This window comes from Furipterus horrens, unplaced genomic scaffold (assembly GCF_987537825.1).
Source record: "Furipterus horrens unplaced genomic scaffold, mFurHor1.1.pri manual_scaffold_13, whole genome shotgun sequence".
NCBI lineage: Eukaryota > Metazoa > Chordata > Mammalia > Chiroptera > Furipteridae > Furipterus > Furipterus horrens.
The window spans coordinates 42,519,022-42,589,656 of NW_028327183.1; the positions used below are offsets into that span (position 1 = coordinate 42,519,022).

The 70,635-nt window shown below is 48.5% G+C and overlaps 2 protein-coding genes across 2 annotated transcripts; one reads left to right on the forward strand and one right to left on the reverse strand.

Moving 5' to 3' along the window:
* Positions 1-3,054: 3,054 nt before the first annotated feature.
* On the reverse strand, positions 3,055-4,184 carry LOC149994777 (insulin growth factor-like family member 4). Its single transcript, XM_090260363.1, has 4 exons — positions 4,149-4,184; positions 3,754-3,804; positions 3,410-3,669; positions 3,055-3,236 (listed from the first exon to the last, which is right to left on the reverse strand). The coding sequence occupies exons 1-4, from the start codon at positions 4,165-4,167 to the stop codon at positions 3,150-3,152; spliced, it is 417 nt and encodes a 138-aa protein (XP_090116489.1). The 5' UTR covers positions 4,168-4,184; the 3' UTR covers positions 3,055-3,149.
* A 14,045-nt stretch (positions 4,185-18,229) lies between these two features.
* Positions 18,230-54,030, forward strand: LOC149994778 (myosin-14-like). The gene is made up of 19 exons (XM_090259085.1): positions 18,230-18,325; positions 19,137-19,255; positions 20,467-20,619; positions 20,906-21,079; positions 21,407-21,580; positions 23,168-23,282; positions 27,102-27,289; positions 30,158-30,279; positions 32,655-32,724; positions 32,860-33,020; positions 33,987-34,095; positions 34,969-35,100; positions 35,914-36,120; positions 37,537-37,674; positions 39,597-39,720; positions 40,289-40,460; positions 42,049-42,261; positions 42,790-42,934; positions 53,914-54,030. The coding sequence occupies exons 1-19, from the start codon at positions 18,232-18,234 to the stop codon at positions 54,028-54,030; spliced, it is 2,727 nt and encodes a 908-aa protein (XP_090115211.1). The 5' UTR covers positions 18,230-18,231.
* Positions 54,031-70,635: the final 16,605 nt, after the last annotated feature.

Genomic DNA, 70,635 nt, shown 5'->3' on the forward strand with positions numbered 1-70,635 from the left:
CTCTCTCTAAAAGCAGTGAAAAAAAAAAAAAAAAAAAAAGTCCTTTGGTGAGGATAAAAAAAAATAAGTAAAGATGAAGAAGAGGCTATCATATTTCCCTTTATTCATCATTACACCCCCAGTCCCTAGCACATAGTTGGTGATAAATACACGTGAATATCACATATTAAACTACCCTTAGCTTCTCCCTCTGCAAAGTGAGCTTAGCAACAGCCAACTGTTGCTAAAGGCTGATGTAAGCTTCAGGTTGCCCCTCATATGTGTGTTCCTCTTGCTAAACAGTTAAAAGTTATAATCAAGCCAACAGCTGCTAAACAAAATACGATTTACCCTCCTCACAAAAAACATCTGCAAAAAGGCAAACTAGAAAGATGTGTGCAAAGCAACAGTCCACATCAATGACTGTGAAAAGGGCTATTTCAAAAAATGGATTTCCTTCTCCACCAGACACCCTGGTTCACTCTGGGGAACTGGGTGGGAGGAGGGGAGTGGGCAGCTTTCTCTTACATTTATTGACTCAGCCCCTCTTTTGGTAACTTGGGGAAATCATGCATAAGTGTTAGGGCCAGAGACCCCACGTGACCTGCCCTGTAACCTGCCACCAGAGTCAGGCTTTGCAAAACAGACTGTGGCCAGTGGTCACTGTGTCTCAGGAACTGTGGCCTGCAGTCACGCAGGCCCTGAGCCACCACCTGCAGTGAAACAGAGAGGGTCTGCGTCACCAGCCACGCACCTGATTACAAGGTTTCCTATTAACAGAAACGACTAGGCCAAGACGGAGGCATAGATAGACTCGCTGGGTCTTTCTCCACAACTGAGAAGAAATAAAACTACATCAAAACTGGAGATGACCATAAGTTCCAGAAAACTGAGTTGCATGGAAGTCCAACAAAGATATAAAGAAGAAATACTCATCCAGACAGGTAAGAGGGGCAGAGCCGGGGTGGAGAGGATGCAGTGCGGGGGCAGCAGCGGCAGCAGCTGCAGTCAGCCTGCAGAAAGCACAGTCACACATTTAAAAAAGAAGAGAGGGGCACCTGGGGAGTCCTCCCAGCACCAAACCAGACTGCGCAGCTCATGGTTCCAGCCCTGGGCAAAATAAAGCCTCATTGCTTCTGACTGAAAAAAAAAATAGTAGGTTTTGGGGTGGAAGAAGTAACTGCTGGTCTCAGAGCAGAGACTGCTTGTTTAGAGGGCCCCCACAGTTCTACAACATCTTCAGACAAACCCACTCTGGGAACCACAGCCAGGGCAACAGCTATAGGGGTGCCAGTCCCATACGGGAAGCAGAAGCAAGAGAAGTGCCTGGAAAAGGGGCCAGTGCTGAGGAAGTGGCATTGTTCCCTCTCAGACCTCTCCCCCACACACAACGCCACACATGGTGAAACAGGCCACCCCATACTGATGAATACCTAAGACTCCACACCTTACAGTGTAACAGCTCAATGAGAGCTCTACCTAAGACACAAAGGCAAACACAGGAGCCTGTCAAGTTGAGGAGACAGAGAAGTATGGCCCAAAAGAGGGAACAAATCAAGGTTCCAGTGGGAAAACTAAGCAACAAGGAGATATTCAATCTGACAGGTACAGAGGCCAAAACGCTGGTGATAAAGATGCTCACAGGCTTGACAGCTATGCTTCAGTAGGGCAAATGTATAAGGGAAGAACTGAAAGTTAAGCTAAGTGAGATGAAGGACACTCCACAAAAACCAATGATGAGGAGAAGGAAACAGGTTTTAGATCAACAATTTGGAACATAAGGAAGAAATAAACAGTCGACCAGCACAGAATGAGGAAACAAGAATTGAAAAAAAATGAGGAGAGGCTTAGGAACCTCTGGGATAACTTTAAACGTGCCAACACCCAAATCATAGGGGTGCCAGAAGGAGAAGAGGAAGAGCAAGAAATTGAAAACTTAAGTGAAAAAATAATGAAGGAAAACTTCCCAAATTTGGCAAAGGAAATAGACATACAAGTCCAGGAAGCACAGAGAGTCTAAACAAGCTAGACCCAAAGAGGACCACACCAAGACACATCATAATCAAAATGCAAAAGGTTAAAGATAAAGAGAGAATTTTAAAGACAACAAGAGAAAAGAAGAGAGATACCTTCAAAGGGATACCGAGAAGACTATCAGCTGATTTCTCAAATTAACCTTTGCAGGCAAGAAGGGACTGGCAAGAAGTATTCAAAGTGATGAAAAGCAAGGACCTTCAACCAAGATTACTCTATCCAGCAAAGCTATCATATAGACGGAAGGGCAGATGAAGTGCTTCCCAGACAAGGTAAAGCTAAAGGAGTTCATTATCGCCACGCCCTTCTTATATGAAATGTTAAAGGGACTTATTTCAGAAAGAGAGGATCAAAACTATGAACATTAAAATGACAACAAACTCACAACTATCAACAACAGAATCTAAAAAATAAAAACAAAACCAACTTAAGCAAACAACTAATTATAGAATAGCAACAATCATAGGTATGGGGATAATTTGGAGGGTTATCAGCTGGGAGGGAGAAGGGGGAGAAATGGTGGAGGAATTAAGAGACATAATTGGTAGGTATAAAATGGACAGGAAAATGTTAATAGTAATATGGGAAAGAGTGAAGCCAAAGAATTTATATGCATGATCCATGGACATGAATTAAGGGGGGTGGGATTGCTAAAGGGAAGTAGGGTAATAGGTAGAGGGGAGCAAAGGGAAAAGAAATTGGGACAACTATAACAGGATAATCAATAAGATATAGCTTAAAATAAAAAATAACAGTATATTTTCTTTATTTAAATAGTTTCTCTTTTTTTTCCTTCTTAATTTTTATTCTCACCTGAGGACATTTCTTCATTGCTTTTAGAGAGGGAGGAAGAGAGAGAAAAATATTGATGGGAGAGAGAATCATCGATGGTTGCCTCCCATATGCGCCTAAACCAAGACCAAACCCACAGCCTAGGCATGTGCCCTGACCAAGAATCGAATCTGCAATTTTTCAGTTGTGGAGTGACCTTCCAACCAACTGAGCCATACTGGTCAGGACTCAATTTCTATTTTTCACATACAGTCAGAGTACATCACATAAGTTTCTGGTGTACACTCCAGAGATGAGACTTCACATAACTTACCAAGTGGTCATCCCCATAAATCTCATAAATATCACAGTCTTGAGTGTTCTGTGTCTGTGCTTCTCAGGATGGTCCAGACAAATTCAGTTCTGGCAGAGGACTTGCTGGGCAGGTATTTCTTTAGAGAAATAGGCGTAGAGAGAGAGAGGGAAACAGATCACATGTTGACACAGAAATGGGGTGACAATAGCTTAGCAGAGACTGCATATCTGGGTGCAACAAACACAGACAACAAAACTACATCCCCTGTCCCCGTCCCCCCTAGCCCCCCAGCCAGAACTTGACCCTTACCTGGGCACAGATCCTGGTGAGGGGGGCAGACATGCAGCTGGACTTCATGCCCGGGACCTTAAACCTCACAACAGCCCGATTCTGAGAGCCCAAGGACTCAAGGCAGCAGTGCTGGAAGCAGGGCCAGAAAGTACAGTTGGGGGTGCAGAGGCGGGTCTGGTTCAAGGGCAGGATGGTCTTGTCATCACAGAACTCCTCCAAGGGGTTGTAGATCTGGTCCCCACACTTGGTTGCTGGCAGGCACATCCACTGTCCAGGGTCTAGAGGAGCCAGAGGAGAACAGGCTCCAAGGACCCATCTAAGACCCTAGGGAGCCCCTCCCTTCCGCAGTGCCCTGTTCTCACCTGGGTCTCCTGCTGAGCATGAGCACAGGAGTTGAACAATGAAGGCAGCAACTGAGAAACAGAAGGGGAATGAGAATAATGCTGGAGAGTAGCCTTCTGGTCACTACCAGGGGCCCTAAGATGATGTCAGTGAGCTTCTGCTGCTGTAGCTAACAGCTCAGAGTAGATTCTGAGACTGACTCTGGCTGGCAGGGGTCGGGGGTGTTCTGGGAGGAGCTAAGATTCTGAAACTTGCAGGTTGGGGGAGAGTTTGCAGCGTAGTCAGAGAGGGCACAGGGGTGGTTACAGAGTGAGAAGTCAAGAACTGAACAGGAAAGAGAATTCAGTTTGAGGTTCAGAGGTACATTAGGGATGTGATAACACATCAGCTACACTTGAAGCTGGGGGCCCCTTACCAAAGGTCCTGGGCCCCATGATTACCCTCCAGAATAGTTGATAGCAGAGCAGCAGCAGCACCTGATCTGGGACAGAGTCCTGTAACATACATACCTCACACACTCATGCACCTCACATTACAACAGAAGGGCAGGGCTGCCAGGAAGGGAGCAGCTTGAAGAGTCACAGTTACATGGAAGAAAAAACACATCAAAAGTTTTACAAATTGTTCCTGAACCAGTTCTAGCAGGCTACTTACTGCCTTCCCAGTAATCACGAAGTCTCAGGGTAAATACCACCTTGAAACCTTTCCAAGTTACGACATGTCTTTCCCTGAACTCTGCCGAGGGGAACCCAGTTGATAAAGACTCCCTGGCACATCACCCAGCAAATGCCAGCTCATTCTCGACTTCCCACACTTCTGCACCTGGGACGTTTCAAAGGTCCCTCTACTCCCACACAAAATCCACCTTCATACCTGCACTGTCTGCAATTCTTTAGAGTTATTTGGGGGAAACCATGAAGTTGCAGCATGATCTAGAAGAGCAGGGGCCACAGCGATCCTGCTGGAGAGAATGAAAAAGGAACAAATAGATGTAGGATAGACCTCCAGGATTCATAAAACGGACCAAAAGTGCATTGTAGAGAGCCTCGTCCAAAGGCAGCCTCCACCCATTTCTCACTCTTATTTTATCGTAAGTTCAATTTATCAATTGATAATTAGTTTGAAATTTTTATTTGCATTTTCCCATGACCACTTAGTCCCCTTATACCCCCTCCCCGCCACAGTCACCGCACTGCTGTCCTTGTCCGTGAGTGCTTTTCCCTTTCGCTCAGTCCCTCCACCCACCAACCCCGAGCCCCGGCTGTCCTCCTGCTCTCTATCTGCGAGTCTCTATTTCCATGTTAGTTCAGTTTGTTCATTGGATTCCACGTATGAGTGAGATCATATGGTACTTGTCTTTCTCTGGCTGGCTAATTTCACTTAGCATAATGTTCTCCAGGTCCATCCATACTGTTGCAAAGAATAAAATTTTCTTCTCTTTTATGGCCGAGTAGTGCTCCATTGTGTAAATGTCCCATAGATGTTTTATCCACTCATCTACTGATGGACACGTGCGCTGCTTCCATATCCTGGTGATTGTAAATAACGCTGCAGTGAACATAGGGGGGCTTCTGGTTTTTCAGGTTAGTGTTTTGGGTTCCTTTGGATATAGTCTCAGAAGTGGGATAGCTGGGTCACAAGGCAGATTCATTTTTAATGTTTTCATGTATCCCCATACTGCTTTCCACAGTGGCTGCACCAGTCTGCAATCCCACCAACAGTGCACTAGGGTTCCCGTTTCTCTGCATCCTCACCAGCACTTGTTTGTTGATTTATTGATGATGGCCATTCTGACAGGCGTGAGGTGATATCTCATTGTGGTTTTACTTGGTATTTCTCTGATGATGAGTGATGTTGGGCATCTTTTCATATGTCTGTTGACCGTCTGTGTGTCCTCTTTGGAGAAATGTCTATTCAGGTCCTTGGCCCATTTTTCAATTGGGTTGTCTGGGTTTTTTTGGTGTTGAGTTTTGTATATTATTTATAAATTTTGGGTATTAACCCCCGATCAGATGTATTGGTGAATATGTTCTCCCATTTTGTGGGCTGTCTTTATATTTTTGAATTTTTTAAAGAAATATTTACTTACTTATTTATTTCATTTTATCTTTAGAGAGATGGGAAGGGAGGGAGGGAGAGAGGCTTAGGGAAAATTTGCACCTTCAGAATACTGAGGCATCCAATCCGGGAGCGTGGAAGAGGTCTGAATTCAGTCCGATATCTTTTAACTTATTTCAGCCGTGTTTGGAAGTTGTCGGCGTGAAGACCTTGCACACCTGTATCAGATTTACTCCTGTGTATTTGCTCTTTGCTGACCCTTTCCTATGAAATTGCATCAGGTTCACCCCCACGTCATTCCTCCATGTGGCTGCTGACGCTGGCGTGGGTGAGCAGAGAGCGTCTGCTCCGTGCGGGGCCCTGTGCTGGGTGCGGAGGGCGGAGCTGCAAGCGAGACAACGTGGCTTAGTCTGGTCCAGGAGACAGACGGGAGAGGAATAAGTATTGCACTACTTTTAACGTGCATGTAGGGAAAGTAAAGGGACCCAAACAAGGAGACCAGACATAATGTGGGGAGACAGGGAGTGAGGACCCCGAGGAAGTGCTTTCTGAACTGACAGCGGGAGGATGAGGCAGCGATCAACAGTGCATGGCACAGGTGTGTGTGTGTGTGTGTGTGTGTGTGTGTGTGTGTGTGTGTGTCTGTTCTAAATGTCCTTTGAGAAGGGAAAAGGGAGGCTTTACTGGTAGTTGTGGGGCATCTGTGAAGACACCAATAAATTTAAATAACTTAGCAAGTGCCCAGTCACCCCATACAATTCAGAACCCGCACTTGGTTCTGAAGTTCCGGCTCCAGGCCCTTTGGAGCCCACTGAGAACAAGCATGCCCGAGCCTCTGTGCGTGACTGATTTATGGGACACTGGAGGTGTGTCAGTTGGCAATTCCTGATACAAAGGGTTTTAAATTTTTCTTCACAACCAATGCAATCCAGTTACAATCCACAGCTACACTTTGACGTGTTCTTCCCTCAGTCCTAGGGGATGAGGTTAATTGTTTTCCTCCAAAATCGTGCCTCTCTTGCTCCCTCTAGATTCTGAAGCCTGACCCACACCCTCACCCCCCGGGGTGGGGGAAACACGGACAAGTAATGAAAGGAGGTTTCAACTCCTTATTTCCAGATTTAAGTCTCAAGGTGTTTAGTACTTTGAGACTCATGTTCCAACATTTTTAATGAATTCTTACTACATAAATTGAAATAAAAGTCTAAAGTTCTCACATTCAGGTGTACTTTTGGTCATTTGGATCAAATCCTATTAAAACCTCCACATGTTCCTGAATTCCTGTACCTGTACTTCATTTCCCAGTGAAGAAAATCCTAACAGCCTTTCAAGATTCTGAAGCCTAAGAGGAAGAGCCTATGAGACCAAATGTGGGTGACCGCAGGTGTGGACAGATGGCAGGGCTCTGAAACTTGGCTGCTGCCACATCACGGCCAAACAGGGAGTCAAATCAAAGGAACTTGCTGGAGGAATAGCGAGCTGGAAATTGCTTTCAGCCAGTTTCTGTGGCTGTGCTGGATCTACAAACAATCCAGCCTCTAGGGAGAAAAGAACTTGCTTTCCAGTTCTGTGTGGACACCTTTGTCACCAGAAAGGGACCAGGCTGGCTGGGGTGGGTTCTTGACCCTGTGCAGGGAAGATTTCACAACACGAATCCCGGTGATTTTGAGAGTATGCTTATTAAAGCTGGGGACAGTGAAACATAAAGGAGTTAGGGTAGAAGAAGCAACAGGAGAGCCTAGGCTCCCTAGAGACGTTATAGGAAAGAGGTGAGCTAAGGCGGGGCAGCTGTCAGCTCGCTGAAGAATTAGAGACCAGGGGGCCTTGGAGGCAGGTTCAGGGGGTTACCTGGGACAGGCGCCCACTGCCCATTTTGTTCCCCTGGTTGCAAGTCTCATGGGGACCCTTAGAGATCAGGAGAAAGTTCATACCTGAGAAAGAAAAGGGTGATCATGCTCCTGAGAGAGCCCAGTTGGGTCTTTTGTCCTGAGGGTTTTATCTCTTCTTTTGCAGGTGAGATCATTAGGGGAGGCATCAGGGGAAGGTTCCAGCAGAATATTCATCAGCTTTCCAGATAGGTGTGTTCTTTTTAAAAAAGTATATTTATTGATTTTGCTATTACAATAGTCCCTATTTTTCCCCTTTGCCCCACTCTGCCCAGTACCTCTCTTCCCTCCAGCAATCCCACCCCCTTTAGTTCATGTCCATGGGCCATGCATGTAAGTTTTTTGCCTTCTTCCTTTCCGATATTATTATTAATTTCCTCCTGCCTATTTTGTACCTACCAGTTACGGTTCTTAATCCCTATACCTCTCCCCCCACTCTCCTTTTTTCACCTCTCCGCTGACAGCCCTCCATATCTATGGCTCTGTTCCTTTTCTAGTTGTTTACTTAGTTTGGTTTTTTTGTTTTTTTGTTTTGTTTTCTGTTTTTTGTTTTTAGATTCATTTGTTGTCATTCTACTGTTCATAGTTTTGATCTTCTTTTTCTTAAATAAGTCCCTTTAACATTTCATATAATAAGGGCTTGGTGATGATGAACTTCTTTAGCTTTACCTTGTCTGGGAAGCACTTTAATTGCCCTTTCATTCTAAATGATAGCTTTGCTGGATAGACTAATTGTGACTGTAGGCTATTCATTACATTAAATACTTCTTGCCAGTCCCTTCTTGCCTGCAAAGTTTCTTTTGAGAAATCAGCTGATAGCCTTATGGGAACTCCTTTGTAGGTAACTCTCTTCTTTTCTCTTGCTGCTTTTAAAATTCTCTATTATTAACCTTTCACCTTTTAATTATGATGTGTCTTGGTGTAGTCCTCTTTGGGTCTAGCTTGTTTGGGGCTCTTTGTGCTTTCTGGACTTGTGTGTCTATTTTGTTCGCCAAATTTGGAAAGTCTTCCCTCATTATTTTTTCACAGAAGCTTTCAATTTCTTGCTCTTTCTCTTCTCCTTCTGGCACCGCTATGATTCAGATGTTGCTATGTTTAAAGTTGTTCCAGAGGTTCCTAAGCCTCTCCTCATTTTTTTCAATTCTTGTTTCTTCATTCTGTACTGGTTAACTGTTTATTTCTTCCTTGTGTTCCAAATCATTGATGTGAACCCCGGTTTCCTTCCCTTCACCATTGGTTTCATGTGAATTTTTCTTCATTTCACTTAGCATACTCTGTGCCTGTCTGTTAGGTCTGTTTGGTTTATAATGTTTTTCAGGTCTTCTATATCCTTGCGCATCTTCTCATTTTTCCTCTTTATTGAAAGAGGAATATTGAAGTCTCCGATAATTATTGTTGAATTGTGTATTTTTTTTTTTAGTGTTGTCAATTTTTGCTTCATGTGTTATGATCCTCTGTTAGGTTCATTATATATTTATAATGGTTATATCTTCTTGTTGGATTGACCTTTTCATTATAATAAGTTCCATTATAATGTGTAGCACTTTGCTTTAAAGTATGTTTGTTATTAGTACAGCCGTTGCCGTGCTCTTGTGGTTGCTCTTTGCGCGGTATATCTTTTTCCTCTTTTTACTTTAAACCTGTTTGTACCTTTGGGTCTAAAATGTAGCTCCTTTAGTCAGCATACAGTTAGGTCTTGTTTTTTATCCAGTCTTTCTCTCCTTTAATTGGACTGTTTAATCCTTTCACACATGGTACGCTTATTGATAGAGTTTAGGTCTGATATTTTGGTTTCCATGTCTCATATCATTTTTCTTCCTTTCTTCTTTACTGCTTTCTTTTTCATTAAGCAGATATTTTTATTGTGCTATGTTAATTCTTTTACTGGTTTTTTTAATCTATATTTTTTGAGACAGCTTCTTAGTAGCTTCTCTAGGTCTCCATTATAGATTTTACCAGACTCTACTTCAGATTTATAGTATCTCAGTTCCAGCAAAATGTAGAAATGTTGCACCTGTACAATTCTAGTCCCTACTCACTGTGTTTTGTGCTGTTGTTACATGTATATGTAGATGTATAATGTTTATGCTGCATGCCCATGCCCATCAGTACATTGTTATAATTATGACTTTTTATAGTTCTGTGTATTTTAGTGAAGCTGAGAGAATAGAGAAGAGCAAGTACTTTTATGGAGTTTGTTGTATTAATCCCTTTATTTAAGAATTTTGTTTTCTTTCTTTCTGTGAATTCAAATTGCCACCTGGTGTCCTCTCCGTGCTCCCTTGTCCCGCCCACTGTTACTGGGAAGTGTGCAGCTTTGTCCCCGCCTCCTGCTGTACACGGCTCTTTCTGTAGATTAGAGGTCCAAGAACACAAACACGCACGTATGATATATGTGTTATGTATGTTTAGATATACAACATGTAATAGATACATGGCCCTGGCTGGTTTAGCTCAGTGGATTGAGCGTCGGCCTGCGAGCTAAGTGTCGCTGGTTCGATCTTCCAGTCAGGGCACATCAGAGAAGGAAAACTCTGACTCCAAAAAACCTCCGCTGCCTTGCGGCATACCTCTTCAGGGGAAAGGCTAAGGGAGTAAACCCCGACAGAAAATCCGGAGCCGGAGTCCCTAAGGCGGTTTGACGTTGTAGTCAACACCGGCAACTCCTGCGGCGCACCTGAAGCCAAGCTGTATTGACTCCGTCTTTCCCTTGGATCCTTCAGCTGCGAAGAGAGGGGGGGTCTGCTGCATGGGCAACAGCAGACCCTCCATATCACCCTGCCCAGGCTCTGTAGCTTCAACACGGGAGGAGACAGATACCGTGTCACTCCCGAGTCGGACTGCACAGCCATTCTCGGCGGTGCAGATAGACTCTTAGGAAGCTACACCATCGTCTCTCGAGACGGACGGCTGCCGACGACGAATAGATACATGTTTAGATATATATATATAATTTATATCTTCACATGTGTTTAGATATCTACAGGATGGGGTAAAAGTAGGTTTACAGTTGTTTGTGTGGAAAATAATAGAATAATTAGTAAGTGATAATATGAGAATAAACTCTGTTTCATGTACTCAGAACTGTAAGTGTACTTTTGCCCTATCCTGTATATCAGTAATTGTTTTTAAGTCAGTTAAGAGAAGAAAGGACAAATGTGCATTAATATGGTATTTTGTAATTACATATGAAATTATTTTCATCAGAGCTCTTTGTTTTCTCTTGTGAATTGAACTACTGTATGGTGCCATTTGCTGATAGTTCGAAGAACTTCCTTCACAATTTCTTGTTCACTGGGTCTGCTAGAAGTTTCTGTTTGCCTTGTAATGTCCTAGTTTCTCCATTGATTTTGAAACATAGTTTTGCCGGATGTAATATTTTTAGCTGACAGCTTCTTTATTCAGCACTTTGAATATGGCCATCCCACTCCTTTGTGGTCACCATTGTTTCTGACTGGAAGTCAGTTTTTAAACTTATTGGGGTTCCCTTGTGTGCAAGGAATTATTTCTCTTTTGCTGCTTTCAAAATTTTCTCTTTCAACATTTTGACTATGATACATCTGAAGGTGAATTTCTTTGTGTTTTATCTTCTCTGGACTGACCTTGGTGAGCTTCTTGAATGTATAGACTAATGTTATAAAAAACATTTTGGGGAATGTATTCCGAGGCTCTGCCCAACTCATTATATGTTTATAATGGTTATATCTTCTGATCGGATTGACCTTTCTATTATAATATGTTTTATTTGATCTCTAGTAACATTTTTAAAAGTTCATTTTGTTTATTATTAGCATAGCCCCTGCAGCTCTCTTGTGTTTGTTATTTGCATAGTATATCTTTGTATTTGTATAGCATATAGATTGATGGGTGGTCGCATTTCTTCAGATACTTTTTCTTGTCCCTTCTCTCTCCTTCATCTGATGTTACCATTAAGCATAATGGTGGCTCATATTTCTCAGAGGCTCCGTTTATATTTTTCTCTTCCTCTTTTTCTCTCTGTTGGCTGATTCTGTCTTCTGCCAGCTGAAATCTGCTTTTGCGCCCCTCTAGTAAATTTTTCGTTTTGTTTATTTTGCTTTTCAACTCCAAACTTTTCATTTGGTCCTTTTAAATAATTTCTACCTCTATTGATATTTTCTATTTAATGTGACACTGCCATCATACCTTCCTTTGATTCTTTAAATGTTATATCCTTTTGTTAGTTTAACACATTTGTAATAATTATTTTTAAGTTTCTGTCCAGTCAACATCTGGCTGTCCTCAAAGGCAGTTTCTTTTGTCTGCTTTTATTCCTGTGTATAAATTACACTTTCACATTTCTGTGCATATCTTGCAAATTTTTTGCCGAAACTGGGCATTTATGACAACATAGAATTTTCTGCATTGCTTTTGAGTGTATATTGCTCCACAATTTGATCAGATTAAAGTCAGGCCTTTTGCAGAGGCAAGTTGCTGAAGCCAGTCTTTGAAGCTTGTTTCAAGCCCACGACAGTTCTGACCTGTCTCCCTGTCTTCCTTGAGTCTCTTTACTGAACTTCTAACTGATCCACCATTTTGCTCACTGCTATTCCAACGCTACACATCTTCTCTAACTGCCTCACAACAAAATCTTTACTGTCTATCAAAATGCTTTTTAGCTTGAACTTTTCCACTCTCTGTTGCAAGTAAAGTCAGACTTTTTAGGGAGATAAATGGAGCTCAGCTCTCCGTTCCTACAGCCTGCCTCCCCACTGAGCAGAACTTCTGCACTGCTGCTCTGGAGCTGGGGCCGGGGACAGGGCGGCAGGGCAGAGAGCGTTGGGGGCCAGCCCAGGCAGGACCTCCATTGTCCATCTGCCTGCATGGCGCCATAAATGCTACGTCAGAGGCTGAGCCGGAGCCTGACCTCCAGGGAAGCAGGTTTCCCCTCACCTGAGGCAGGAGCAGCTTTGCCAGCCCCAGGCCTCCACAGGCCGGGGCTTGCTTACCATCGGCTGGTCTGAAGTCAGCAGCGAGAGCCAACTGCCAACTCCTCAGGCATCAGGTTCATCTTAGTGCTTGGCACCAGCGCAGGCTCCTAAGCCAACTGTAAAAAGCTATTTTAAAGGCCACGGAGGAGGGGTGGTGAAGGCAGGAGCTATGATGTCAGTGGAGATGGAGAGGAAAAATTAATATTTGTTTGCACACCCAGCTTGCCCTGCAAACTATACCAACTTTTTTTTTAGATAGAATTTACATACCATAGAATTTGCTGTTTGTAAAGTGTACAGTTTAGTTTGTAGTATAGTTATAAGGTTGTGCACTACAATCTCTCTTAATTCCAGGAACTGTGTCCTGTTTTAACAGTGATTTTTTTTTTCTGTACTAGGCCTTACATTTCAAAAGGTATGAAACTGAAAAAGACAAAAAGGTGTATAATCATTCAAGTGTCCCCAGCTCCCAGGAGGCCACATCTGTTATCGGTTTCTTGTGTGTCCTTCAGAGCAAGGCCTGTCCAAGCCCTCAGGCCAGTGACATCCCCTTTTGTTTTCAGGGTATTTTTTAAAAAACTTTTTTATTTTGAATAATTTCAGGTTTACAGAAAAGAATGCAGGAACACACACTCTTCTCCCAGATTCCCCAGTTGCCACATGTGCTTTATCCTCTTTTCTTTCTAATTACTGAGCCGTGTGAAAATAGGGGCGTAGATGAGGTGCCCTTTTGCCTTTTGTATTAGCTTCCTAAAGCGGCTGCCACAAAGGACCATAAACTCAGTGGCTTGAAACAACACACGTTTATTCTCTTAGAGTTCTGAAGTTGAAATTCCAAAATCAGTCTTAGTAGACAAAAATCAGGGTTTTTTCTGGAGGGTCAGGTGAGAGTCCATTTTCTTGCCTTTTCCAGCTTCCAGAGGCTGCGCGAATTCCTTGGCATGTGGCGCCTTCCTCTGTCTTCAGAGAGAATCGCTAACCTCTGCTCACATGGCTTCTCCCTTTAAAAAAAAAAAGGTTTTATTTATTTTTAGAGGGGAAGGGAAGGAGAAAGAGAGGGGGAGAAACATCAATGTATGGTTGCCTCTCGCACGCCCCCAGCTGGGGACCCGGCCTGCAACCCGGGCATGTGCCCTGACCCAGAATCAAACTGGCACGACCTTTTGCTCTGCCAGACAACACCTAACCCAATGAGCTACACCGGTCAGGGCGGCTCCTCGCTTTTGTAATGACCTTTATGATTACATTCAGCGCCCACCTCGATAATCTAGGCTAGTCTCCCACCTCACAATCCTTAATTTGGTTATGCCAGACAGTCCATTTTGCTCTGCAAGGTGACCCTCACAGGTTCCAGGAATTCAGATGTGGGCATCTTAGCATTATTCAGCTACCACCCCCCGAATCTGTCCGTGTGTATTTCCTAAGAACATTGGTACAGTCACAGCACAGTATTCTCATCAGGAAGTTAACATTGCCACGATTAGTACTATTTTCTAATCCCAAAACCACATTATCCCAATAATGTCTTTTATACAAAAAAAAAGTTTTTCACAGACCATATGCCAATATGGCATATGTGCTTTCTAGCAAAGAAAAAACGTTTTTTTAAGTTATGTGTGTGCTCGCGCGTGCACACACACGCACGCACACACACATACACTTCCCCAGTCCGGGATCACAGGTTGAGTTTAGTCATCACATTTCCGTCTCTATCCGTCTGGCCCCGTTCCTGAGTCTGCCTTTATCGTTCATGACCTTGACACTTTTGAAGATTACAGACCAGTTGTTTTGTCTCAAACTTGGGTGTGTTTCCTCACGATTAGATTCGGTTACACATTTTTGGCAGGAGTATCCCGGGAGGGTACACCCCCCTCACCTCTGCGCCACCCTCTTTCTCTAAGTAAACTGCGTAGCAGGGTAGCGCAGGCACCAAAAATTGCACCATAGACTGTAAGCGTCTAGCTCAGGACCTCGGCCAGGGAACGCCGGGTATAACCGGCCCCTTCCCATCACCGGCACCCCCTGAATGTAACCATTATTCTGGGGTCTGACAACATGGAGTTGTGTCGCCCGTTCTTGAATTTGGTACAGACAGACCCATACCGTATGCATACTGGTGTCTGGCTTTTTCCACGCAACCCTGTGATTGTGAAATTCATCCGAGTTCAGTGAGTGGCCAGCAGGGGGCGGCGAGGCGCTGGCTCCGAGCTGCCCTCGCTTTGTCAAGACTCCCTGAGCAGGAAGTGTTGGTTTGTGCGCTTCTGTGTGTGTGTGCTCTGTGTACGTGTTTACATTAGAATTCTACGTTAAAGGGACGAGGCAAAGGGAACCACAGTCGTTAAGAATATAGACCCCAGAGTCAGGCTGCCCGGGTTCGAATCTCAGGCCTGCCGCTTATGAGCTCGAAGATCCTAGGCAAGTTCATGACCCCGTGTGCCTTGGTTTCCCCATCTGTCAAGTGGGGGTTTTACTCAGTTTTCCATCTGTAAAATGCTATTGTAGGACTTGCCTCATTGAGTTCTTATGAAGCTTAAATCAGTTCTTTTGTGTTTGGAACAAGACCTGGCATGGAGAACGTAAAAAAGAAAAAAAAAGAAAAAAATCAGTGTCCGTTTCAATCCGTAAATCGTGAAGACTGCCCTAGAACTGGCGGCTGATGAGGCGCCTGGGTGCTTGCCCCATCTGTAGCACCCCCGTGAAAGCAGCGGACGCAAGCCCAGCCTGGTGTAGGCGTGTTACGCGGTCGACTCACGTGCCACGCGCGGCTTGGCGGTGGGAAGCGAGAGGGTTCTGAAATGCTGACCGCATCTGAAGAAAATTCTGAACAAAACCAACACCAGTTTTTCCTCGGATTGCACAGTGGCTCCCGTCCTGGAAAATTCACTGTGTGTAAAAACCAAATCCTTTTGTGTTTACACGTAAAACAGTTGGGATTCGTGTCTGAGCATTAGAGACCATTATTTCACGATGTGACTGTGCAATGGGACGTTTAGGAGTCACACGGGATGTGGACAGTTCTTTGCGGTCCCGAGGAACGTCTGCTTCCTGTCCTCACTCCCGATGACATCCAGGAACACCCCACACGTTGCCTCAGTGACCCCCATCTTTATGTCAACCAAACGCTACACGTTTCTGAGACGTACACTAGGGGGCAGCATTGCCCCCTTCTGACACGCTTTCTAGAAGCTCTGCACAGACAAGGAAATACAGACAGATACTCTTAGACGCATGGATGTGCTGCTCACCTCCTGATGAGCCCACAGTAAGGTGAGAATGTCCTAAGTCGAAAATGCACTTAACACAGTGTGAACGTCATAGCGTAGCCTAGCCAACCTGAAAGGTGCTCAGGGCACCTGCATTAGCCTACAGTTGGGCCCAACCATCTAACACAAAGGCTATTTTGTAATCAAGTCTCGAACACTTCGTGTGATTTATGTAATTGTGGCTTGTTGCCTTCCTGCTGGACAGTGATCTTGAGTTTCATCTCAAGGGTAATTGCTTTCTCACCAGAAGCAGGAGACACAGGCAGGTGTTTGTAGACATGATGGGACAGGAAACCACAAAACACAGTACCCCCAAAATGCAGGCAACACAGCACCCTTAGACTATGGGCTGTTTACCCTTGTGATCAGGTGGCTCACTGGGAGCTGGTTCTTAGGGGAAAAAAAATCAAAATTCAAAATTCGGAGTATGGTCTCTGCTGGAGGTGTATCTCTTTGGCACCATTGTAATTTTTTGTTTTTTAGATTTTATTTATTTATTTTTAGAGAGAGGGGAAGGGAAGGAGAAAGAGGGGGAGAGAAACAACAATGTGTGGTTGCCTCGCGCATGCCCCCAACTGGGGACCCGGCTCGCAACCCAGGCATGTGCCCTGACTGGGAATCGAACTGATGACCCTTTGGTTCACAGGTTGGCGCTCAATCCACTGAGCCACACCAGCTGGGGCACCATGATTGTAAATTTGAAAGATTTTAATTTGAACCATCATACGTTGGGGGACATCTGTACATCCTCATTCATGGTTTCTGTTCTTGGGAATTACCCCCCCACCCACATTTATTTGTAACCCCAATACTCCTGCATTTGTGGTCATTGAGGTCATTCACAGAGCGGGGGGTGGGGGGTGGGGGGGGAGCTTGAGTTGCCCAGTGCACACTCACAGGGGTTGCCCAGCCGTCTTGTTTCAGCTCTCGTATTGTACACCAGTGTCCTTTGTGTGGTCGGTGGAGTTTTTCACGTTTTTGTGCTTTTTTTCATTGTGATGGTGAATTCTCTGTCTATAATGCCTTCCAAGCATAGCGCCGAAGTGCAGGGTAGCACTCCTAAGCACAGGGCGGCTGGACTGTGCCTTACGGAGAAAATACGCATGTTAGATGAGCTTCCTTCAGGCGGGCGTTACAGTGCTGCTGGCTATGAGTTCAATGTGAATGAAGCAACAGTGTACCCCCGGGGAGGGGCAGAAGCAGGTGTACAGCTGTGAGTACGCGCAACACGGACTTTATTCTTGTATTGTTTATTAATTATATTATTTTCCATATAAATAACTGTAAACATAATTTTGTCCCGCTCTGTCTATCAATGAGGTGTCTTTAAATGGAAACACACATTGCTCTGGCTGGTGTGGCTCAGTGAATTGAGCCCCGGCCTGCTAACTGAAAGGTTGCCGGTTCAATTCCTGGTCAGGGCACCTGCCTGGGTTGCCGGTCAGGTCCTCAGCTGGGGTCGTGGGAGAGACAGCCAGCTGATGTTTCTCTCCCTCTCTATCTCCCTCCCTTTTCCTCTCTCCAAAGTAAATAAACAAAATATTTTTTAAAAAATAAGCAGAAACACACGTAAAACAAAGTGATGTATTGATCAGTCGATGAAAACGTTGTGGCCAGAGGCTCACAGGAACCAAACCCTGTATGTCCCCTTAGGAGCACTCATTCGCAGTCACTACGTCAGTGTTCTTGGTGACTTTGTGGAACATTTCTGCAGATGACGAGAATCAACTGTCCTTCCTGTTTTCTGCCTTTTGTACACAGAGTACGCCATGAACACCCTTCTGCACCTCGCACCTTTCACTTGATAGTTCAGAAATCCTTCCATATCGCTCATCCATTCTCAAAGTTCTTCTAAGTCTTATCGGCATCATTTCATGAAACAGACAGTGTGAGCAGACACTGAATGGTCATACCGTGAACCTCGAACACAAAATACAGGATTCACTTATCTGTTCATGTGTTTTAAGTCCTGCCCAGTGTCACATGTGAATTTTAAGCTCAGGATGATGCTGTAAACTGACATAGGATTTTTTCTTTTCAATCCTCACCCGAGGATTGAGGGTATGTGTATTGATTTTAGGGAGAGAGAGAATAGAGAGACATCGGTCAGTGGCCTCCCGTACATGCCCCGACCGGGGACCAAACCTAGGCACGGGCCCTGACCGGGAATCGAACCCGCAGCCTTCTGGTGTACAGGACAATGCTCCCACCAACTGCACACCCCAGCCAGGGCTGACATGGGATTTTTAAGCTAGATTTCTGAAGGGACAGTGAAGACCACACACAGTGTCTGGAGCCGTAGTGATCTCTCCACCCCCCCCCCTCTCTGCCGCCCCTTAGCCATGCTGCGGATGGTCTCTGCGGTCCTTCAGTTCGGCAACATCATCCTGAAGAGAGAACGAAACACCGACCAAGCCTCCATGCCAGACAACACAGGTGACACCCCCTGGCCTGCTGCCCAGCCCCGTGACCCTGCATCCCTTGCCCCACAGACAGAGCACCCCCTCCCGGCCGGGCCGCTCTGACTCCCTGCCCTTCGCTGAGTCTTCAGCATTTTCTCACCCTTCTTCTGTTATAAAAATATGTGATCCCTGCTGAAAGTCTGAACAACACCAGCCTGCCAAACAGGGGACAACAGGGTCCCCGGTCGTCCCAGCGCCTTGGAGAGACCTGCCATCAGTGCTGGGCACATCTCCTCCTGGCCTCTGTGCTTGCATATGTGTATATTTTTTCCTTTTCAAAAGCAGGATTATAGTTGATATTCTTTTTTTTTTAATCAAAATGGAAATAGTTCTGCTTCCTAATTATTATAAAATAATATGAGCTGGATGGGGAAAAATCTGACAGACAGAACAGTATAAAGACAGTCCGTTCTTTGATTCAAAGTGAAATACACGTATCATGAAATGCACGCCTCAGTTTAACATGTCATGAGTTTCCAACGTAATGAGGGTGGAACAGCCATTCAAATGGATGAACTCTGCTCCTCTAACCAATCCCCAAGTGCTGGACGTTCAGGTTATTTCCTGGTCATGTCCACTGTAAACAATGCGGTGATGAACATCCCCGTAGTCCAGTTTTGGCTCACCCGGGATTATTTTCGCCCACTGGGGGTCCCAGAGGAGACTTGCGGGCCAGAGGATGCGCACACTGGTAGGACCTGTGCAGCCTCCGGGGGGAAAGGCCGGGCAGCCGCGTCCTGGGACAGAACGCTGACCCCACCCACCTCGATGCCTGTCTTCCTCAGCCGCCCAGAAGCTCTGCCGCCTGCTGGGACTCGGGGTGACGGATTTCTCCCGCGCCCTGCTCACCCCCCGCATCAAAGTTGGCCGGGACTACGTGCAGAAAGCGCAGACCAAAGAGCAGGTGGGCGGTGTGGCGGGGGGTGGGGGGCAGGTATCGGGCTCCCGCCGCCCTCCGACTCCGGCGTCTAGGAAGTGGCTTATGCCGTTTTTCCTCGCTCGCTCACGCAGACTGGTGCTGGCTGCTCAGTTACCGGCTCCGGACTAGGCACCGGGAATAAAAGCAGCAATAGAAACGTGGAACTCAGGCTGTAGTAAGAAAACCTAATAAACGAAGATTAACAGGATGCTTGTAGACAGGGGTCGACAGGGGTGCCGTCTGCCAAGGAGGGGGTTGGGGGGGGGGGTCTGGCAGGCCCTCTCCCAGCAGGTCACGTTCCAGCCAAGACCTAGACCGTTCAAAGTGGAGGGCATAGCCTATGTAAAGGCCCTGGGGTTGAAACAAGCTTGGCGAGATGGGAACACTAAGGAGGTGGGTGAGGCTGCAGGCGGAGAGGTTGGTAGGGGACAGATCACGCAGGGTCTTAGGGGCCACCCTAAGGAGGTGAGTTTTATTCAGGGTGCAGCAGGAGGCCAGCGAGGGTTTAGGCCAGGGAGCGATTTGATTCAGGTTGTTTTTTTATAAAAACCCCCTTGTCTTCTGCATGGAGGGTGGAGTCCCAGGGGCGCAGGTGGAAGCAGGGAGTTGGGAGGAGGCTGCCGCCATAATCCAAGCCAATGACAGTGTGGCTCAGACCAGCGGGCAGGGCTAGGGGTAGAAAGAAGTTAACATGGGCTAGTGGTTTTCAGGATCCAGCTCTTGGGCAGAGGCCTCTGCTGGGCCCCAGGCCGGGTGCTCGAGGCCCTGGGATGAAGAAGACACAATAGGGGAGGCAAGGACCAGAGACTGGAGGTCACACTGGCCGTGATTCTGCTCTCAGGGGAATTACTATTAGGATCCATTTTACAGATGAAGAAGTTGAGGCACAGAGAGGTTTATTCACAGCCTGAGGTAACACAGCCTCTAAGTGGCAGGAGCAGGATTCAAACTCAGGTTGTTGGGTCCAGAGTCCACCCTCTTAACTGTTATGTTAATTGTTCCAGGAAGTGGGGTCAGGAGGGCAGAGGATTAATGAACTAATGAGCCCTGAGGACTTCAGGCAGTGCCTGGAGCACAGTAGGGCTGAGGAATGGAGGGCTGCTGTTAATGTCATCTTGAACCATGGTGGGGGCCCGGACAGGCCGGGCCACTCATGTGCAGGCTGGACCCTCACTATGCATCCCATCTGCATGCAGGCTGACTTCGCCCTCGAAGCCCTGGCCAAGGCCACCTACGAGCGCCTCTTCCGCTGGCTTGTCCTGCGCCTCAACCGGGCTCTGGACCGCAGCCCCCGCCAGGGTGCCTCCTTCCTGGGCATCCTGGACATCGCCGGCTTCGAGATCTTCCAGGTCTGTGCTGTGTGCCCCGCTGGGGCCTGAGGGCGCCATCACGCTGCCCTGTTCCCTCCCTCTGTGCCCCTGCCCTCCTCACCCCCTCCCTCTCAGCCTCTGTCCCCCTCCCTCTGGGTCCCTGCCCCACTTTCTCCAGGTCTCTGTCCCCTTGTCTCTGGGTCCCTGTCCCCCTCTCTCTGGGTCCCTGTGCCCCCCTCTTTGGGTCTCTGTCCCCTGTCTCTGGGTCTCTGCCCACCCCCCCAGGCCCCTGTCCCCTCTCTCACGCATCCCCTCCTCCCTGCAGCTGAACTCCTTCGAGCAGCTGTGCATCAACTACACCAACGAGAAGCTGCAGCAGCTCTTCAACCACACCATGTTCGTGCTGGAGCAGGAGGAGTACCAGCGCGAGGGCATCCCCTGGACCTTCCTCGACTTCGGCCTTGACCTGCAGCCCTGCATCGACCTCATTGAGCGGCCGGTGAGTGAGCCCGTGGCCACTCCCTCCTCGCAGCCCTCGCCATCTCACCCCGCCCCCTCCAGGCCAGGAGCCAGCCCCTCGCCCAGCTGGCCTCAGCCTCCGCATCAGTTACGTGGAGAAAACGATGTAGGTCTGTGTGACCGGTAGCAGATCAGGCCCCGGGACACGCCCGCCACAGGGCCTGGCTCCAACCACGGGGCTAATCCTGGCTGTTACTAACTGTGGTTCTCCGTCCAAGTGTCGCTTACAAACACTAAAAACCAGCCGCAACCTAAGTGTCCAGTATTTGGGGATCTGACCTACTCTCCCCTTCCTGTCAACGGTCAGGCCAACCCCCCTGGACTCCTGGCCCTGCTGGACGAGGAGTGCTGGTTCCCGAAGGCCACGGACAGGTCCTTCGTAGAGAAGGTGGCCCAGGAGCAGGGCGGCCACCCCAAGTTCCAGCGGCCGAGGCATCTGCGGGACCAGGCCGACTTCAGCGTCTTGCACTATGCGGGCAAGGTAGGGGCGGGGCCCGCCTTGGGGCCTGCGGGTGGGAGTGGTGACAACCTGGCTGCAGATGTGGGGAAGGGTGCAGAGGGACGGCAGGGCCACCGGGTGTCCACTGGGACAGGACACAGCCAAGGCAGGGGCCAGGAAAGCCCAAGGAAGAGTGAGAACTATCTGACGAAGTCAACAAAGGCTTCCTCAAGGAGCGGGTATTTGCAGTAGGCTTTGAGGGATGGATAGGAGTTTGCCTGGAGGACAATTATGTGCATTTTATCCACTCATTCAGCAAACCCGTGCCTTCTTTATTTTCTTTTTTTTTTAATTTTTAAAGTATTTATTTATTTATTTTTAGAGAGAGGGGAAGGCAGGGAGAAAGAGAGGGAGAGAAATGTCAGTATGTGGTTGTCTCACTCACCCCCCAACTGGGGACCTGGCCCACAGCCCAGGCCTGTGCCCTGACTGGGAATCGAACCAGCGACCCTTTGGTTTGCAGGCCGGCTCTCAATCCACTGAGCCACACCAGCTGGGGCTAAACCTGTCTTTTGTGCACTCAGCCCTGTGCTGAGCAAAGTTGGGGACCCAGGTCGGACATGGTTTCTGTCCTTACAAAGTTCCTTATCTGGAAGGGAGGCAAATCCAGACAACCGGGATGTAAGGCCAACAAGCGCCTTCATAGGGGCAGCGAAGGGCAGCGTCAAAGCCGACGCCCAGAGGAGGGAGGAACACCGGGGAAGCGTCCCCAGGGGAGCGTAATGCTTGATCTGAAATCTAAACCAAGGGTCGGCAAACCTTTTTTGTAACTGCTTCCCGCTCTGCGGGCCAGACACTGCCTGTCACAGCTACTCAGTTGTGCCGTTGCAGCGTGAGGGAAGCCACGGGTAACACATAAATAGATATACTAACGGGGGCTGCATCCCAATAACCCTTTACTTACAAAAAGAGGTGGCTGTCTTGACTTGGCTTGGGGGCTCTATGGTGTGAACGATGTGTAACGGGTGCCGGAGAGGCCAGGTGAGGGCGCGAGGGACTCTGCGGGCCCAGGGGACGGTGCGCATCACGGCGAGGGGGCAGGAGCCCGGGTGTCCTGCGTGCGGCTCCAAGGTGCCCAAACATTTGCTGAGACCTGCTGGGGCCCAGGCCTGTGCTGACACGAGTCAGAGCCGGGCCCTGGCCTCAGGGAGCCCCTGTCTGGTGGGCGGGGGTTGTGGTCAAGGCCGTGACGGCGGAACTCTCAAAGCAAAACCCTGCATTCTCCCAAGCAGCCGTCCGTGGGAAAGCGCACAGAGAGGGAATCCCCGGCGGCGGGGACAGCTCGGGGGGAAAACCTGAGGTGGAAATGCGGTTGCACGTGTGAGGAGGGACAGTGGAGAAGCCAAGGTGTCTGGAGTAGAATGAAGAAGGGAGAAAGTGGTGATGGACGGGGTCAGCGGTGGGCAGGGAAGGAAAGGGAGAGGAGTCCCGCGGGCGGAGGGTGCAGTTCAAGGTATGGACACGAGGTGGCACCAATGTCCTCCCCCCGTGGTGAAGCCTGGAGCTGGAAAATCAGGGGAGCCCGTGAACCTCCAAGTTCACCACGCTCCAATGCCTGGTTTCATTCAGGTCGACTACAAGGCCAATGAGTGGCTGATGAAAAACATGGACCCTCTGAACGACAACGTTGCCGCCCTGCTGCACCAGAGCACGGATCGGTTAACGGCGGAGATCTGGAAAGATGGTGAGGACTGGCTTTCCCCCGGCCCTGTCCCTGGGGCTCTGGGCATCCCTGCTCCCAACCCACAGTGTGAGCACCTTTGTTTCGGGGGCTGAGTTGTCTGCTCTGACGCAGCACTTCTGCAGGCCAGCCAGTTAGTGTTCCCAGTTAGTGCTGATTGATGGATATCTCAAGCCAGCATCGTATTCAATAATAAAACACTCCTCCTTAAACAAGACAAGGCTGCCCACTGTCAGCACTGCTGTGAAACACTGCTTTGGCAAAACTAGCCTATGCAATCAGACCAGAAAAATAAATAAGCATGTGAGCATTGCAAAGAAAGCGATAACATTATTTGCAGGTGGCATGTGATCCCCTAAAAAGAGATTTGACTGGAAAAGAATTAATGACAAGACAACTCAGAAGGGTGCTGTTTATCAGGTTGGCCAACTTTCAGACTTTTCTTTCTTTGCTCTCTCACAAAGTTCCCCTTAGGGCCCCCAGGAAGAAGAAAGAAACAATGGACTGAGATATAGTTTTGGAGTTGTCTTGCTCCAACAAGACCCATGTGAATTTTTCCCATCAGTCTTTTCAGAATGACACTTCTAAGAGGCATAAGCAGAAAAGCCAAATGCCTTTGTGGTAGAACCCCATACTTTCCAAGCTGCCCCCTATCCTTAGAGGGGGTTTGAGAGATGATTTTATACAGCTGGAAGCACCAACATCTTGTTTTTTTTCTGATTTCAGGTTTCTAGAATCTGTCAGTTTACCTTAATCTTTTGTAAAGATTTTATTTTATTTTTTTCAGAGAGAGGAGAAGGGAGAGAGAAAGAAAGGGAGGGAAACACCAATGTGTGGTTGCCTCTCGTGCGCCCTCAACTGGGGACCTGGCCCGCAACCCAGGCACGTGCCCTGACCAGGAATCAAACCTGCAACCTTTTGGTTTGCAGGCTGATGCTCAGTCCACTGAGCCACACCAGCCAGAGCTTGCCTTACTCTTTGATGGGAGTGAAAAGCATAGTTGTAGATGTGCCAGTCCATGCAACTAGACAAGAGAACAAAATAAGCAAGATGAGTGGTTCCCAAAACCAACTCACAGAGCGAAAGGGCATTGGGTCCCTTGATCTTGTGAGCTGACTTAAGAAAGAAAAGTCTGATATTTGTGTCTCATGGAGTTTACACAGGAGGGATTGAAAAGCAGTGTTTGATGTTTAGCAACAAAACCGGATTCTGCTAGAAGCTCTCCTTCCGAATGAACGTCCCCCCACCCACCCTGCTTGTTTAGAATCTGTGCTTCATTTACATGATGTCCCAGTGACCCCTCACACGTCCCACCCCGCATGTGGCTGACTCAAAGCATTCCAAGAGGGAGAGTGGAAACGGCAAAGCCTCTTGAGTCCTAGACTGGAACGTGGCACAGTGATCCTTCTCCCACAGCCCTCCTGAACGCAGGAGCCCACACTCGAGGCGCTGCAGGTCCCACAGAGGGGTAGGGAGTCGGGGCTAGTTTTGCATCAGTCCCTGTGACAGCTGCCCTGAGCCCAGAGCGGGAAGCCCAGCATCCTGGCAGCCCAGGGGAAAAGGCAGATGAGGACAAGCCTCAGAGAGACCAACGCCACATGCCGGGCAGAAGCCACAAGGTCGTCCTCGAGCTTCCTGGCCGTCAGGGGGAAAAGATACCTAATAGGACATACAGACTCAACCTCGAGGGAGAGAGACCTTTTCCCTCTGGTACTAAGGCTCATGGAGGACATTTGTCCCTTCAGCTGACATTGATGCCCTCAGTGGGTAGGCACAAAGATGAACAGGACAGTCTCCCTGGTTTTAGATGTTTATGGCCAGTATTCAGGCTCTCCCTCCTGCTCTGGCCCGTGCTGTTGACTAATAACCCTCCTCTTTTTTTCCTTCCTGCCACCTCCTGTCCCTCTTCTCATACTGCTCCCTTTGCATCCCCCATCTTTTGCATCTCCCCGCATCTGTCCTCTCCCCACATCTGTCCTCATTCCCCAGAACATGGGGGCTTCCAGCAGTTCTCTTTCCTTGGCTCCTTCCCACCGTCGTCCCCGGGATCTCCAGGGAGGCGCAGCTCTGCCATTTCTCCACCAGGGGGTGGGTGCTACTGTGCATCGATGGGTGAGATTTGCCAGACGAGGCGGGCGGGCCTGTTGGACCGGGAACCTGGTTTTGAACACCCGTCCCCTCTTTTCTCCATGAGGAGGTCTCTCATGCTTCTTCTTCCTCCTTGCCAGCTCTCCCAGCAGTTTCCAGACTCAGTGCTAACTAGACTCTTCTAACTAAACTGCATGCCAAAGTACAATGGGGCTACTACCAGCTGGCATTTATTGAGCACTTACTATGTGCCTTGCATTGTGCGAAGCCCTTTTATGATCATTAACACGTAGAATCCTCTGTATGACCCACTGAGGCAGGTGTTGGTACTAGTACCCCCCTTACACAGTTGAGGAAACTGAAGCACAGAGAGGTTAAGTCGCCAATCCAAGATCACACAGCCACTAAGTGGCAGAGCTGAGATTTGAACCCAGGATTTTGAGTCCCAGAGCCTCAGCTCTTACCTGTTCTATAAGAGCGTAATAAATGGCAGTTATCATTTTGATAATAACTGTAAGGATGGTGGTGGGAGGGAGATGAAACCTGGGGAGGAAAATGCTATATCTGAGCCCCCACCATACACCAGGTCCTGCCTAAGTGCAGATGACCTGGTTGACCCATGATGACCCTCATCACTGGGGACATCAGATTCAGCCCCAGCTGTAGGATCCTGAGAAACCCGGCATGATTTGGTCATCGAATTCTAGAAAAAAGCTTACTGTGAAGGCAGATTGCCTTATTTCACAGATTGCACATAAAAGCCAGACCCTATTGCAGTTTTAAAAATCCTCACCTGAGAACATATTTATGGATTTTAGAACAAGAGGAAGAGAGAGAGAAAGAGAAACATCAATGTGAGAGTGAAACATTGATTGATTGTCTTCCGTACGCACCCCAGATGGGGATCAAACCTGCAACCTTTTGGTGCATGGACTGCAATCCAAACAATTGAGCCACCCAGCCATGGCAGAGACTATTACATTTTTTAAAACATAATTTATTTATTTCTAGAGTGAGGGGAAGGGAGGAGAAAGAGAGGGAGAGAAACATCAATGTGCGGTTGCCTCTTCTGCACCCCCAACTGGGGACCTGGCCCACAACCCAGGCACGTGCCCTGACTGGGAATCGAACCACAGACCCTTTGGTTCATGGGCTGGCGCTCAATCCACTGAGCCACACCAGCCAGCGCTCTATTACATTCTTAATGTGACTCTGTTTCATGTTCCTACAAATGCAGCTGTGCTTGTGATTACCCTTTTCCTTCTCTGTGCCTCGGTTTCCTCATCTGTAAAATGGGAGCGACTCTCACAGGCTTTTAAATCAGCCAGAGTACGTAAGTGCTTTGAACAGGGCCGGGCAGAGACTGCGCGCTAAGTCAGCATTTGCTATTGTTGTCTTCACCTGTCGGTAAGGAGAACGGAGATCATGTCCTTGAGGAGGAGAGGGGTCAGCGATCAGCCTTCGAGAGGACTCACCCTGCCTGGGTTTAAATCCTGCATCTGCAGTTTCTAAGCTGTGAGGCTTTGGGCGCTGCCTTCCACTTTTCTGAGCCTCAGTTTGCCCCCCAGTACAATGGGGCTGGTACTACCTACCTTACCAGGCTGTGGGAGGCACTTTATATATAAGATGCCAAGCCCTGTAAATAGTAAAGCCCTTAACCTTTGGCCAACTCAGCCCCTCCAAACTGACCACTGAGTCCCTTCTCACCCTTCATCTGATTTCCTCTTCACGCAGTGGAGGGCATCGTGGGGCTGGAGCAAGTGAGCAGCCTCGGGGACGGCCCACCGGGTGGTCGCCCCCGCCGGGGCATGTTCCGGACAGTGGGGCAGCTCTACAAGGAGTCCCTGAGCCGCCTCATGGCCACACTCAGCAATACCAACCCCAGCTTCGTCCGCTGTATCGTCCCCAACCATGAGAAGAGGGTGAGTGACCTGGGCCGGGGAAAGGGAGCTCTGGCAGCTGGACTTGGCTGGAGCCACATCTGGGCCCAGCTCACCGCTGACCAGATGTGTGACCCCGAGGGACTTGCCTCTCTCCCCAAATGAGTGCTCTGTTAGGAAAATTTATTTGTTCATTGGACTTACATTTTATTGAGCACCTACTAAGTGCCAGGTACTAGGGATATATTAGATAGAAGCACAGCCAACCCCTATCCTCACAGTCTAATACAGAACACATATGTTCAGCTAATCACCCAAAATGAATGACTGGTTGAATTTGTAGGAGTGGTAAGTACCACGTAAGGTTTTATCTGCTCAGTGAAGTCAGGGAAGGACCCCTGGAGGAGGTGGCAACTGAGCTCTGAAGCATACATGGTATTCTGAGCAGAGAATAGTTTGTGCAAAGGTCCTGTGGTAGGTTAGAGCATGGAAGGCACAAGGGATAGAAAGAAGGCCACTGGGACTGGGGATGTCATGCAGGTTTGGGGAGACCATCTCTGGCCTCCCAGGGCACTGAAAAGTATTTTTGTGGGGAAAATCAAAGAATGGGCCTCGTAGAGAAGGGTCAACATGAGAGGAAAATGAGAGCACGAAGTTAGGGTGCTTGAGGCTTACACTGTCCTTGGAAAATAGCTGTAGTTATTGGGTTGGTGGATCTCTGTATGTGTGTGTCTCTTTCTCAGGTCTACAAACACCATATTTTATCAAATCTAAGACACATGTATTTCTGACACTTTAGCATTTCTGAACTTGGGATATGGCTTATAATCAATAGCTTGTCAGAGTTTAATTGACAGGAGTTTTGCTTTCTCGGTGACATATAAAATAGAAGTGTCTCACTATTGATGGGACTTACAGTTGATAAAATATGACATCCATAGACATCCACTTCTCCAAGAAGCCCTGGTTCTTTCTGGTGGAGAATGGTGCTTAGAGTCTAAGATCTGGGTGCTGGGTGTGCTCAGGGCTATCAGGGTGGCACTCCCAGGACCTCTCAGTAAGCAGAGCTATGTTTTTATACACAAATGTATATACAAGCACACACATAGGTTTACACATGCACACACATAAATGTATACACATGTTTACTTCTGTATTTATTTTTATAACTATCTTTATACTTTGCAAACCATGCGTTCACACTATGTCAAGTTGCAGTCCAATGCCATAGAGTTCATTGTAATTCTTTCCCCTGTACAAATTCGTAACTTTTTTTTAGCCACAGGGGAGACCTCGATCTTATAATATAGTACATATTTACCTGTTTTATTGGTCCCCTTTTATGAAATCAATCTCCTGGCCTTGCTGAGTGCTTACCCACTCAAGCCTGCCAAATATCTTGTCAAAGAGTGGGATGGAGGGAGAGAGTGGGAAAAAAGGAAGGAAGTTCTTATGAGACCGTCTTATTTATTATGTCCAATTTCCAGCTGTTTTCAGCTAATTCCTGCGGGCTCTTTCGGTGGTGAGAGAGTGCCAGCTAAGGCAGCCTAAGCGAAAGTGAGAATGTGTAGATTCACGTAATTGACAATTCCACTGTTGGGTTCAGATACAGCTGGATCCAGGTGCTCAACTGGTGGCATCAGGAACCTTTTTCCTTTGCTTGACACTGCTTTTCTGTGTGTTGCCTTCACTTTGAAGGAACCTCTCTGTGGGTCTCTTTCTCTCTCAGCACCCTCAGGGTGGCAAGGCAGCCCCCAGTGGGTCCAGCCTTCTATCTCCCAGTTCAGCAGCCCTAGGGAAAAGGGCATCTCTTGCCTCACAGCCCCAACAAAAGTCCCAGGGCAGGCTCTCATTGGCCCAGGATGGCTCTGTGCCCACCTCCGAACTGGTTACTCTGATTGGCCAGACCTAGGTCACATGACCATGCATGGAGCCAGGATGAGATTCCACCCGGTCACTCTGGACTGAGATCAGAGGGGAAGGCATGGCTCCCTCCCACAACATTGAAGCCTTATTGCCGGGACAGGGGAGTATTATATAGTCACAGACAAACAGAAACTCCCTTTTGCCAGAACACGAACAACCTGAAGTTAGGTGCTTTTATCTCCTTTTTCACTGCTCAGTCCCCAAAACCTAGAGCAGTGCGTGGCATGTGATGGATATTCGGTAAGTGTTTGATGGATGCATGGATATAAAATAATATGCCTAAATGGCTGTAGAAAAAGATCCAGCCCGGTGGTTTTCCTGAGTTAAATCCCACCACCCAGCGGTTCCAATTCTGCCCTAGGCTAGGGCAGGAGCATTGGGTGTGGGGTTTTGTGTGTGTGTATGGGGGTGGTTTTTGTTGTCTTAATTGTTTTAAGCTTCCCATGGGCCCTAGAGTTTAGCCGGGGTTGGGGACAACTAATCTAGAAGGTTCCATAGGAAACGAGGGATTGTGTTGACTGCTCTGGGGACATGGGCAAGGCAAAAGGTCTCTCTTGGAATGTATCATTTAAATTCGTGTACTGTTTACCATTTTTGCCATTCTTACCAAAAATAGTGATTTATGGGCTTTGTTCACACCACACACCTTGACCGACCATCCTCTGCGCTAAGTCAGCGCTTCCCGCTCCTGTTCTGTTCTACTGCGCACTTACCGTTATTTCTTTCTTTCATTTATTAGTCACTTCTCCACCTCATTTGCTGTCAGTCTCTCCCACTGGACTGCGAAGTTCCCCAGGGCAGGGATTTCTGCCTGGCACGTAGTAGGTGCTCAGTAAATTATAGGTGGAACCATACGCAATGGCCAACCAGGGCTGACCTGCGAAAACGGCCGTTCCACGTGGTTTCCCCGGACGGCTGTCGTCCCGCGAGTGGCGCCCCCATGCGGGCGCCGCTGACCCTGCGTGTCCGTTCCACCGCCCACAGGCCGGGAAGCTGGAGCCGCGGCTGGTGCTGGATCAGCTGCGCTGTAACGGCGTCCTGGAGGGCATCCGCATCTGTCGCCAAGGCTTCCCCAACCGCATCCTCTTCCAGGAGTTCCGGCAGCGGTGAGCGGGGTCAGGGGCGGCGCGGGGCTCGGGTCTGGAAGACACCCTACCTGCATCCAAAGCCTCTCGCTGCTACTTCTGAGCCGGGACAGCGGGCAAGTTCCTGAGGTTTGCTGAGGCTCAGTCTTCCCCTCTGTGATGCGGGCCAGCAGTCACCCGCTCGTGCGCTCCCGGAGAGAAAGGGCAGGGAGCATCATATTGCGATCAACGTGTTGCAATTGGCATTTCTTAAAAAAAATTGCAGTGGAATAGGCTAGAATAGAAAATATCAACTTAGAAAAAAAAGAAAGCAAATAATATGGTAAATATTACAATAAAAATTACGCTTCACACAAGCTGTATATATCAATGCTGTCCATTAGAAATAGAACATTAGACCTGTATACAATTAAAATTTTTGTAATAGCCATATTTTTTAAAGTAAAAAGAGGTAGGCAAAATTAATGTCGACAACATATTTTATTTAACTCACTACATCTAAGATATGGGGTAAATTGAACATGTAATCAGTATAAAAATTAGTGGTGAGACATTGTGCATACTTTTTTTCCTACCAAGTCTTAGAAATGTGGCGTGCCTTACACTATATTTCCATTGGTCAAAGTGAATTATAGTCCTATCAAGACAATGAAGTTGTGTTAAAGAAAAACATATTTTACACTGCTTCAGTTTTTACATTTAAAGTTCAGTTAGTGAAAAGTAAATACAGTTACAAATCCAGTTCAGCTCTTGCCGGTGTGGCTCAGTTGGTTGGAGTATCGTCTGGTGTGGCTCAGTTGGTTGGAGTGTTGTCCCGTACACCAAAAGGTTGTGGGTTTCATCCCCAATCAGGGCGCTATAGGAGGCAACCAATCAATATTTCTCTCTCTCCCTCTCCCTGTCCCCCTTCCTCTTCCTCTAAAATCAATAAACAGCCCTAGCTCATGTGACTCAGTGAATTGAGCGCTGGCCTGTGAACCAAAGGCTGCCGGCTCGATTCCCAGTCAGGGCACATGCCTGGGTTGTGGGCCAGGTACTCAGTTGGGGGTGCATGAGAGGCAACCACATATTGATGGTTCTCTCCAAAAAGAAAAAAAAAAAGGAAAATCAATAAACATGTTTTTAAAAATTCAGTTCCGTTGCCCAGATGACATTACAAGGGCTTGGCAATCACACATGGCCGGGAGCTGCTGTACTGGACAGTACAGGTCTGTAGTTTGCTACTCAAAGTGTGGTCCCCGGAGCAGCAACACCAGCAGCCAGCAGCTGGTCAATATGCAAATTTCAGACCCCGCCCAGGCTTACTGAACTAGGATCTGTATTTTAACAAGACCCCTGGTGATTGAGAAACCCTGATACACACACACACACACACATACACACACATTCTCAAACACCAGTCTTAAAAATGTATATTATATATGACATATAAATGTGCATATATGTGTTTATAAATGGTATAGATAATATACATTATTTTATAGGAAATATTGAAATCTGGGGAGAGGGCACAGCAGGAGCAAGGCTCTGAGGACAGACCATGTATATGTTTATAAAATGTATTTTTTAAAGATTTTTTTTATTTATTCATTTATTTTAGATGGGGGGGGCAGGGAGAAAGAAGGAGAGAAACATCTAAATGTGTGAGAGACATCCATCAGTTGCATGCCCCCTACTGGGACCTGCAACGCAGGCAGGTGCCCCAACAGAGAATCAGACTGGCGACCTTTTGGCGCGCAGGCCAGCTATCAATCCAGTGAGCCACACTAGCTAGGGCTATAAAATGTTGTTGTTGTTTTGACGTTCTGAGTTTCACTCAGAAATTGGAAAGAAATTGATGTAGAGCAGCCCAGGGCCTGACCCATAAGAGATTCAAAACATCAACTGCTGTTTAAAAACATTTTTTAAATTGATTTTTAAAGAGAGAGAGGAAGGGAGAAAGAGAAAGAGAGAAACATTGAGTTGTTCTTCCACTTATTGATGCTTCTTGCATGTGCCCTGACCGGGGATTGAACCTGCAACCTTGATGTATCACGATGCTACTCTAACCAACTGAGCTGCCTGGTCAGAGCTCAGCTGCTGTTTTTGTTATTCTTACATGCCCATTCTGAGACCCTCCGTTATTTTCTGTCTCAGTGAAAAGTGGTGGCGAGGTAATAAACGCTCATAGTCAGCATGAGGTAGGTATCCACGGAGCCGGGTCTGCTATTATCGAAGTTGGCGGCGGTGGTGCTAGTGCTCTTAGCTCAGGGTGTGGCTGAGGTCGAACGTCCACTTTTCTTACTGTTCTCGTTATTGTCATTGGTTATTGCTAGCTGTCACTCTGAGCCCAGTGTCCGGCCATGGTGACAGTTTGCTGTAACTCTCGACTCCCCACCCCTGCCCGTCCCCTGAAGGTATGAGATCCTGACACCCAATGCCATCCCCAAGGGCTTTATGGACGGGAAGCAGGCCTGTGAGAAGATGGTAAGTGTGTGTGTATGTGCGCGCGTGTGTGTGCGCATGTGTGTGTGCGCGCACGCACAACCCCAGGAGGGAGGAGAGGGGCTGGGACCTCCCCTCTCACAGTCCCTTCTTCTTATCATCCCCGATCCCTCACAGATCCAGGCCCTAGAACTGGATCCCAACCTCTACCGTGTGGGACAGAGTAAGATTTTCTTCCGGGCGGGGGTCCTGGCCCAGCTGGAAGAGGAGCGGGACCTGAAGGTCACAGACATCATCGTGTCTTTCCAAGCAGCTGCCCGGGGATTCCTGGCTCGCAAGTGAGGCACCACACTGTCTTCTGGGGTCCCGCTGACTAAGGAGGGGGGCGCACATGCAGGGAGGGGTTGACCAGATGGCCCCAGATGGCCCCAGATGTCAAGGCCTCCAAAATAGTAGAAAGGCTGAGAGGCAAAGGGAGGGAACCACCAGGTGCCCACGCCTCTTGGCTCTAAGGCCCCTGGGGCCCCTGTGAGCTAGGCCCAGTGCAAGGCGACACTAGAGACTCGCAGAGCTAGACTCTGTCACAGGGGGACCAACCCTCCCTGTTTGCCTGGGACTGCAGGTTTCCCAGGATGCATGATTTTCAGTGCTAACAGAGAAAGCCCCAAGTCCACTAGGTCGGGGTGGTCACCCTACTGGCCAGTCCCTCGAGGGACTTCAGTCTGGAGGGGGAGACAACAGAGGCACAAAGCAACATAGTCTGGGGCAAGATGTGCTTTGATGGGGGCCGTACAAGTGCATCAGGAGGCCCCGCAGAACAGGGCGCCCCCCAGGTCACACTTGATGCCCAGGGGGGCCAAGCAGGGTGGGAAAGACTCTCTGGGCTGCAGGAATGCAGGAAGTTTGCAGGAGCATCTCCTTCTTGGAACTGGCCCGGAGGAAGGATCAGCAGATAAAAGACCCCCAAATACAAGGCTGAGGGGCGGGGGCCTTGCTTGGGGTGCTAGGGAGCCTCAGGAGTGGGTGGAGAAAGACCGCTCTGGAGGCTGGGGGCCTGGGGAAGGGGCTAGGTGAGGGTGCAGGTGGTGAAGGTGAGGCTGCGGGGCTGAGGAGGGTCAAGGCCGAGAGGGTCGAGGGCGCAGAACTGATGAACTGTCCACAAGATTTACCAGGAGTAGAACGGTGCTTGAGCACAGTAGGCACTTAATAACAGTTGACGCAGTGAAGGGAGCTCTCTGTTGCTAAGGGGGCAGGGCCTGGGGGGCTGAGCGCCCACTCTCCCACGTGCCCGTCTCCCCGCCCAGGGCCTTCCAGAAGCGGCAGCAGCAGCAGAGCGCGCTCAGGGTGATGCAGCGGAACTGTGCGGCTTACCTCAAGCTGCGACACTGGCAGTGGTGGCGGCTGTTCATCAAGGTGAGGCCGCCTGAGCAGCAAGGAGGTGGGGGCCTTGTGGGCAGGTCTGCTGGGGCAAGTGACCTCCTCTGTTTGGGCCTCAGTTTGCTGCATCTGTAAAATGGGACCAATCAGCCAGACCTTTGTTCATCGGGATTCTTTAGGTAGCAAGTGACCCAAATATCCCATTTCAACCAACATGGAAAAAAGAAGTAGGACAGCTTCAGGTGCAGCTGGATCCAGAAGACCCCTTCAGAGTCAACGATCCACGGGAAGGCCTCACAGAAATCAGAAACACTGTTATACTCATGGTTGCAGTTTATTACGGTGAAAGGACACAGATTAAAATCAGTAAAGAGAAAAGGCACACAGGCCAGAGTTCAGGGGCCCACGCAAGCTTCCGTGTGTCTCTTCCAGTGGCGTCATGTAGACAGCTCCTAACCTTCCAGGCATGACGTGTGACCACACATATGGGATGCTGCCTGCTGGGGAGCCTCACCCAAGCCTCAGTGTCCAGGGTTGTCATTGGATCTGTCACATAGGGGTGGCTGAGCCCCGTGTGGATGACCTCTGTTACTCGGTCTCCAGCCCCTCCAGAGGTCAGCTGATACCATCCCTCAGATAAACCAAGTCATCCATCAGGCAGATATTCAAAGGGCTTAGCGGCTGCCTCTAGGACCCAGGCAAGGGCCCGTCCTTTCTTTGGAATGAGCAGGGTTTGGGCAGCCCAGGCCAGCTGAGCTAACCCTTTTCTGCACCGAAAGGGCCCGAAGAGTGAGGTCGGTTATCCCGCATTCTTTGGGACCCAGGAAACCGGCCGTATGCTCAGTGTGAACGCTTAGCTCCTGGGCCCAGCCGCCTCCCAGCCATTTCACCACCTTGACCTGCCCCTAGGTGAAGCCACTGCTGCAGGTGACACGGCAGGATGAGGTGCTGCAGGCGCGGGCTCAGGAGCTGCAGAAAGTGCAGGAGCTCCAGCAACAGAGCGCCCGCGAGGTGGGCGAGCTCAAGAGCCGCTTGACACAGGTAAGGGGGCGGGGCTGAGGGTGGGGCGGGGCTGGGGTGGAGCCAAATTATAAGGGGCGGGGCTTCCGGCCGAGTCCCAGGTTCCCCGGGCAGGGCTATGGCGAGAAGGGGTAGGATAGGTCAGACCCAAGGTGCACTGGGGCCGAATAGGAGTTGAAACTCTGGTGTGACTGAGCCGTGGTGTGCAGGAGGCAGGACCCTGGGGTGTAGCCAGGGTCTTGGGTACGGGGCTGGTTCCTGCCAAGCCAAGATGCTCCAGGCGTAGGGCTCCAGGATGGGGCCGAGCACGGGAACAGCTCTGTAGCAGGGTTAGGGTATACAGGTGGTCGGCTTCTCACTGAGAATTTTTCCGTTTGCTTTTCCTAAATCATGTCCTTTGGTTAAATTGCTGGGCGGGCGTAGGAGTGTTAAATGAAATGTAAGATGGTGGAAAGGCCTCTCTGGGAATGTCTGTAGGGTGGACTGGAGAGGGGGAGACTGGAGGCCCTGAGGCTGCGGAGAGTGTCCATTGGGGGAGAACAGGCCTGAGCATGTTGGGGCTATGAGGACAGAGAGGAGGGGACAAGGCAGAGGGAGTCGGGGAAAGAAGGACAGGGCCGGGGACTGACGGAGTAGTGAGGGACAGGGCGGCACCCAGGGCTCTGACTCGGTGACCAGGGGAATGTGGGGTCATCCTGAGATGGGGACCTGGCGGAGGAATGGGTTCCAGGGCTGTACCTCAAAGAGCCAAGCAAGTCAGGGGACAGGAGGGACCTGGTGTCCACTGACTGGGAGCACCGCCTGCTAACCGCTGCCCTCCCACCCCACCCCCAGCTGGAAGAGGAGCGTGCTCGCCTGGCAGAGCAACTTCGAGCAGAGACAGAGCTGTGCGCTGAGGCCGAGGAGACCAGGGGGCGGCTGGCAGCCCGCAAGCAGGAGCTGGAGCTGGTGGTGTCGGAGCTGGAGGCCCGCGTGGGTGAGGAGGAGGAGTGCAGCCGCCAGCTGCAGAACGAGAAGAAGAGGCTGCAGCAACATATACAGGTCTGGTCCCCCTGAACCCATGGGCCACCGCCCCCTCCCTTCTGTCTACCCTGCCTACCTTTGCTTTTCTCCAAACAATGTTGCTTTTGGCCATGAATTTGCAGAGAACAGCTCAAAGTGGGTTAAGCAGAAAGAACACTTTTTTGGTTCAAAGAATGGGAGACTCCAGAATGTGTAAGCTTCAGGCATGGCTGGATCCAGGTGCTGAAGTGACTTCCTCAGTACTCTGCCTCTCCCCATCTCCTGGCTCCATTTGCCTCTGTGCTGCTGCATTCACAGGCAGGCTGCTCTAGCGGGGTTGCCCTTCAAAATCTGGTGTATATTTTACATTTAAGACTCATCTCAATTTAGAGGCTGAGTTTCCATTTGGCAATTCTTATATTTCATAACTTCTGTTGAAAAAGTCGATTTACATACCCAAGTTGTTCCAAACATACTTAAAAGTATCCCACAGATTAACTGGATGTCTTATTTGAAATTTAAAATAAATAAAATAAAATAAAGCAGGACACGTAATTGCTCATTCACACTGCCCACATTTCAGGAGCTCTGGGATGTTTTCGTTGCCTCCTCTTTAGCTGGTGGGGGAGGATGGGATCCTCCCCTTCAGTTACGGAGACAGCCTGACACACCGCACCCGACCCTGGGCAGATGAGATAGACAGCAGTTTACGGGTCACGAATACTCACAAGCAGAATGAAGCAGATACCATGCCCCAGGGAGCCGCCGGGGGGCGCACTCAGGAATAGTGTGAACAACTGTGGCTGTGGGAGGCAGGCTTCGTAGTGACAAGAAGGGGAGGTGACCCTGGTTCCTGCAGGAAGATGCGATGGTTGGTTTGACTCATTCCCAATGGCAAGCCACTGACTTCCCCTCTGCAGGGACAGGCAGGCACGGTGCCTGGTCCCTGCGGTACAGAGGGCTCCTTGGCTCGGGGACCTTGTCCATGGAGCAGAGCGGGTAGGAGGGCTTATGGCCAGGATGCTATAGTTCCCCCCAATTTTACCAGATGTCAAGGCAGCTCATAATGTTGAATCGTAATTTCTGGGTTCACACCTAAGTCTCCACATGCCATAGGGGACAGTGCCCACCTACATGACATGTTTATTTATCATGTTTATGTTGATCTAAATCTTCACGCACGCACGAGAATGTAGTTTCCACAAGGACAACAGTGTTTGTCCTCGGTGCCTAGAACAGTGCCTGGCACACACTAGGCACTCAGTCAATGCCTGTTGAGCTGGTGAGTGGAACAGAAAGACCAGAAAGGGTTTTATCCTCCCCAGCCTTGCCCAGAGTGTGGACCCATCTGAGTCCCGAGCCCCAGGGGTCCGTGGACCGTCACCTCCACCCCATCCTCCCCATCACACCCCGGCCCCAGCCCTGGGGCCTCACTCGCCCTCCTCCCCATGGCAGGAGCTGGAGTCTCACCTCGAGGCAGAGGAGGCTGCCCGGCAGAAGCTTCAGCTGGAGAAGGTGACGACGGAGGCAAAGCTGAAGAAATTTGAGGAAGATCTGCTGCTCCTGGAAGACCAGAACGCCAAGCTGGGCAAGGTCAGTGACCGTGACCCCCCGGGCAGGGGGCGTGGGCATGTTGGTGGGTGTGTGGGTCCCTCTGCCTGTCTGCCCCCAGTTCACCCTGCCACAGGGTCTGTGTCCCTCGCAGTCTGGGCTGTGTTTCCCTTGATCCCTGTCTCTCTCCTTGTCTCCCTCTGTCACATGGTCACTCAAGAAGGTGCTGACTGAGCAATGACTGTGTGACTGTGTGTCGTTACCTGTCACTCTATCACAAGACACCCCAGAGCCGCACAGCTGCAAACAGCCACCGTTTCATTCTATCCCGTCGTTCTGCAGCTCGGCCTGTGGCCCTCTCAGGCGGTCACCTCTCAGGTGGCCGGGGCTGGGTGTCTGGTGTCTCCGTGCCCCTCTGTGTGGCCTGTCTCCCCATGAGAGAGCCTGGATGCCTGGCACAGCTGCTCAGGGCCCCAGGGCAGGGAAGCAGAAGCAGTCAGCATCACCTCCATTGAATTCTGTCCATCAGGTGTTGGCGAACATTTGCTCTGGAAGGCCAGACAGTGAACATCTGCAGGCCACTCCGTGGCTGTCACGGCTGCTCAATTCTGCCATCGTGGCTGAGAGCAGCTCCAGACTGTTCACAATCAGACAGGCATGGCTGTGTCCCCATAAAACTTTACCTGTAGAAACAGGCAGCGGCCTGGGTTTGCCCTGCAGACCGTGCTGTGCAGACCACCAAGCTTAAAGCAGTCACGGATTCGGAGGCAGGGAATTAGACTCCACCCCAGTATGAGGGCATGGTGAAGGGCCTGCCGCCGTCTCGAACCAACCACGGCCAGGGCTGCGTTCGGCACAGGGGACGAAAGCCACCCATGCCCTCCCAGGGGAAAGGGATGCTACATGAGTCACCACAGGAAATAAGCATAATCACACTGTGTGACTTAGTTATAATTACTGTGGCAGGAAAGAACAGAAAACTGTGGAGAGGGGTGGCCTGATCTCTTCTGGGGGTGGTCAGGGTGGCCTCAGGCTTTCTGGAGGACCCATGCCTGAGCAGAGCTCAAGGATGCACAGGAGTTTTCTGGAACCTTCCTGTGGTGCTGTGGCTATTCTATCGTACTCTGTTCCATTTCCTTCTTTAAAAAGAAAAGATTTTATTTATTTAATTTATTTATTTATTTATTTATTTATTTATTTATTTATTTATTTATAGAAAGAGGGGACAGGAGGGGGGAAAGAGAGGGAGAGAAACATCAATGTGTGGTTGCCCCTCGCACACCCCCAACCGGGGACCTGGCCCACAACCCAGGCATGTGCCCTGACTGGGAATCGAACCGGTGATCCTTTGGTTTGCAGGCCAGAGCTCAGTCCACTGAGCCGCACCAGCCAGGGCCCATTTCCTTCTTTTTAAGGGTCGTGCTGACCCACTGCATGGATTTCTAAAACTGCTCTCAGTTTGGAAAGCACTGCCCTGGGCTGGTGCCTCGCAAACGCTCACGAGCACAGACCCGTGCACCTGGGGAGCCTGTGCAGCAGGCCCGGTGTGCGACCGAGACCCGGCTTCTCCAACAAGCTCCCATTTGAGGCTGACGCTGCCGGTCCACGAGCCACACTTGGGGCAGCAGCGAGGGTCCAGCACTCACACACGATGCCGCAGGCGTGGGTTGCAGTGTCGTTTACAAGAGCAAATGATTAGAATCACCCTCTGGGCTCATCCGGGGTTGGTGGTCAGTGAGTGGTGCTGTATTTCCAATAACGCGAGTCTGCACCGCAGTTAACAGGCATGACCGGGCGGGCTGGGATGGGTGTACAGACCCTAGACTAGAACGGAAGGGAGGAAGGGATTGGGGGCAGGAGGATCGGAGGGAATGGAGACAAGCAGACACCCCAAAGAGAACGATGCCTGAGATGGGGGTCAGGCAAGGGCTGCCCCTGACGGCCCCACCTCCCACGGCCCTCAGGAGCGGAAGTTGCTGGAGGAGCGTCTGGCCGAGTTCTCGTCCCAGGCCGCCGAGGAGGAGGAGAAGATCAAGAGCCTCAATAAGCTCCGACTGAAATATGAGGCCACGATGGCAGACATGGAGGGTGAGTGCCCTCCCGCAGTGGGCAGCCGTGGGGGGGCTGTGCATGCTCCCTGGGGACCCCTGGGGCCAGCCTCTGGTGCCACACGGAGCCTCAGTGGTCGTATCTGCTAAATGGGGGTAAGAAGGCTTGAGACAGTGGGTGTCCTCTTAGCTCTTACGTTGTTTCTTTCTCTCGGTGCCATTTCCTTGTCTTGGGTCTCTCCCTCTCTCTGACTGTCCCACTCACTGCTTCAGATGCTTTTTTGGTCCCTCTGCCTCTCTGTCTTTTGCTATGGACTCAGAAGCAGAAGCAGAAGGGATCAAGCGCCGGAGGCCGGTGGCCGGTGGCCGGGAAGACAGGGAGGAGAGGGCAGGGCAGAGAGGCAGTAAGCAGGAGCAGAGGCCGTCCTTGGGGGCGAGGAGAAGGGGGCACTGTCTGAGGGTCTGGCCGGGAAGCTGGAAAGAGGAGGGAGATGCTGAGCCGAGTCTGACACCTGGCAAGTGCCGGGCCGTGGGTCTCCGCGGGAGCTGCCAGGCGTGGGGCATGTGGGTGTGGCGCCCGTGTGCATGGCCCCCACTCCCGTTTCCAGACCGCCTACGGAAGGAGGAGAAGGGCCGCCAGGAGCTGGAGAAGCTGAAGCGGCGGCTGGACGGGGAGAGCTCCGAGCTGCAGGAGCAGATGGTGGAACAGCAGCAGCGCGTGGAGGAGCTGCGGGCCCAGCTGGGCCGCAAGGAGGAGGAGCTGCAGGCCGCCCTGGCCAGGTGCGGGGTCGGGGTGGGAGGTCGGCGGGGTACGGAGCACTGCACCTGGCCTGCCAGCACGGGGGCTCACCCCAGCGAGGCCCTCCCGGGGGCGGGGCCGCTCACTGGCTGTGCACCCGCCACCCCCTCTCTGAGCCTCAGTGTCCCCTGTGTGAACTGGCCTTGACGAGAGCTCCAAGCCCACCTGCTTAAGGGAACGATGAAACTAGGCCCTGGTGTCTAGTAACTTGCATGGTTCTGGGTTCAGAACTGGGGCAAGAAAATGGGATTTCTCCCTCCCCTGCTCAGCCTCCCCTCACCGAGCAGCCCAGGTTCAGCGTGACTTGAGAAGCAGTCAGACCATCTTAGGCACCAGAATCATTATAATGACACATTCATGATTATTGAACACCTCCCATGTCCTAGATGTGGTGCTGGGCTTTTCAAATGCTTTTGATCCACGGCACTTTATGCAAACCGAGACACCCTTGACTGTAGGAAAAATGTGCTTCTTAGAACTGCTGGTCCAGGGAGAGTGTGTGTGTGTGTGTGTAAGGACACGCACCCTGAGTCTGACTTCTGGGTTCAAATCCTGGCTCCTCCCCTTTCTGGTCATGTGACCTCACCCAAATGACATCACCACTGTAGCTTCAGTTTCTTCCTCTATAAAGTGGGGGTTAATGTAGGAATTAAATAAGAAGGTGCTCATAAAATGCTTGGCACACCCTGAGCCCTCAGTAACTGCTGGGTGTGTCTGTTACCACTTTTCATTACTTTATTGCTTTGTTCTTGTTATATTTTTAATAGACTTTATTTTTAGAGAGAGGAGAAGGGAGGGAGGCAGAGTGGGAGAGAAACATTGATGTGAGAGAGAAACATTGATCGGTTGCCTCTCCCACGATCGGGGAAGGAACCTGCAACCCAGGCATGTGCCCTGACTGGGAATTGAACCAGCAACCTTTGCAGGATGATGCCCAACTAAGCCACACCAGTCAGGGCAGACTTTCCTATTCTCGATAAGGGGGATCATACAGCATTCTTATTAATTTTATTGCCATTCTCACGGCAGCCCGTGAAGTAGGGTGTTCATGCCTCTCACAGACCAGGAGCCTGCTGTTTAGAGAGGTTGTCACTTGCCAGGCAGGTGACCCAGCAGCGGATACAAACCCCTGTCAGCGCAACCCCCCGTCAGAGCTGCCCCTCCATTCCACTTCTCTTTGCAAGAGGCTGTGTTCTATAGAGGTTATGGGGCGGGTCTCCAGGATCAGCTCTGCCACTTGCTGACCGTGTGCCATGGGCACATGCTTTCCCTGCTCTGCGCCTCGGTTTCCTCGTCTGGCATAAGCGTTACCATAGAGCAAAGGGCTTGCACATGGCAGGGTCTTACTTAGCAAGTGTCCCTGGGATTAGTTAGTGTTGCTCCACTTTTACAGCTCAGAAATTGAGGCTCTGAATCCTGGAGGCACATGCCCAGGGGCAGAGCTGTGTGTGAACCCAGCACAGGTCCCCCCAAAGAGGCCACATCTGGCCTCTTCGCCCCCAGAAGAGGAGGCCTTCCCTGCCCCTTGCCTGCCTCTGTAACTAACTCCAAGGTCCTGTCTGCCCCCAGGGTAGAGGAGGAGGGCGGGTCACAGGCCCAGCTGCTCAAATCCCTTCGGGAGGCGCAGGTAGGACTGGCCGAGGCCCAGGAAGACCTGGAGGCCGAGCGTGCGGCCAGGGCCAAGGCAGAGAAGCAGCGGCGGGACCTAGGCGAGGAGCTGGAGGCCCTGCAGGGCGAGCTGGAAGATACGCTGGACTCGACCAACGCTCAGCAGGAGCTCCGGTGAGGCCCGGCTGCCCGGCGCCGGCACAGCCTGGGCACGTGCAGGGGCGGGGGAGGGAAGAAGGCCTTGGGTGCGAATTCTCCATCTCTACAGAGGGTTCGTCATTCAACAGTTGTTTACTGAGTACTAGCTCTGGACCAGCTGGGGACAGAGATGAGTCAGACCCAGGCATGGCCCCCAGGAACTCCCAGTCTCGGGGGAGGCAGATTTGGGCAAAGAGCAGACCCGGTCCAGAAGAAAGTGGGCTTTGATGGAGTCATGTAGCATGGTAAGAGAAGGCCCCTAAGCCGCCTCCACGGGAGGAAGTTCAGGAAGTCATCCCTGGGAAGGGGCCTTTTGAACAGGGTTTTGAAAGATGAGTAGGAGTTCACCCCTAAAGCCACATTCCCCCCTCGGCGTACACTGAGGTCCCATTCTTGGACAGATACAATAAACGGAAGCCCAACCAGTTGTTGGGGGGCTCCCCCATAGTCCCTGCCTTCCCCTGTTCTGAAATTCTGTTCCCTGCCCCTGTCCCCCAATCAAAGGTCCAAGAGGGAACAGGAGGTGACGGAGTTGAAGAAGACTCTGGAGGAGGAGACACGCATTCACGAGGTGGCAGTGCAGGAGCTGAGGCAGCGCCACACTCAGGCGCTGGGAGAGCTGGCGGAACAGCTGGAACAGGCCCGGAGGGTGGGTTACGGCAGGAGTGGGGGTGGGGCCCAGGGAGGGAGGGCAGGATGCTGGGTTGGAGGAGGTGTCCTTGGCAGGTTCCAGGCCAGCCCATCTGCCTGGGGTTCCTTCCTCACACATCCACGTCCTCGTTCCATCTTCATTCAGCATTCGCTGGGTGCGCACCAGCCGTGAACAAAACCACCAACGAACCTTTCCCTGCGGAGCTCCTGTTTTAGCAGGAAAGGCAGAGTGTAGACAATGTAAACATATTCATAATTGATACTGGGGTAATGAGTGCTACAGGGAAATGATGAACAGGAAAGGGGGATCAGGTGCTAAGTCAGGGGCTTGTGACTTTAAATAGAGGCCATGGAGGGGCTCTGTGAGAAGTGACATCTGAGTTAAAAAACTGAGGGAGCTGAGGGTTGAGCCATCCCAGCATCAGTGGGGAGGTGAGTTCCAGGCAGGGGGCATAACCAGTGCACAGGCCTTGAGGCAGGAATGTGCCTTGTTGTTTAAGGAATAGTGAGGACTTCCAGCGGGAATAGCCAGTGCAAAGGCCCTGAGGCAAGAACGTGCCTGACCTGGTTGGTGGGGAGAATCATAAATCTTTGCTTATTTCTCTTCCCTTCAGGTTGGGGCCTTCAGGTTGGGTGGGCTGGTGTGGGGCCAGCAGAGTACTCCCAGCAGCGACGGTGGCGGAGGCGGTCGGTGTCAGCGCCCGGAGCGGCGCCGTCCGCGGTGGGAGAGCGGGGACGGCGGCGGCGCCGGGAGCGGGAGCTGGGGCGGCGGCGGAGGTGCTATCGACCACCGCCTCTCCGGCCGCCCCCGCTCCCATCGCCTCCGCCGCCGCCGCCGCCGCTCCGGCCGCTGCCACCGATAACACCTCCGCCGGCCGTCCCCGCTCCCACCGCCCCTCCGACGGCCTCTCCTACCTCTGCCGCCACTGGGGCCGGGGTCGGCGGCGCCTGGAGCGGGGGTGGCGGCTGTGGGACCGTGGCCGGCGGTGGCGAGAACGGGGGCTGCGGCAGTGGAATCGGGGCCGGCGTCGGCGGGAGCGGCGGGAGCTGGAGCTGGGGTGACGGCAGAGGTGCTATCGGCGGGAGGGCCCGGAGCGGGAGCGGCGGTGGCCGATAGCGCCACCGCCGACGCCCCAGGTCCTGCCGCCGCCCCAGCTCACACCGCCGCCCCAGCTCCCGCCGCCGCTCGCGCCGCCGCCTCCGGCCCTGGTCCCACCGCCGTCGCCCCCACTCCCGCCGCCGCGGCCCCCCGACCCCATCCTAGCGCCGCCGCCCCGTGTCCCAGCGCCGCCGCTCCGGGCCCTCCCGCCGATAGCACCTCCGCCGCCGCCACCGGGTCCCGCCGCCGCCGCCCTCCGGGTCCCACCGCGGCCACCCCCGGGTCCCACCGCGACCGCCCCACCGATCCATCGCCGCCGCCCCCGCCCCCGCCGACCCTCAGACGGCCTCTCCGACCTCTGCCGCCGCTGGGACCGGGGGCGGCGGCGGTGGGACCCGGGGCGGCGGCGGTGGGACGGGGGCCGGAGGCGGCGGCGCGAGCGGCGGCGGTAGCTGGGGCGTCGGCAGGACCTGTGACATCGGCGGAGGTGCTATCAGCCACCGCCTCTCCCGCCACCCCCCGCTCCCGCCTCCTCCGCCGCCGCTCCGGGCCCTCCCGCCGATAGCACCTCCGCCGCCGTCCCCGCTTCTGTCAAAGACGCCGCCGCTGATCCGACAGGCGGCGCCACCGACCCCGCTCCCACCGCCCCTCCGACGGCCTCTCCTACCTCCGCCGCCGCTGGGGCCGTCTCCGCCACCGCTCCCGCTCCGGCCGCTGCGACCCACCGCCTCCGCCACCGTCGCTGCTGGGAGTACTCTGCTGGCCCCACACCAGCCCACCCAACCTGAAGGCCCCATCCCCGCGCCCCACCGTAGGCAAGTGACCTTACGCCCTGCCCTTTGTCCCCGCCCCTGGCTGCCATTGGCCGAGGGCTTCCTTTGGTAGGCGAAGATCGGCGCTGCCATTGGCCGACAGGGCCGCCGATCACTGCCCCTCTGGCTTCCTCCTCCCCTGCGCCCGCCCACCAGACTGCCCCGCCCCGGGAGTGCGTAGAGGCTCCAGTAGCATCTGCTGCGGCCGCGGGGCGCCCGGGACACTGGTGGCGCCCCGACCGCAGGGACCCGAAGCGGCCCGGCACCTGAGAGGCGGGCCCGAGCGCAGGTAGGCAGCGGGCCCAGGAGGCCGCGTCCATGGGCCCGCGACGGCCGGGCGGCAGGGACCGCGCGCTCTGTTGGGGGCGCGGGGCACGGGGCGGAGGTGCCCGGGCGCGCGGTGCAGCGGAGCACCGTGGTGCGAGGGAAGGCCCGGCCCGCATCCCGGCGCTTGCGGAGCCACCCTGCGTACGCGGCCCGGCTCTGAGGCGGCGGCCGGCCGGGGCATGCCGGGGAGCCCGCGCTGAGCCCGGCCTCCGTCTCCCGAGCCCGCCGTGGATGGTGCCGCCGCCGGCCGCCGCGCAGCGCGCCGGACCGGGCCGTCGGGCCTCGCCGAGCAGCCGCGCCGACCACACACTTGTCACAAGTGGGAAAGATACATGTGTGAGGGGAGCTCCAGGGTCCTTGAATAGCCCTGTGGCTCCGCTTTTCTGTAGTGAGAAGTTACAGTGAAAACTGGGGCCACCGAACTGGGATCCTTCATTGCAGGAGGGCCAATTGCGTCTTGGAATGGCAGGGGCCAGGAATTTCCCGAGTCTGATTATTTTCCTTTCCCCACGGCAGGGTTACATGGGTGAAAGACTGTAGGTGCCTTGGGGGAGAGGCAGGAGAAAAATTAACAGTATACAGTTTGGGTAGTGTACTGGGGTCCTTCCTCAAGGGGTCTGCCGACTGGCTCAGTGAGGAACACAGTTAAGGAGCCATGACTCTTTGTGTTGGTGATTCAATTGATATTTCTGCTTACTTGACCTAGGACTCTTCTGCTTATATAGATTAAGTAGGAGTTTAATAGACTGCCCATGTTAGCCCTGACTGGTGTGGTTCAGTGGGCTGAGTGTCATCCTGTGAACCAAAATGTTGCTGGTTCAATTCCTGGTCAGGGCATGTGCCTGGGTTGCAGGCCAGGTCCCTGGCTGGGGTGTGTGTGTGAGAGACAACTGATGGATGTATCTCCCTCACATCTTTTTCCCCTCTCTTTCTCCCTCCTTTCTCCACTCTTTAAAAACAAATAAATGAAAATCTTCAAAAGAACCAAACAGACAGCTCATCTGCTTCTCTTCCAGGAGCACCATGATCCACTAGCCAGAGCCAAAGGCGTCTGTGAATGAGATTGTCCTGGTGATGTGTTTGGCTCCGCCACCCTCTGTCTTTGACCGGTGAGGACCATTATTTGGCCCCTGCCATTCCAAGACGCAATTAGCCCTCCTGTGATGAAGGATCCCAGTTCAGTGGCCCTAGCTTTCACTGTAACTTCTCACTACAGAAAAGAGGAGCCCCAGGGCTATTCAAGGACCCTGGAGCTCCCCTCACACATGTATTTTTCCCAGTTGTGAGAAGTGCGTCCTTTGGGTCCTCCTGGCATGGGTGGGCAGGTCCTACATGACAAACCCACTCTAACAGGCTAATTTCCCTCGATGTTTCACCTTCACTTAGTGCGCATCCCCTTTTGGTCCAACGGACCAAACTAACTGAGAATGCTTTCTAACCCCTCGAGCTACAACGTCAGGTCCAGAATCTCTGCTTAGTGGTCCTAAATTAATAAAAGTCGGCCTGATCCACCTGGCCCAACTTTATGTTCATTCCACTAATATCCCTGAGCTTTTCTTTAGATAGGCCTATTCATATTTACTGTTTCTTCTTGCATCAATTTTATAGAAATTTGCCTATTTCATCTAAATTACGTAATTTGTTGGCGTATGGTTGTTCATAGTACTCATTTATACTTCTTTTTATTTTGGCAATGGCATTGGCGATGTTATTTCTTTTACTTCTGACTTAAGTAGTTCAAGTATTTTCCCCTCCTTTATGCTTAGTTCATCTGGCTAAAGATTTGTGAATGTCGAGCTTTCAAAGGACCATCTTTTGCTTTCACTGATTTTCTCTATTGTTTTTTCTACTCCTATTTATTTCTACTCTAATCCTTATACATCCTTGTTTCTGCTCGCTTTGGGTTTACTTTGCTCTTCTTTTTCTGCTTTTCGAGGTGGAGAATTAGAGAAAGAATTTAAATTAACATAAGCATTTACAGTCATAACTTCCTTCCAAGCTCTGCTTTAGCTGTTCATCCCGTAAGTTTTGGTGTGCTGTGTTTCTGTTTTCGTCTGTCTCAAAGTGCTTTCAGTTTCTCTTATGATGTTTTTGACCCATTGGTGATTTAAGAGTGTGTTGTTTATTTTTCAGTTATTTGAGAATTTTCCAGCTTTCCTTCTGTTATTAATTTCTAATTTAATTCCCTAGTAGTCAGAAATGTGTTTTATAGGACTTCAGTTATTTAAAATTTAATGTAGCTTGCCTTATGGCCTACCAAATGGCTTATCCTGGGGAATTTTCCATTTGAGAACGGGGGAATGTGCATTTGAGAAGATGTATTCTGCTTGCTGAACACCTCTCTGTGCCTGTCTGTTAGGTCTGTTTGGTTTATAATGTTTTTCAGGTCTTCTATATCCTTGCGCATCTTCTCATTTTTCCCCTTTATTGAAAGAGGAATATTGAAGTCTCCGATAATTATTGTTGAATTGTGTATTTTTTTTTTTTAGTGTTGTCAATTTTTGCTTCATGTGTTATGATCCTCTGTTAGGTTCATTATATATTTATAATGGTTATATCTTCTTGTTGGATTGACCTTTTCATTATAATAAGTTCCATTATAATGTGTAGCACTTTGCTTTAAAGTATGTTTGTTATTAGTACAGCCGTTGCCGTGCTCTTGTGGTTGCTCTTTGCGCGGTATATCTTTTTCCTCTGTTTACTTTAAACCTGTTTGTACCTTTGGGTCTAAAATGTAGCTCCTTTAGTCAGCATACAGTTAGGTCTTGTTTTTTATCCAGTCTTTCTCTTCTTTAATTGGACTGTTTAATCCTTTCACACATGGTACGCTTATTGATAGAGTTTATGTCTGATATTTTGGTTTCCATGTCTCATATCATTTTTCTTCCTTTCTTCTTTACTGCTTTCTTTTTCATTAAGCAGATATTTTTATTGTGCTATGTTAATTCTTTTACTGGTTTTTTTAATCTATATTTTTTGAGACAGCTTCTTAGTAGCTTCTCTAGGTCTCCATTATAGATTTTACCAGACTCTACTTCAGATTTATAGTATCTCAGTTCCAGCAAAATGTAGAAATGTTGCACCTGTACAATTCTAGTCCCTACTCACTGTGTTTTGTGCTGTTGTTACATGTATATGTAGATGTATAATGTTTATGCTGCATGCCCATGCCCATCAGTACATTGTTATAATTATGACTTTTTATAGTTCTGTGTATTTTAGTGAAGCTGAGAGAATAGAGAAGAGCAAGTACTTTTATGGAGTTTGTTGTATTAATCCCTTTATTTAAGAATTTTGTTTTCTTTCTTTCTGTGAATTCAAATTGCCACCTGGTGTCCTCTCCGTGCTCCCTTGTCCCGCCCACTGTTACTGGGAAGTGTGCAGCTTTGTCCCCGCCTCCTGCTGTACACGGCTCTTTCTGTAGATTAGAGGTCCAAGAACACAAACACGCACGTATGATATATGTGTTATGTATGTTTAGATATACAACATGTAATAGATACATGTTTAGATATATATATATATAATTTATATCTTCACATGTGTTTAGATATCTACAGGATGGGGTAAAAGTAGGTTTACAGTTGTTTGTGTGGAAAATAATAGAATAATTAGTAAGTGATAATATGAGAATAAACTCTGTGTTTCATGTACTCAGAACTGTAAATGTACTTTTGCCCTATCCTGTATATCAGTAATTGTTTTTAAGTCAGTTAAGAGAAGAAAGGACAAATGTGCATTAATATGGTATTTTGTAATTACATATGAAATTATTTTCATCAGAGCTCTTTGTTTTCTCTTGTGAATTGAACTACTGTATGGTGCCATTTGCTGATAGTTCGAAGAACTTCCTTCACAATTTCTTGTTCACTGGGTCTGCTAGAAGTTTCTGTTTGCCTTGTAATGTCCTAGTTTCTCCATTGATTTTGAAACATAGTTTTGCCGGATGTAATATTTTTAGCTGACAGCTTCTTTATTCAGCACTTTGAATATGGCCATCCCACTCCTTTGTGGTCACCATTGTTTCTGACTGGAAGTCAGTTTTTAAACTTATTGGGGTTCCCTTGTGTGCAAGGAATTATTTCTCTTTTGCTGCTTTCAAAATTTTCTCTTTCAACATTTTGACTATGATACATCTGAAGGTGAATTTCGTTGTGTTTTATCTTCTCTGGACTGACCTTGGTGAGCTTCTTGAATGTATAGACTAATGTTATAAAAAACATTTTGGGGAATGTATTCCGAGGCTCTGCCCGACTCATTATATGTTTATAATGGTTATATCTTCTGATCGGATTGACCTTTCTATTATAATATGTTTTATTTGATCTCTAGTAACATTTTTAAAAGTTCATTTTGTTTATTATTAGCATAGCCCCTGCAGCTCTCTTGTGTTTGTTATTTGCATAGTATATCTTTATATTTGTATAGCATATAGATTGATGGGTGGTCGCATTTCTTCAGATACTTTTTCTTGTCCCTTCTCTCTCCTTCATCTGATGTTACCATTAAGCATAATGGTGGCTCATATTTCTCAGAGGCTCCGTTTATATTTTTCTCTTCCTCTTTTTCTCTCTGTTGGCTGATTCTGTCTTCTGCCAGCTGAAATCTGCTTTTGCGCCCCTCTAGTAAATTTTTCGTTTTGTTTATTTTGCTTTTCAACTCCAAACTTTTCATTTGGTCCTTTTAAATAATTTCTACCTCTATTGATATTTTCTATTTAATGTGACACTGCCATCATACCTTCCTTTGATTCTTTAAATGTTATATCCTTTTGTTAGTTTAACACATTTGTAATAATTATTTTTAAGTTTCTGTCCAGTCAACATCTGGCTGTCCTCAAAGGCAGTTTCTTTTGTCTGCTTTTATTCCTGTGTATAAATTACACTTTCACATTTCTGTGCATATCTTGCAAATTTTTTGCCGAAACTGGGCATTTATGACAACATAGAATTTTCTGCATTGCTTTTGAGTGTATATTGCTCCACAATTTGATCAGATTAAAGTCAGGCCTTTTGCAGAGGCAAGTTGCTGAAGCCAGTCTTTGAAGCTTGTTTCAAGCCCACGACAGTTCTGACCTGTCTCCCTGTCTTCCTTGAGTCTCTTTACTGAACTTCTAACTGATCCACCATTTTGCTCACTGCTATTCCAACGCTACACATCTTCTCTAACTGCCTCACAACAAAATCTTTACTGTCTATCAAAATGCTTTTTAGCTTGAACTTTTCCACTCTCTGTTGCAAGTAAAGTCAGACTTTTTAGGGAGATAAATGGAGCTCAGCTCTCCGTTCCTACAGCCTGCCTCCCCACTGAGCAGAACTTCTGCACTGCTGCTCTGGAGCTGGGGCCGGGGACAATGGCCCACTGCCCTTGGAGCGGTATCCTTGCTCCATGAGCACAACTCTGAGCATAGTGGCAATCTCTGGTTTTCTTGCCTTACTTCTTCAACCACAGAGCCTCCACCCTACAAGTGAGCTAGGCTCAGGGTGACCTGGGCCAAGTATTATTGGCCTGCTATGTCTAGGGTAGATTTTGCACCTTATGAGTGTGGGGGAGGCCCAGACCTCTGGGTTTGGGGGACACGAACTGCTGACAAGCTGCTCCTCCCAAGGGGTAACTATATCCCTAGACTGAAAATGGGGTGAGAGTGAGCCCTGTCTTCCCGGCAACATCTGCCCACAGTAGAACTTCTTTCACACTGTGCTGGTGGATGGACAGGGTGGAGAGAGCCAGGTAAGGAGTAGGTTGTGACTCAAATACCACTGGCTTACTGAGATTTAGTAGGTTTTCGTGAACAAATGTTTCTCCATTTGCTGTATGCCTTTAGAAAAATTCCCAGAGACTTTAGATTACTGTGTTTATAAATTTCACCGATAATGGTTATTCCCCTGGCGAGAGTGCTATGAATGAGCTGAATCTGTCTCCTCCAAATCTATATACACTGAATCTTATCTCCCAAACACAGTGTTGTTAGTAGGTGGGGCCTTTGGGAGGTGACTGGGCGGAGCCCTGGGGGATGAGATGACTGCTCTATGAAAGGAGCCCCAGAGATACCCTTCAGCAAGCCCCCCACACCATGTGAGGGTACAACAAGAAGTCTGGGACCTGGTAGAGGTCCCTCATGACTATGCTGACAGCACAATCTTAGACTTCAGCCTTTCCAACTACGAGCAATAAATTTCTGTTGTTTTAAAGCTACCCAGTCAGTCGTATTTTGTTACAGCAGCCTGAACAGACTAAGACAGAGGAGGCGTGTGGAACTTCCCAAGCTGCCATTCTAGGAGTGCTGCTTGAATACTGCTGTGTTTCTGTGTTGACCTCCTGTCTAGGAATCTTGCTGAACCATCTCATTCATTCATTCATTTATTCATTCATTCATCTACTCATCAACTTAAATATTTGTTAGTTTAATTTCCTTTAGCTTTCTGTATAAATGAGCAGTGTCTCTCCAAAGCATAGCAACTCTTTCTGTTTTTTCAATCTTTGGCCTTCTTTAAAAAGATTTTATTTATTCTAAGAGGAGAAGGAAGAGAGGGAGACAGAAAAACATTGACATGAAAGAGAAACATCGATCAGTTGCCTCTCGCATGCTCCCCGACTGGGGACCAGGCCTGCAACCTAGGCATGTGCCCTGACCGGGAATCAAACCAACTGGTGGCCGTTCACCTTGTGGGACGATGCCCAACCAACTGACCAAAACTGGTCAGGACAATCTTTTGCTTTTTTTTAAAAATCTTAGTGAATTGGGTAAGACCTTCCAAACTGTGGTCAACAGTAGTGGTTAAAATGTGTATCTTTGCTTTATTCCCTACCTTCTAAAATGTCTTCATTATGTAGTTTGTTTGCTATAGGTTTTTGAAAGATAAACTTCATATCCCTATCCTCTGAAGTTTTACTAAGAATGTGCTGACTTAAATAAAGTGATTTCTCATTATTTATTGAGATAACCATGACTTTTCTGTTTTAAATTTTGAAGTGGATTGATAGATGTTATAATGTTTAATAATCCTCCAATATCTGGGGTAAACTATTATGATGACTTATTTTTAAATATATGTTACATTCTGTTAGTGTTTTATATTTCTTTTCTTTACTTTTTTTTTGTATTTCTAAGTGAAATGGACCTACAATATTCTCTCCTTGTATTGTCCCAGTTTTGTTTTGACATCTAGATTATACATTTTTTCCTTCTTCAACATTATTTTTTAAACTTTTATTGACTTTATTGAAGTGACATTGGTTGATAAAAGTACACAGCTTTCAGGTATACAGTTCTGTAATACATCATCTGTATATGTGTTATGGCTTCACCACCCCAAGTCAAGTAAACAACCTTTTTATTATTATTTCTTATTAGGCAACTTGTATAATATAAGGGTTATTTGTTGTTTGAAGTTTTGATAATACACACCTGTAAGTCCCTCTGTGCCTGGCTTTTGTGTCTGGGTGTGAGTTTGGGGAGAAGGCTTTTTATTACGTTCTCGTTTTCTTAAATATTATTTGTCTGAATAAGTTTTCCATTCTTTCACATTAAAATTTTTTCATTTTTATACTTTTAAAACAACATACCCATTGCTTCTGGATTCTGACGTTTTCTGGTGTTTGTTCACTCATAATATTTCCTTAAAATTATTAAAACATCTCCTATGTCTGTAGTTATTTTTCCCTTTCTACTTACTGTAGTGTTTATTTACATCTTCTCTTTTCTCTTGAACATTCTTCCCAAAGTGCTATCTTAAGACCATTTTCTATGAGCCAACTTTTGGTTAGTTAACCGTCTATCCTTTTTGATTGCTTGTTGACCCTTATTTTATGATTTCCACTCTCTTTATTTCTAAAAAGTCCTCCATAATTCAGCCTCAACACTGATGAGTTCATTAGACTCTTTCATATGTAAACAGCTTCTGAGAAATGCTCCATGTTGAAGAAAAACACAAATGTTTTAAAATATGGAATGATAATAGTCCTTAGAGATCATCTCTTTCATTGAAGGCAGATATTTGATGTGCTTATTTTGAAAGCATTTTACCACGTTCAACTTCCCCCCACGGAGGCTGAAGTATCCCCAGCACTCCCACCACGGCTCTCCTCGCAGGCTCTACCAACGGACGGCGGGTACAAGGAAAGGGAGCCCTGCCGTCCGGGATTATTTTCATACTTAAAGTGAGGTTCTCGGGTCAACAGCATGAAAATCACCTGAGTTTGTTAGAGACGTGGAGCCTTGGGCCCCCTCCAGTGTTCTGATACTAAATCAGAATCTGTATTCTAACAGCATCCTCAGAGGCATCACTTGCACATTCAAGTTTGACAAGCACTTGGTCTTACACTTTCATGTTACAAGTGAGAAAGTGAAGGGCTTGAGAGGTAAAGTCATTTACTCCAGATTATGCACAAGAAGAGGAGTTTCATAGGATAATGAGGGGGAGAGAGAGAGAGAGAGAGAGAGGAAACCAAGAGTGTGGGAAATGAGAAAGAAAAGCAAGAAGAGACGGGAAGGCAGTGCCCACCCACGCACAGTTCATCTAAGGCCGACCTTTGCGCTTGTGGAAGAGCGGGGAGACGTTGTAGCCACAATAGCAGAAGTTTGTCTAGTGCGCTTGGTGACAGATTCGAACGGCTGTAAGAAAACACACTCAGGATTCAGTGACCCTCAGGGTCTTTTCCTGGCTGTAAGAGTAGCAGTAGAAACGCTAGAAAATGGAAAGGTGTCCTGTGGCCCTGGGGTGCCCAGGTGTCCCACAGCCCTGGGACCAGCCGTCCTTTCATCGTGGTGCTGCCTCAGACCTCCCGCCGTCCGCGGGCCCCTGCGCTGGCTGTGTGAGCCGCGGCCTGGGGGACGCGCTCATAAATCTGCAGTGACCCTACGCTGTCCGCACACACAGCTCCTTTCCAGGAACATGCGGGGTTATTTATGGCCGCCCATAGACTTCTCTGTACGGTTTCAGCCCAGATGCAGGAGATGCATGTTCTATTTCTGTTTGACATCCCATGTCAGGAGTGAGCCCTGGGAGAGGCGTAAGTAATTCAGCATTGTATACAGAGGGTGAAGTTACGTGGTTATATATCAACACCAGGCACTGGAAGTCCTTGGAAATCAGGAGAGTATAATTTTAGAATGAATGTAATGAAAATGTAAAAAAGCGATCCATTTTTCTCTTCTGCTTCTAAGATGTGCCAAAAAGTAATTGGAAGAATTTTTCCAGTGTGGATGAGTGCCTCATGCTGGAGCCACTCCTGCAGAGGATGCCGAGGTGGGACAGATGCATCCATCTCACCAGCCTTAACCTCTCTGCTGTTCCAAGACCAGACTTCTAGCTGCTTCTCAGGCGTCTTCCCAGGAAAGTCCTGCCAATAGCACCTCCGGTTCACCATGTTTGAAACTGACCTCATTATTTTCCTTCCGAGTTCCTCCTCCTCCTCTATTTCCTATCTAGGCTCCTGGCACATTCAGCTACCTGTTGCCCAGCCTCTAAGAAGGTGTCACCCTTGACTTCTCTCTTTCCTCCACTCCTTCTAGCCAAAGAGTGGCTAGTTCCCGACAATGCTGCCTCCAGACAGGTTTTCAGATCCACGCTCTTTCCGTTCCAGCCACAGCTCTCCTAATCCAGGCCTTCATCTTTCACGTGAATCACAGCAGTGACCTCCAAAGAGACTCCAGTCTCTGTCCATGCCGTTGCCAGGGTTATCTTCTGCAATTACCCAACAGACTGTATCTCTGCCTCCTCAGAGAGCTGCGTCTCCAGCAGAATGAAGGACACACTTCAGAGCATGGAAAACAGGCTTCCCTGTGAGCTGGCCCCACCTCCCTTGTTCACGCCCTCTGCTTTGGCCACCTCAACCCACCTGCTCTTCCTCAGACTCTCACCCCTTTAACACCGCTGGGCACCCTGTTCCCCGGGTCTGAATGCCTTTTCGTCTTCCTACATATTAAAAAACTATTATTTTAACAATTCTGTTCTTCCCCCCCTCAGCTGCCAGGCGATTGTTCTTCACACTTCGAGAGAGTCCTGGGGAGCCAACAGAGTCAGCTAGCTCATTCTTAACAATTAAATAGTTCTCCTGTCATTTTTAGCTTCAAGAATAGCCTCATTTTAGTAATGAATATATCTAGTTCATGCACATTAATATATTCGTGTGCACATTGGGTGGGGAGTGAGTGGGAAGCTTCTGTTCAGTTTTACACCTTGTTTCTCTCTGCCTCCTGTCCTGCCCCCAGCTTACTAGATGAGGCTTCTGACCCTCCAGGTCTGAACAGAGGAGGGAGGAGAGGTGAGGGACAGGAAAGGGCTGGTGTGCCCGGTGTTCATGGAATCAAGTGTTGACTACTTTGGACTACAGCAAGTTAGTAGATGAGCAAAACTGACTTCACTTATTGGGGTACATTTGTGGGTTTCTCTGGGTCTGTACTGGGAATATTACATTTTCTCTGAGTGCCAGTTCTGTTTTTCTCCCTCTGCTCTTAGGAATCTAGGTCTGGCCACTCACCGCTGGTTGGGGTCATCAGGCCTCCTGGGGCAGATCTATCTCTTGGGCAGAATTTAAGCAGTTCTGCAAAGGGCCTTCCTCTCCTGTGGCTCATGTCTGATTCATTGGACACACTCATGCACGTTTGCCCTGGACAGAAGAGGACATGTCTACGTCTCTGGCGCAGACCATAGCAGCTCCTGTTTAGGAAGAGGCACCATTAGAGGGAGGTTGAAAGTTCTTGGTGTCCTTCAAACTCCAGGTAACGCAAGGGAAGGACTCCATATGGTTCCTTGATGTCCCGTCACTGGGCTTAGATGAAGACAGAATACATCTCCAGCACAGGGCTGGGAAGGGTGCTCACTGCTCATTAAATACTCTTACAAAGACAACTTTTCTCTGATTTCCAACTTCAATTCTTTTTAGCTGTTAGGTAGGTCAAGGTGAGCTATGGGTCACAGAATCATTCAGCTATATCCCGTGCAAGTCCGGCAGAGTCGGCCGAACCCCTGACTTTGAAGCGTGGAAGGACTTGCTTCCAGTTACCATGGGCATCTTCTGGAATGCCAGCTCTTGGACCTCCAGCCACAGGACCATCAGTGTTTTTGCCCCGGAGTTGTTCCTCAGAGCAGTGAGGCTTCCATCCTTCCTAAGTGGAAATGATGCTGGTGGGGGGTTTCCTGGCGTGAACCGAAGTTTCTTGTACCCTAAAAGGACCTGGGAACTGCAGAGCACAGCTTTGGACTGGCTTAAGTACACAGCCTGTCTTTTTAGATTATTCAGCAGTGCCCAGAAAAATACAGATGTGCCAGGTTTGCCCACCCATGAATGGTCTACCTCCCACAAGGTTGCCACCTGGAATATCAAAGCAGAAGTGGAGACTTGTTTGAGATTTGAGGCCTAAGTGGGTGCAACAGAGAGCCAGGTGACAACGACACACCCCGTCATTCCACAGCTGGTTTGGGCAGTGAAGGGCCAGGCTCCGGGCTAAGCATTGAGGACACGATGATTAGCAGAAAACATAAAGACAGAACTAGCTCTTCTACATTCAAGAAAGGTGTGAGTTCCCCACCGCAACAATGAAAAGCTGCTATGATTTCTAGTATTTTCCAAACCAGAGCCAGTTAGTGATTGAGAGGCCAATCCAGGTATTAATATGCTTTTTGGATCTACATGATATTATAAGATAAACTGAATTAGTTGGTGATCTTTAGTAATTGAGCGCTTTTATGTAAAAATCTGTTTGGCTGGGTTCTCTTGCAAATCAGCAGGTCTGGCAAGACTGGGTCCTCAGTCCCTCAGAGCTACAGCTCACTGGGGCCCTGTGGTAGCTGCCCCATGGAGGGCGTATAGACCCTCCAGTCGGCCACAGTCCCCACCACCCCCTTTTATATATTCGCCAGCCTGCTTAACACATGTAGGTTTTCTCTCTGCCTCTGTAGAGGCTAAAATTTGGGCTCTACCTCTCAACTAGTCATTTTAAAATTGTTTTTAGTAAGAAGATGGTTTTTTTTTTGGTCTTAGAAAAAGAGCAATGAGCCTTGTACAACCCTTAGGATACAAACCACTGAAAGTCAGAGATGCTTTGGGTGAAGACAGAGTCGCGCAGAGTCTCATAGACCCACCCCTTCACGTCCTCTGTGGGAACTTGGGAGCTCTGCAGGATGGCGTCTGAAAAGCCCCACCCCACACCCGGGGAGCCCGTCTCAACTCTGGCCCTGCGACTGCCTGCTGGTTCTGGCCCCATGCTGTAGCCCTGAGCAGCAGCCAGCTAGCCCTGTGACCCGCCCTGTTCCTTCTCAGGCCCTGCCCAGCCCTGTCTGGTGCTCAGCGCTCTCCTCGCTCTGGCCCTGAGCCCGGGGCGGAGTGGCCTCACGGCTGCTGTGGTCGGTGAAGAACTTGCAGAGAGACCTTTTCACAGAATGCTCTTCGGGTTTCCTGTCGCTTTTCATAGCACTATTGGATTTCACGGGACTTCGGTCACTGCCTAAATGAATCTAGGCGAATGAGGCAAATAGGAATCAAATACTCACATGAAATGGAAACAATTCAGGAGGAGGGCCCTTGGTCTACATACGGAATAGTCCCATCCTCCAGTTTCTTAAATATTTTCAATTCTGTATCCCAAAGGGTGAGCACGTGGATAAAGAATGCAAGCTTGGAAGGTAAAAAAAAAATTGTCTCTCTTGTTCTTCAGATGTTTGGGGCCGAGGCCAACGTGAGGCCTCGTGTGTGGCTTGGGTTCAGATGGGGGCGCTAGTTTGCTCTGTACCTCAGTTCCTCGTCTGTCTTCCTCAGGGTCTGTCTCGGGAGGAACGGTTGCTTTTTTGTGCAAGATGACACCGTATGTGTGACTCCTCAGGTGGCCTGAGGCTAGCTCAGTGATCCCCCCCCCCATCTTCATCATCCTCCCAGTTTGGCTTAAAGGCTGCAGGAGGGCAAAATTGTACGACTGCTTTGAAAAAGAGCCTGGAGTTTCTTATAAACATTCACCTACCCTATGAACAGCTGTTTACCCAAGTGAAAGAAAACCTAAGTCCATTCAAGGACCTGTCACAGCAGCCTTATGCAGAATGGCCCCAAACTGCAAATCACCCAAGTGTTCGCATGTAGCTGGGTTAACCGATGTGGTGTATCTATACCATGGAATACCGCTCAGCAGTGGAAACAGACAAACTGCAGACATGTGCAAGAACACGAGTGAATCAAAATCATTAGTCTAACCCAAAAGCCAGACCCAAAGACCAAATATTGTGCGATTCCATTTCACATAGCTTCTTTAAAGAAAAGCAAAACGAGAGGACAGAAGGCAAGGGGAGAGTGGGGAGGGGAGAGCTGACTGCACCGGGGTGTGGGAGAGCATTATGGGATGAAGTTCTGTAACGTTAACTTTCTCATTTAGGTCTGCGGTCCATTAAGAGTAAAATTTTGTGTATGGTGTGAGGTAAAGCTTGAATTTTTTTTTTTTTTTTGCATGTCCAGTTGTTCCAGCATCACTTATGGAAAATTCTCATTTCCCCGTCAAATTCCATTTGCACCTTTATAAAAAAATCAACCGACCATATGTATATTTCTGTGGTGGTGATTATTTTAAAAATAATATATTTTAATCTAAGTTTGTAATTTGAAAAATTCTGAGTCTTTTTTCCTAGTTTCAGCCTCTGCCTTTTACATCACTGCTTCCTAGTCGTAATAACTAGTAATGGTGACTAGCTAATGCATATTAAACAGACCTGGCACCATTCTGAAGCTTTTATGTATAGGAACTAATATAATCCTCACTACTACCCTGTCAGGAATGTTTTGTGCTCTCCATTGTATAGATGAGGACCCTGAAGCTCCGTGACGTTCAATAATTTGCCCATGTTCCAAAACTAAAACCCAAGAGCTGGGACTTGGTTCCTGGCAGCCACTCGAGTCTATGCTGCTGAAATCCCACATGCCACCGCCTGTCTCTTCCCAGCTCCTGGCATATAGGAAGTACTTAACAAATACTACTTTGATGGAATTAGTGAATATAATTATAGTTACACCACTGCATTTTGATTGTTTACTGGTTTGTCATTACTACCTGATCATATGCTCCTCTTTTAGGGAAGAAAATGTGTCATTTAATTCTAAAACGTATGTAAGGCTTACCATTACTGTAAACGCTGTTCCGGATGGGAGGAATGCAAAGATCAGCGAACAGAAGAAGGGTGAGATGAATGAACACATTGGTTTCAACTGGGAGGTTTCATTCCCAGAATGGTTGACTTTACTCATAAAATCAGTCCTGTGATGTAGAGTCCCAAAGGGAATCCCACTGCTTGCTGTGTTTCCTGCTTTTCTGACTTCTTATTTGATCATCCATCACATGGGGCTAATAAAACCTGCCCTGTGCATTTCTTAGGCTTATTGAGAGGCCAAATTAATGCTGCCTATGAAAGAACTGAGGGAAATGTACAGAGCTAAGCAGATGCCAGAAGCTATTACCTTGACCTGAAACTTGGCCCAGATGGTGTGAGGCCAGCAGTGTGCTCTGCTCATGTGTCGTGGTCAGTGGCTCCTGTTTGGAGGTGTGGGGGCTGGAGAGCAAGACTAGGGATGGGGCACAGGCGCCGAAAGGGCAAAGGAATCTGGCCTGGAAAGTGGCCCAGTGGTTTTTTGCTGGCCACCTGAGCAGTGGCAGCTCATCAGCACACTTCGGTTCGTGGTCTGAATATAATGCCCACAGGTTGTAGTACTAGATGAAGATACGCATCAGGTGTCTCAGCGCCTGGTACGGCAATGGACAGACAAACGGCTTCAAAGCCTCCAATGGAAGACTGAACGGAGGCTTTAAAGTCCTTTGGGCTTTGGGGATAGGCATCAACTGTGTCACTACCGGCACGTTTTGATTAGAAATAATGTTAAAAAATGTTTATCTAAAGCCAAGAATACTCAACGGGGAAAGAATAGTTTCTTCAACAGATGGTGCTGGAAAACTAGACAGCCACATGTGCAAAAATGAAATTGTACCCCTGTCTTACACCACTCACAAAAATTAACTTGAAACACATTGAAGGCTTAAACTAAGATCTGATACCATAAAACTCCTAGAAGGAAACATAGAGGAAAGAAGCTCTTTGACACTGATTCTGCCAATGATTTTTTTGGACATGACACCAAAACCATAAGCAACCAAAGCAAAAATCAGCAAGTGTGACTCCATCAAACTAAAAAGATTCTGCACAGCAGAAGAAACCATCGACAAAATGAAAAGGCAACCTATGGAATAGGCAAAAATACTTGAAAACCATATACTGCGTAAGGGGTTAATAACCAAAAATATATAAAGAACACATACAATAACAACAAACACAAACATTTCAATTAAAGAATAGGCAGAGGATCTGAACAGACATTTTTCCAAAGAAGACATACAGATGGCTAACTGGTATGTGAAAAGATGCTCAACATCCCGAGTTATCAGGAAAGTGCAAATCAAGACCACAATGAGATGTCACCTCACACCTGTCAGAATGGCCATCACCAAAAAGAAAATAAATAAATGGTGGTAAGGATGTGGGGATAAGTGTTGGTAAGGATAAGTCTTGTTTTAGGGTGGGAATGTAAATTTATATAGCCACTGTCAAAAATGCTACTGAAGTTGCTCAAAAAATTCAAAATACAACTACAGTATTCCCTTCCTTATTGCAGGTATTATGTTCTAGACCCCCCCGCCCCCGCGAAGTAGGAACCTTACATTTATTCTACACTCTTAAACCTATGTAACTTTAACAGCATATATATACACCACTGCAAAATCCCATGATATAGGAAAAAATCCGCGATAAATAATTAAAAATAATATTTTAAAAAATCTCGCGATACAGTGAACCACAATATAGAGAGGGACTACGGTATATGAATTAGCAACTCATTTCTGGGGACATATTTGAAGAAAATAAAACCACTACCTTGAAGAGGTATCTGTAGCCCATGTTCATTGCAGCATTCTTTGGAAGCAACCTGAGTGTTCTTTAATGCATAAATTGATAAGGAATATATGGTGTATATCTATGCAATGGAATATTATTCAGCTACAAGAAGGAAGAAAATACTGACATTTGCAACAGCATGGATGAACCCTCAAGGACATTACGCTAAGTGAGATGAGCCAGACAGAGAAAGAAAAATACCGAGTGGCGTCACTAATATGTGGGATCTAAAAACGTCAAACTTGTTGCAACAGAAAGTAGAACAGTGGTTCCCAGGGGCTGGGGGATGGGAAGATTGGGGAGATGTTGGTCAAAGGGCGCAGATTTGTGTGTAGAAGACGAATAGGTTCCGGACACCTAAGGCACAGCATAGTGATGATAATCAATAATATTGTATTATATACTTCAAAGTTGCTAGGAGACTAGATCTTAAATGTTAAATGTTCTCACGACAAGAAAGAAATGATAATTATGTGATGAGATAGAAATGTTAGCTAATGCTGTAGTGGTAATCATATTACAATATAGAAATAGAGCAATGTACACCTTAAACTTATATAATGTTGCATATCAATTATATCTCTAGATAAGGATCCATATTAATACAATTCTATTCCATAAATGTTTAGTGGGCACCTACTATGTGCTTGACATTGTATTAAGTAGTACGGGGACCATAAAGATGGGCAAGACCCCAAGCATGTCCATCTGTAACAGGTGTGCCCCCTCCCCGTTAACTGAGGCTCAGGGGAACATGACTTCTAAAGAAGCGTGCCCCATTGAAGCTCATCCTCCAGGTCTCCATGGGCTCACCCAGTTTTTAGCTGCTTCTTGACCTTCACTTAAACCCCATCCTCTTCCTTGGCCTCCGAGGAAAACTTGACACAGTAAATGTGCACCAGCTAAGCATTCGTAAACAAGTTCGGTGCTCTACTGAGGGTTTGTGAGGTCGTGGTGGAGAGAGCACGCTCTTCGGCACGTCTGTCTAAAACATTCCTGCCTGACGGGTTCCTCCCAGCCCCAGCCAGGGGGCCTCTCCGCTTTACCCTTAACCCCACAGTGCTCTTCCCAGCTCCTTCCTTTCCCCCTGGGAGGGATTTCTTTCCTTGCACCGGAGCCCTGGGTCCCAGGCAGGCTGGGGGACGCATTCCTCCTCCCACAGCTCACTCGTCATAGCAAGGGTCTCCTCGAGTGAGGAGGGTCCTTAGAGCAGCACTCTGAAAATGCACACATCTATAGGATTTAGTAGGTGTTCTTTTTTATTGTGGTAAATACTATAACATAGCACTCATCATTTTAACCATTTAAAATGTACAATGCAGTGATTTTAGCTCACTCACAATGTTGTACAACCACCATCACTATCTAATTCTAGAAGTTTTCATCACCTCAGAAGGAAACTCATTAATGAGTCTCTCTCCCCATTTTTCCCTCTAGGACTTGCTTTTCTCGCTGACAGGAATCCAGAGACATCCGCTAAGTCCGAAGCTCCCGTCCTTTGACGGAACCGCGATACGGTCACAGCGTCTGCCTGGACCGCGATCGATCCCGCCGGCGCCTGCTCGCTCCTCCCGGGTTTCTGCCGCTGCTCGCTCCTGAAGGCTGAGCTCTCGGGTGAACCCGCGTTGTCAAAGGCTGTATGTATTTTTCAATTTAATAGATATCAGCATATGACTTTCCAAATAAAAAAAAAAAGCAATTATTTTTGTATCAGGTGACATTTTATTTCCTCTTCCAAATACTGCACACCGCTTGTGTAGTTTTGCACATTTTTGAGGTCTCAGTGGCAAATGTTAAGTCTTCATTTCCACGTGTTTGCGCAGATCGGGTCTGGGGAATGAAGCGGACAGGGGGGTTTGCCCCTGGGCTCCGGGTCCCTCTGCTCCCTCTCCTGAGGCAGACGTGGTTGGCAACGACCGTCTGTCCACCTCATTCTCATCGGCTTTGACTGTGGAGGTCCTTCCTGTTCCTGTGTTTTCAATAACTCTTTCATGCAGAGCAGTTTTAGATTTACAGGAAAGTTGTAAAGACAACACGGAGGATCCCCGTGTCCCTTGCACCCAGTCTCCCCTCCATACCGCCTCACGCTGCGTGGCCCATTTGGTGCAATTCATGAACCAACGCTGACTCTCACCAGGAGGGAAACTGCAAACCTTGTCCTTATGTGACTCCTGCTTCTGCCCCAGGCCCCACCCCGGCCCCCGCGGGACACTGAGCTGCCGTGTCCCCCTGGTTTCCTCTCGGCTGCGATGGTCTCTCAGACTTGCTTGCCTTGGAGGACCTTTGTGTTCACTTCAAGAGAGACTAGTTTTCTATCTTTTCCGAAATAACATGGAGACCAGAGAGAGACGGCTTCTGCCTGAAACAAGCGAGAGGCCTTCCTGGAGACTGTGGTGGTGAGCCTGCGGGATGGCTTGGCAGGCGGGGGTGGGACGAGAGCGTCCAGGCAGAAGGGACTGTGTGCGGGAAGGCCTGGGGGCGAGTGTGTGCCAAGCGAGGCGACGGGTCCAGCAGGGGTGGGGCTGGGGGCCGATGAGGAGGCCTTCAGTGCAGTAAGTGGGTCTTTCAGGGCACACGGGCACGGCTGATTTAGAGGGCTCTCCCCCACATCCCCCACTTTCTGCTCATCGTTTTCTTCTGGCGTGGCAAAGGAAGTGGCTAGTCAGGGAGAGAGCCCACTGCTCCGCATGGCCTGAGAGCAGTGTTTTGGTGGAGCGGTGGGGGGGCTTCCTACCCGGATGCACTCTGCTCTTGCCCGCCTCATAATGAAGAACCCACTCTGTTTCTCTCTTGTTTGCAGAGATCTGTGGCCCCTGTGGGGTTAATAAGGGGCACAACTTTTAAACTGTATTAGGGGTTACTTTAAAAAGTCATAAAAATGCACAATTTTACTAACATTATATTGCAGCTGCTAAAAATATCACATGACCATTGGTTAGCTCTGAGCAATAGATATCCCACAGACTAATTTAATCACTGGCAGAAGGCCATGCAGTCAGTCTCCAGACAGGATCAGAATCAAACTGGGGGCTGCTAAATATAGAAATATAAATTTGGGTTTGTTTAGAATCATTTGAAAATTGGAAGAACACATAAGCCAGGACGCAAGCGTGGTGGACTCTTCCCAAGGTGCAGCTCGCAGTCTCCCTTCACCACCTTGTGTTTGGGGCTGTTCTGTACCCCAACCCTGCTCTCAGCATCTCAAAGGAAATATGAGACAAGTCTCCTTGCTTGACAGTCACAGTAGACTTTTGAAGTAGCCCAGGCTGGACATCCCTCTTCTAGATGTAATACAGGTGGATTTCAAAGATGACTGACGTGATCCTTGTGGACCTCACGTTCTTTGACATCAGTTCTTTGCACTTTTTTTCCATCCTGATGTGAGAATGAGTGTCTATAGGTTCTCCTTGGAGTTTCGTCCGGGACCGGGGGAATAACGGGTCTTGTAGGACACCATTGCATGGGGACAGGGCTAAAGGAAAAAGGTTCCGTTGCAATCACTGTACCCTACACATCCCTCTTGTTCCATACTTATTGCAATAAGGTACCTCAATGCAAAAATACACTTACCCAGAGAAGCTTTGCTTAGGTCGGGATTCAGGTGAACATAAATCAGGTGTGGAAAGGAGAGTGGGGCGGCTCACTCATGCTACTGTTTGGGACATTGCCTCTAAAAACCTTGAGGAGGCCCTGGCTGGTGTGGCGCAGGGGTTTCAGTGCTGGCCTGCGAACCAAAGGGTCACCAGTTCGATTCCCAGTCAGGGTACATGCCTGAGTTGGGGGCCAGGTTCCCAGTTGGGGGCATGTGACAGGCAACCACACATTGATATTTCTCTCACTCTCTTTCTCCCTTCCTCCCCCTCTCTCTAAAAATAAAGAAATAAAATATTAAAAAAAAACCCAAAACCCTGAGGAAATCAGGGAGAGGTAAAGGGCTCTTGAGTACACACCAGGACGACTGGCCAGTTTAACCAGTCCAAGTACTTTCAAGGCCTTACAAATCGGTCCTCTGGCTGCCTCTCTCCTATCGCATGTGACTGCTCTCCTCCTGGCCCACGATGCTCCCGTCACACCAGCCCCTTAGCTGTCTTTCAGCTATGCTGGATCCTTCCATCTCCAGGCCTTTGCCTTCCTACCCCGCCCAGGAAGCTCTTCCACCAGATCCTCTCCTGGCCTCCGAATGTCATCTGCTCAGGGAAGCCTTACTGAAGCCACAGAAAAAGTAACTCTTTCATACCCACCCTCTCCCTGCTGTATCCTCTTTGCTTTAACTAATTGCTACTTATTTTAGATCACGTAATATCATAGCAAGCATATCCTCTTCATTTATGATCTGCCTCCCCCACTTCAATGCTTATTACATCAAGAGGCTAAAAAATATTTGTTGAATGAATAATGGGTTACAGTACTGTTCATTCCTTACAGCTGGAAAACTCTGTTCTGCACATTGACCCACGTGTGCATGATAATTCCATTAAAAATTCACTCATTATTTTAGTACACTATCCCTCTTCTTGTATGGTAACCACACTTGTAAATGTGTATTATGGATGGAGACACAAGCTCTGAAGGAGGGCAGTCAAGACCTAGAGAAGAAGGCCACCCAGAGAAAGAAATCCTTGAGCTGGGAACTGTAGAGCAAGAGGAGTTGACTCCGTGAAGGGGAGGGAGATAACACTCCTCATGGTTTCATTTTTTTAAAAATTCTCACCCAAGCATATGTTTACTGATTTTAAACAGAACGGAAGGGGGGGGGGAGAGAGAGAAACGGGGAAAAAAAGGAAATCTTTCCTATTGTGACAGCATGGATGGACCTGGAGAGCATTATGCTGAGTGAAATAAGCCAGTCATTAAAGACAAATACCGTATGATGCCACTGATATGTGGACTCTAATGAACAAAGTAAACGAAATAGAAACAGACTCATAGATACAGAGAACGGACAGAACTCTCAGGAAGGAGGCAGGTTGGGAGGCTGGGTTCAAAAGGAGAAGGGATTAATTAAGCAAGAACAAACAAACAGAAGGGCACAGACAACAGAATGGTGATGCCGGAGGGAAGGGGGGGTGGGGAGGCGGAGAAGGGCAAGAGGGGACCCACGGGGGTGAGAGGAGTCCTGACTTCCGGTGGTGAGCACAGAACAGGCAGTGCAGATGAGGTATTATGGAGCTGTGCACTTGAAACCTGTACGGTTTCATTAACCAATGTCATCCCAATAAATTCAATTTTCCTGAAAAAAGGAACAAAAGGGAAAAAGAAAAAAGGAACGTGCGGCATACAAACTTCACATCTGAGATGACGGGATCTTTGTATCTGTCACATTCCAACACATATCTTTTAGACACTGGAAATGTCAACTAGGTCACTCTCTAGGTCCAAAGAACATTCATTTGCCTTTCTGTCGTGGGACAGTTAAGGAAAACGAGCAGACAGTTCAGACTGTCCGAGACGCAGCGCACCGGGCCGGTTCTGAGTAGCAGGCTTCCCAGCTCACACGGCACGCTGAGTTGCAGGTCTGACCCAGACGGAGCCGCGTAAGGGCTGCCTGTGCCTGCCCCGCTTCACTGCTGTTGCCCTGGGAATCAGCACCGTGCCTGGCACACAGAACACGCACACACTTGAATAACGTGAATGAGTCTTAGCATATGTTTGTTTTAGAAATATTTATTCAAAAACAGGTCACAGAATAGTAAAGAAATACATTCAATAGTACTTAAAAGACATCACTACAAAACACATCACTTCATTAAGGTGCAATTAAAATATTCCAAACGCCACATATCTCTATTATTTCAAGCCAGTATAACAGGTTTTACATTTTTTAAACCTAGCTTACTTAAGTCTTTAACAAGTCCAAAGGTTTTTCTCTTTGCGATTATTTGCTTTAGCCCATATCTACATTTTTAGCTTTTCAAGTTAGGGATACTCCATGGACTTGTATGATCGATTTACTACATTGTGGCCTTAATATCCTTACTTTAGTTTTCCAAGTTTTACTTTCCCCAGGTGTAAACTGAAATAACGCTGCTAATCTTGCAAAAGATGCTGCATATTAACGCACATCAGGTACTCAGCATACAACAGATATTCTGTAACTAATGTTTTATAAACCTAAGCACTGCTCATCTGTTCTCGGTAAATTCCTGTGCTATTTATTTCTAGACAGTGTTCCAGCTTGTCAAAATCTTTTAGAATTCTAATTTCCTTACCTATAATTCCCCTACTTCTGTTATCTGTATATTGGGTAAACTTTTCAAAGCCATTAGTAAGAATATTTGAACAGGACAGAAGCCTCATGGTACACTATTAAAGGCTGAAGAGTCAGTTCACGATGTTATTCAAAGCTCTTTGGATACATTTATTAGCAAGAATTAGTTACAAATTCATTTACCTATACTATCATCTAACTGATCACTTTTTATTCATTCATGAAGATTTCAAGGCTTTCTTAACTAAAGACATTCGAAATTGCATACATTCCTTTGATTTACTAATCTTTGGTATATAATGGTAGTTTTATGACCAGTGAAGTCAGCCTAGAAGAAGAAGATACACCGAGATGAGTTTGCAAGTGGAAAGGAAAAATAATATTAAGAACAGCGCTCCAGAAACCAAACCAAGAAATTTATAGTCTACAAAGTGCTAGAGATTGTTTGAGGGGGGGAGGAAGATGGGGAGCTAAGAGCTGAGTGAGTGCTTGCTATTGGCAAGAGACAGAAACGCTAACCCTTCAAAAGAGAAACAACTATTTACATAAACTGGTTACCTAAACAATACGAGGAAAGTTCAACCACCCGTTTCTTAATCTCTGCAGCAGAAACGAACACCTTCCTAAGGGTGGAAGAGGAATTCTATTCACCAATAGGTAAGTCAGTAGTTTTACTTGTTATCTGATGACAGTATGGATACAGGAAAGTGTCCCATTTCTAGCTGTGGAGCAAACTCGATAGCTCAACTCTTCCTCTGCAACAAAACACAGAAATGCTGAAGAAGATGTAAGAAACAATCTATTACATGAAGAGGAGAACTTACAAGAAAGTAAGGGGACATCCTGAGGGCCAAAATGGAAGGAAACTGAAAAGTAAACACATAAGCTGTGAGCTGACTTTCTGGCTCTCCTACCTGGCCTGGCACAATTTGCCCATCTCATCACCAACCTGTGGGTTTCAGCTTGAACAAGCTATAAGGGAACACATGTAACCTAGGCCTTGCAAAAGGCAGCAGGTAGGAATTAAATGCCCCTCCCCCGAAGCCCTCCATAAACAGGAGGCAAATCGCGGATGACCCCTCAGTGAAAGGGAAGTCAAGAGAACACTCTGCCACTAGGACAGGCAGGTGAAGAGGAAAAGTGTCTGTCCTGGCCTGGGGGGGCCTTCACATTCCTCGAGGTCTGGAAACTCTGAAGCTGAGAAATTAAAATAATAGCGGTCCTTTGTCGGTAACAGCCCTGGGAATAGGACGTAAAGAGACACGAAACTTATCCAGAAGGCACTATTCTTCACACGTCACTCAAGAGTAGTACAGAGAAAGCCCTGCTGAAAATGAGCTCCTCTTTCAAAACTACAAAATACCTGCGTAAACAGTCTACCAGATATGAGAACCAACACATACAGACAACAGGAAATTGTTTTAATAGAACCATTAGGGACACTATAAAATGAGCATGTATAAAGTGACCACTGACGTAAAAGGAACTGAAAAGTTAAGAAAACCAACTAGGCACCCTGAAACAACAGGCAGATCTGAAGAATGATACGCAGCTAGAAATTAACAGCAACCCAATGAATAATTTTAGGAGGTTATATGAACAGCTGACAAGCTAATTCATGAACTAGAAAACAGAGAAAAAGGCATCACCCAAAGAGAAGTAATAGGAAACACAGAGAGCTTCAAAGATAAAGAGAAAAGAATGAGTAGGTCCAAGATACATTTTTTAAAACTAGTAACCATACTATATCTGTGTCTCTGAAATGTGTTCTCCACAATATAACAACTCTTTATCCAGTAACCTTGCATGATTTTGCTATTGAAAATCCAAAAATACTTCTTAAACACTAACTTGTTTTCAACATTGCTTATTTTTAAGGTAGTTTGACCATGCTATATAGAGGTGGTTACTATTTTGAAGGGGCTTTCTTCCTTTTACATACGAATATTGAATATCTTTCATTCACACGTAAAATCGGGGAAGCAGGTTGTAAGGAAAGGCCACCTCAAAACCAGCAGGACATTTGCTGTACTCATCCTGGAGGAAAAGCTGCCAGTGACGCTCTTGCTTTCCTGCCGCCTCTGTTTCAGCTGAAGCGTCAAGTTAGAGATTCTACTGAAAATGATACAGCGTGTACTTGAGAAGAAAAACAAATAGCTGTTTAGCCAAGAAACGGAGCATGAATGACAATTATGTCTGAAGGGCGCAAGAAGAGATGTTCCTTGCGACCCTCAAAGCATGTCTAAGTGACCCAAGTGAGAAGTTCACATTTTTTTAAAAAAACACAGTAGCTAGGTTGCTTAGTTAAGGAGTAATACTATATATTCAACGTTATGTGCGTGGGTTCGAGATAAGGCCAGTGTATAATTTCCAAAGCTTGAATTCAAGAGTGATTCATATGCTGAATATCACACGCAAGTTTTCCACCCTGGGAAAGGTCGGCGGAGGTCTTGGGGGTCCATGGCCTCTTGTAGGAGTAAACTGGCTCGTCCACCCACACTGAGCACAGCTCCTTCCTCCACTCCTTTGAGCTTCTCTTGTATTCTCATCAAGAGATCCTCAGGAACTTTGTTGAAACTCTGGCCAATTTCACTAATGACAAGAACACAAAGGCATTAATGAGGCAGATCACTTCAAAGGGCCTCGGGAATAGGAAAATCTGAACAACTGACCGCTCTTCCTAAAACACTGCTCACCGGAGACTGTTTGCGTTCCTGGTCGTCCGCATGCAGAGTGAAGTGGAGCTCAGTTTCATCCCCAGCCCCTGCTGTGAATACAAAGCTTTCGAAGGGTTCATGGTCCAGTCACACAGAGGAGCATACGGGAGGACCTAGAAAGGAGAACATACGTGTTAGAAGAACAAAATGCACCTTGATGGCGTATTTAGCAACAGCAGGAACAGTGTTATAAAACTAGCAGAGGCCAGGCACGTGGTAGGTGACTGGGGGAGGGACACACTCACTGCGCGCACAGGCTTCTTGTTTCTTTGTGGGGGGACCTACAGTGTACGGGGCTCCGGGCTTCTCACCCCATTCTGAATGAATTCCTTCCCGGGCCACTGTTCGGGGCAGTGACATCCCTCCACTCGTGTTTCCTCATGTGGTGAAACTGATCTATTAAAAGGAGATAAGCGCCAGTCACTTTCTTTCTCCTCTCTCCCTGTGCTGGGTGAGGGCGTTTACATTGCAGGCCCAATTCTCACGCACGACGCTAGGCCAGGCTACGAGTGTGACAGCACTGGCAACCCTGCTGACCTCACTCCTGAGTCTTGTTCTCCAAGAGCTTTAATAGCAGCAACCTGACATTTTGATCTCTATCCTATTCCCATTC

What these genes read in the sequence shown, in the direction of transcription:
- LOC149994777 (XM_090260363.1), bottom strand. An exon ending in ATGCTCAGCAGGAGACCCAG is followed by an intron (nt 3,670 to 3,753) that starts GTGAGAACAGGG and finishes TGGCTCCTCTAG; the next exon opens with ACCCTGGACAGTGGATGTGC. An exon ending in TCACCAGGATCTGTGCCCAG is followed by an intron (nt 3,237 to 3,409) that starts GTAAGGGTCAAG and finishes ATTTCTCTAAAG; the next exon opens with AAATACCTGCCCAGCAAGTC.
- LOC149994778 (XM_090259085.1), top strand. Translation starts at nt 18,232, where the DNA reads ATGCTGCGGATGGTCTCTGCGGTCCTTCAGTTCGGCAACATCATCCTG. An exon ending in CACGATGGCAGACATGGAGG is followed by an intron (nt 39,721 to 40,288) that starts GTGAGTGCCCTC and finishes TCCCGTTTCCAG; the next exon opens with ACCGCCTACGGAAGGAGGAG. An exon ending in AGCTGGAACAGGCCCGGAGG is followed by an intron (nt 42,935 to 53,913) that starts GTGGGTTACGGC and finishes GGTGTCCCACAG; the next exon opens with CCCTGGGACCAGCCGTCCTT.